At 34.6% G+C, this 72,089-nt stretch overlaps 4 protein-coding genes and 1 long non-coding RNA gene across 6 annotated transcripts; all 5 read left to right on the plus strand.

Moving 5' to 3' along the window:
• The first annotated feature begins 29,438 nt into the window (after window positions 1-29,438).
• On the plus strand, window positions 29,439-32,163 carry LOC139857592 (F-box/kelch-repeat protein At3g06240-like). Its single transcript, XM_071846408.1, has 2 exons — window positions 29,439-29,568; window positions 30,834-32,163. The coding sequence occupies exon 2, from the start codon at window positions 30,900-30,902 to the stop codon at window positions 31,962-31,964; it is 1,065 nt and encodes a 354-aa protein (XP_071702509.1). The 5' UTR covers window positions 29,439-29,568; window positions 30,834-30,899; the 3' UTR covers window positions 31,965-32,163.
• Window positions 32,164-35,334: 3,171 nt separating this feature from the next.
• On the plus strand, window positions 35,335-36,230 carry LOC139847577 (uncharacterized). Its single transcript, XM_071837306.1, has 2 exons — window positions 35,335-35,740; window positions 35,887-36,230. Exons 1-2 carry the CDS (start codon window positions 35,335-35,337, stop codon window positions 36,228-36,230), a joined length of 750 nt encoding a protein of 249 aa, XP_071693407.1.
• Window positions 36,231-38,771: 2,541 nt separating this feature from the next.
• LOC139857601 (protein CHROMATIN REMODELING 20) lies at window positions 38,772-50,911 on the plus strand. The gene is made up of 26 exons (XM_071846419.1): window positions 38,772-38,990; window positions 39,916-40,072; window positions 40,239-40,301; window positions 40,412-40,507; window positions 40,592-40,684; window positions 40,891-41,081; window positions 41,230-41,482; window positions 41,807-41,920; window positions 42,142-42,228; window positions 42,376-42,777; window positions 42,953-43,245; window positions 43,843-43,930; window positions 44,024-44,248; window positions 44,346-44,465; window positions 44,591-44,757; window positions 45,179-45,320; window positions 45,915-46,064; window positions 46,185-46,240; window positions 46,463-46,763; window positions 47,453-47,582; window positions 47,703-47,764; window positions 48,091-48,314; window positions 48,405-48,608; window positions 48,697-48,775; window positions 49,561-49,835; window positions 50,200-50,911. Exons 2-26 carry the CDS (start codon window positions 39,947-39,949, stop codon window positions 50,606-50,608), a joined length of 4,350 nt encoding a protein of 1,449 aa, XP_071702520.1. The 5' UTR covers window positions 38,772-38,990; window positions 39,916-39,946; the 3' UTR covers window positions 50,609-50,911.
• A 7,791-nt stretch (window positions 50,912-58,702) lies between these two features.
• On the plus strand, window positions 58,703-62,351 carry LOC139857612 (uncharacterized). 2 transcript variants are annotated; one of them, XR_011762611.1, is made up of 4 exons: window positions 58,703-58,957; window positions 59,654-60,154; window positions 60,339-60,456; window positions 61,786-62,351. It is a non-coding gene; the product is annotated as an uncharacterized lncRNA (long non-coding RNA). The 2 variants fall into 2 exon arrangements; XR_011762610.1 differs by having other exon boundaries at window positions 61,789-62,351.
• A 2,141-nt stretch (window positions 62,352-64,492) lies between these two features.
• On the plus strand, window positions 64,493-68,365 carry LOC139847733 (uncharacterized). Its single transcript, XM_071837483.1, has 4 exons — window positions 64,493-64,769; window positions 64,855-65,427; window positions 65,647-68,216; window positions 68,321-68,365. The coding sequence occupies exons 1-4, from the start codon at window positions 64,493-64,495 to the stop codon at window positions 68,363-68,365; spliced, it is 3,465 nt and encodes a 1,154-aa protein (XP_071693584.1).
• The last annotated feature ends 3,724 nt before the right edge of the window (window positions 68,366-72,089 follow it).

Consider the following 72,089-nt stretch of genomic DNA (forward strand, 5'->3'; position numbering starts at 1 on the left):
TATATATATATATATATATATATATATATATATATATATATATATATATATATATATATATATATATATATATATATATATATATATATATATGAAAATAAAATTTTTATATATAACATAACAAATTTTTTTTTTTTATAATTTTACTTATTTAACTATATAAAAAGAATATAAGTTATCAATATAAAAAGTATAACATTAATATTAATATATATATATTTGTTAATTATAAGTACGTGTTTTAATATATACACAAATAATATAGGTTCGTGAATCCGAGGCCAATCCTGCATTGTTCAGTTTCGACGTATGAATATTTTTACTACAAAATATTGGATTGTGAGTTTCATTTGCTCCCTTTTTATTCATTACATTGTTGGACTGAGAATACATGAAAATGCTTTATTAACTGTTTTACAATATTTATATGTGTGAGTTCATTTGCTCCCTTTTTATTCATTACATTTTTGGGCTGAGAATACATGCAAATGCTTTATTAACTGTTTTACAATATTTATATGTGTGATTTCATTTGCTCCCTTTTTACTCATTACACTTTTGGGCTGAGAATACATGCAAATGCTTTATTAACTGTTTTACAACATTTATATGTGTGAGTTTCATTATTCCCTTTTTAAATGCTTTTGCAATATATGTTTTTGGGACTGAGAATACATGCACTCTTTTAATAACTGTTTTACAATATTTATATGCGTGAGTTTCATTTGCTCCCTTTTTAAATGTTTTGACAATATATATTTTTGGGACTGAGAATACATGCGCTGCTTTTATAACTGTTTTACGAAATAGACACAAGTACTTAAAACTACATTCTATGGCTGGATTATTAAATCGAATATGCCCCTTTTTATTAAGTCTGGTAATCTAAGAATTAGGGAACAGACACCCTAATTGACGCGAATCCTAAAGATAGATCTATCGGGCCCAACAAGCCCCATCCAAAGTACTGGATGCTTTAGTACTTCGAAATTTATATCATGTCTGAAGGAGGATCCCGGAATGATGGGGATATTCTTATATGCATATTGTGAATGTCGGTTACCAGGTATTCAAACCATATGAATGATATTTTTGTCTCTATGCATGGGACGTATGTTTATGAGAAATGGAAATATGAAATCTTGTGGTCTATTAAAAATTATGAAATGATTATTTATGTTAAACTAATGAACTCACCAACCTTTTGGTTGACACTTGAAAGCATGTTCATTCTCAGGTATGAAAGAAATCTTCCGCTGTGCATTTACTCACTTTAAGAGATATTACTTGGAGTCATTCATGACATATTTCGAAAGACGTTGCATTAGAGTCGTTGAGTTCATCAAGATTATTATTAAGTAAATTATAGTTGGATGTATTATGAAATGGTATGCATGATGTCAAATTTCATTGTAAAGAAAGTTTGACTTTTCAAAAACGAATGCAATGTTTGTAAAATGTATTATATAGAGGTCAAGTACCTCGCTATGTAATTAACTGTTGTGAATCGTTTGTAATCGATATGGACTTCGTCCGGATGGATTAGGACGGGTCTTCACATGATATACCCCACCTATCAAAGGAAAGCCTTTTATAAACTAAGGCATTTCTGGAAAGTCTTTCAAATGTTTGACAAGTTAATTTCACCATAACTAAATGTGCTGATGAATTCTGACCGACTCTAGACAAGATTTCCTCAATCATATCCTCTGGTAGGTCTTCTAAAATATTTGGTTGTCTACCCTTAATGTCCATTTTGTTTTTATGCTGTAAAATAGACAAGGATTAGATTCGTAAAAGATAATTAACAAACAATACAAGCAATTTTTACATAGAACATAAAAGTACAAGCACACTATAATAATATAATACACAACATGATTACAACCTTCTAATCTGAATCACTGGTTTCTTCTTCTTCGGACTTGGTTCGTTTTCCTAATTTTCTAGGAATATATGATGTTCCTCAAATACGAGCCGTCGTTTTCCATAATGGTTTAGAAAAACCTGGTGGTTTAGAGGTTCCCGGGTCATTGTTACATTTTAGGAAATACGGATGTTGTCGATACATATAAAGTTCATCGGGGTTGGAATCGGGTTTCTCTATTTTTATACCTTTTCACTTGTTATTTTCTTTCGCTTTATTAAATTGGGTCGAGGTAATTTCTATAGCATCATCGGAATCCTCATCGGGATCCGAATCATCGAAAAATTGGTAATCTTCCCAATATTTTGCTTCCTCGGCGGAAACACCATTGACCATTATTAACTTTGGTCCGTTGGTTGAGGATTTTCTTTTATTTAATCGATTTACTATGGGTATCAATATTTCTTCCTCTGGAAACTCTTCTTCTTCTGATTCCTCCTCTTCCGATTCCTCCTCTTCTGGTTCCTCTTCTTCCGATTCCTCCTCTTCCGGTTCCTCCTCTTCCGGTTCCTCTTCGGGAATTTGTGAATCTTCCCAAAATATATTCGACTCTTCATTATTATTAGGTGAATCAATGGGATTTGTACTAGAGGTAGACATATATCACACAATATCAAACACGTTAAGAGATTAATATATCATATAATATTTACATGTTAATAATATATAGTTTCCAACAAAAAATGTTAAGCAATCGTTTTTGAAGAAAAACACGGTCGAAGTCCAGACTCACTAATGCATCCTAACAAACTCGGTAAGACACACTAATGCAATTTTCTGGTTCTCTAAGACCAACGCTCGGATACCAACTGAAATGTCCCGTTCATATTGATTATAAACGTTCCATATTAATTGATTTTGTCGCGAGGTTTTGACCTCTATATGAGACGTTTTTCAAAGACTGCATTCATTTTTAAAACAACCATAACCTTTATTTTATCGATAAAGGTTTAAAAAGCATTACGTAGATTATCAAACAATGATAATCTAAAATATACCGTTTACACACTACCATTACATAATGGTTTACAATAAGAATATATTACATCAAAAATAAGTTTCTTGAATGCAGTTTTTACATAATATCATACGAGCATGGACTCCAAATCTTGTCCTTATTTTAGTATGCAACAGCGGAAGCTCTTAATAATCACCTGAGAATAAACATGCTTAAAACGTCAACAAAAATGTTGGTGAGTTATAGGTTTAACCTATATATTATCAAATCATAATAATAGACCACAAGATTTCATATTTCAATATACATCCCATACATAGAGATAAAATTCATTCATATGGTGAACACCTGGTAACCGACATTAACAAGATGCATATAAGAATATCCCCTATCATTCCGGAAAATCCTTCGGAAATGATATAATCGAATTCGAAGTACTAAAGCATCCGGTACTTTGGATGGGGTTCGTTAGGCCCCATAGATCTATCTTTAGGATTCGCGTCAATTAGTAGATCGGTTTACTAATTCTTAGGTTACTAAGCAAAAGGGGCATATTCGGCTTCGATCATTCACCCATATAATGTAGTTTCATTTACTTGTGTCTATTTCGTAAAACATTTATAAAACTGCATGTATTCTCATCCCAAAATATTAGATTTTAAAAGTGGGACTATAACTCACTTTCACATATTTTTACTTCGTCGGGAAGTAAGACTTGGCCACTGGTCGATTCACGAACCTATAACAAATGTGTACATATATATCAAAGTATGTTCAAAATATATTTACAACATTTTTAATACATTTTACTGTTTTAAGTTTATTAAGTCAGCTGTCCTTGTTAGTAACCTACAACTAGTAGTCCATAATTAGATGTACAGAAATAAATCGATATATATTATCTTGAATCAATCCACGACCCAGTGTATACACGTCTCAGGCTAGATCACAACTCAAACTATATAAATTTTTAGAATCAACCTCAACCCTGTATAGCTAACTCCAACATTACCGCATATAGAGTGTCTATGGTTGTTCCAAATAATATATATATATGGGTCAATAGGATATGTCAAAACATTTGCATACGTGTCTATGGTATCCCAAGATTACATAATATATTAGAATACATGTATAATACAATATAAGTTAGCTAGGATATGATTAATATAGATTTGTTACCAATTTTCATGTAGCTACAACAAGCAAAAATAACCAATCTTGTTTTACCCATAACTTCTTCGTTTTAAATCCGTTTTGAGTGAATCAAATTGCTATGGTTTCATATTGAACTCTATTTTATGAATCTATACAGAAAAATTATATGTTTATAGTCAGAATTACTGGTTACAAGTCGCTTTTGTAAAGGTAGTCATTTCAGTCGAAAGAACGACGTCTAGATGACCATTTTGGAAAACATACTTCCACTTTGAGTTTAACCATGATTTTTGGATATAGTTTCATGTTCATAAGAAAAATCATTTTCCCAGAAGAACAACTTTTAAATCAAAATTTATCATAGTTTTTAATTAACTAACCCAAAACAGCCCGCGGTGTTACTACAACGGTGTATATTCGGTTTTACAGTGTTTTTCGTGTTTTCCGGTTTTAAATCATTAAGTTATCATATCATATAGATATAGAAAATGTGTTTAGTTGATTTTAAAAGTCAAGTTAGAAGGATTAAATTTTGTTTGCGAACAAGTTTAGAATTAACTAAACTATGTTCTAGTGATTTCAAGTTTAAACCTTCGAATAAGGTAGTTTTATATATATGAATCGAATAATGTTATGAACATCATTACTACCTCAGGTTTTGTGGATGTTGTTCATCATTAAACTATGTTCATTACTACTTGAGAGAGATCACTTATCCACAAAACCTGAGGTAGTAATGGTGTTCATAACATCATTCGATTCATATATATAAAACTATCTTATTCGAAGGTTTAAACTTGTAATCACTAGAACATAGTTTAGTTAATTCTAAACTTGTTCGCAAACAAAAGTTAATCCTTCTAACTTGACTTTTAAAATTAACTAAACACATGTTCTATATCTATATGATATGCTAACTTAATGATTTAAAACCTGAAAACACGAAAAACACCGTAAAATCGGATATACGCCGTCGTAGTAACACCGCGGGCTGTTTTGGGTTAGTTAATTAAAAACTATGATAAACTTTGATTTAAAAGTTGTTCTTCTGAGAAAATGATTTTTATTATGAATATGAAACTATATCCAAAAATCATGGTTAAACTCAAGGTGGAAGTATGTTTTCCAAAATGGTCATCTAGACGTCGTTCTTTCGACTGAAATGACTACCTTTACAAAAACGACTTGTAATCTGTATTTCCGACTATAAAATTATACTTTTTCTGTTTAGATTCATAAACTTAAGTTCAATATGAAACCATAGTAACTTGAATCACTCAAAACATATTTAAAACGAAGAAGTTATGGGTAAAACAAGATTGGATAATTTTTCTTGTTGTAGCTACGTGAAAATTGGTAACATATCTATATTAATCATATCCTAGCTAACTCATATTGTATTATACATGTATTCTAATATATTATGTAATCTTGGAATACCATAGACACGAATACAATGTTTTGACATATCATATCAACCCATCTATATATATATTTCGGAACAACCATAGACACTCTATATGCAGTAATGTTGGAGTTAGCTATACAGGGTTGAGGTTGATTCCAAAATATTATATATACTTTGAGTTGTGATCTAGCCTGAGGCTTGTATACACGAGGTCGTGGATTGATTCGAGATAATATATATTGCTTTATTTTCTGTACATCTAACTGTGGACAACTAGTTGTAGGTTACTAACGAGGACAGCTGACTTAATAAACTTAAAACAGCAAAACGTATTAAAAATGTTGTAAATATATTTTGAACATACTTTGATATATATGTACATATTTGTTATAGGTTCGTGAATCGACCAGTGGCCAAGTCTTACTTCCCGACGAAGTAAAAATATGTGAAAGTGAGTTATAGTCCCACTTTTAAAATCTAATATTTTGGGATGAGAATACATGCAGTTTTATAAATGTTTTACAAAATAGACACAAGTAAATGAAACTACATTCTATGGCTGAATTATTAAACCGAATATGCCCCTTTTTAGTCTGGTAATCTAAGAATTAGGGAACAGACACCCTAATTGAAGCGAATCCTAAAGATAGATCTATTGGGTTCAACAAACCCCATCCAAAGTACCGGATGCTTTAGTACTTCGAATTCATCATGTCCAAAGGGAGTCCCGGTGTAACAACCCTCGACCAAACCACGCGAAAATACAAAATAAAAAAAAAATTCCTCTGCAGCATACCCGCGCGGCGCGCCATATAGGGGCGCGGCCCGCCAAAGTGGACTGTCCGGAAAGTCTCAAAATGCGAAAAAGATTGACTAGTTCCCGACACATTTAGACGAAACGCTTTTTACCATACATCCAAATATGTAAAACTAACTTGTTTCAAATATAAAATCAATGTTTTACAGGCGGGGCCCACAACGGCCGTTTTACGAGTTTAATACAATTTACGAGTTTCGACCACCAAAAAGTTTAAGTTCCAAACTACACAATGAGCATGGCGTTTGGGATTAAACTACCCAACTATCGGTCAAACTCCAAGAGCTACTAAAGCCAAAAGCGTCCCCCTAGCATCAAGCGGGATCTCTAGTCCAAAACGATGCCCTTACCTTTGTCCAAAACCGAACCTATAAAATGGTAAACAACGAGAGGGTAAGCAAAGCTTAGTGAATGCAATAATTATACGAATACATATATAATTATACCTACTTGCATACACTTACACAACCGCAAACGCGCTAGCAAACAACATTAGCTTACCGTCGCAATAACAAGCTATAATTCACCAATACCCCCAAGCTAGCATAACATCCGCATATAAATATAACTCGAATAATATAATATGCTTACAACACAAATAACCATGGTTAACCAATAGTACAATGGAACGGCGCTCGCGAAAACGCCATCGGTGTTCGTAACATCCGTTAGGGCACTTAACACCTCGCACCACTAACCCCTAGGGTGGCACCTTAACACCTCGGCACATCACCCCGAGTGGCATCTTAACACCTCGATGCATCACTCATTATTTTTACGGAGTGGTGTCTTAACACCTCGACACTACACTCCTAGGTGGCATCTTAACACCTCGATGCTACACCCGAGTGGCATCTTAACACCTCGATGCTACACTCTTCACGTGAAACGTGGTGTCTTAACACCTCGACACTACACCTTTCACGCTACAACAAATAGATACATTATATACATACGCATATAATTATTCCACTCACCTCGAAGTCTTTGTGTAAGATAACCGAACTTGCAACGTCAATGTAACGTACCTATTACATTTTAGCACATAATCAATTCACAACTCAAGTCGGTCAAGCAACTCACTTAACAATCTAGAGTCTTTTGACCCTAAGTGCAATCCCGACCCATTTTGCACCTTTAACCCTAATAATGGGTTAACTTCACCAAAAACCCTAACTTTAGCCAATTAAGGTATTAACACACTTTTAACCACAAAGTTAACTCGTTTTCATACATGCAAGACAACCTAGGTCATCAAAGACCCACTTGACCCATTTCTAGGTCAACACACCCATTTGGGTCACCCACAACCCAAATCACACTCACAAACATTAACTATAAGTGTATTAGTATTTACTTAGGTCTTTAAGACCCATTTACACCATTTACCCCTTTCAAAACCCTAAGTTAGTCACCAATTGGGTCTTCATGACCCAAACTTACCCAAAAATCCCAAATTACTCACAAATGGGTTTTATGTGCAATACTAACCCAAACCCTAACCCTTAAACACATTAAACTAAGGTAATCAAGTTTAGAGCTTACCACAACAATCAAAACGTAGCTAAGGAGGAGATGAACAACTTTAACTCCCGAGTTCTAACCCGAAATGAGCTTCTTCTTCCCCGATTTAAGCTTTCTCACACTTAACCACCCCCTCTCTCTCTAGAATGAATGGATGATGTTTGGTGGTTGAGAAATGAAGTAATGAGCTCACCAAACTGATCCTAAGGCCTTTAATTCGGACCCCAAGGTGATTTTACCAAAATGCCCTCAAAATATCTATTTTAAAAGAAGAGGAGAATCTGTCGCAGACAGATGGCGCGGCGCGCCACCAGGCCGCGCGGCGCGCGACACCTCCAGTTCAGCTTCTTTCTTGTTTTTAAATATATAACCAAAACCCCGTTTCAAGTATCGAACATTACACTTATATACACTACAAATATTCGGGTCTTACAACTCTCCCCCACTTATTCGGATTGCGTCCTCGCAATTCAAGCCGCATGACACGAGGGAAGATAAACTAACACGAACTCTTCGGGCTCCCAAGTGAACTCAGAACCTTTACTTCGTCGCCATTGAACCTTGAAAGTTCTCACCTCTTTATTTCTCAACATTTTCACCTTCTCGTCAAGGATAGCAATCGGTTCCTCGACATATTCTAACTTGTTGTTTAGCTCGATCTCATCTAAAGGCATCCATGAGGAATCATCCGCAAGACACTTACGGAGGTGGGAAACATGAAATGTATTATGGATCCCCGCAAGCTCTTCGGGTAATTCCAATCGATATGCAACTTCACCAACACGAGCTAAAACCTTGAATGGCCCAATAAACCGAGGAGCTAACTTTCCCCATTTTTGAAATTGAATAATACCCTTCCATGGCGAAACCTTAAGCATCACCATATCGCCTTCTTGGAACTCAATCAATTGCCTACGTCTATCGGCATACGACTTTTGCCTATCTTGAGCCTTCTTCAAATGTTCCCGAATCAAATCGATCTTGCTATTGGTCTCTAAAACCAAATCGGTACTCCCGTTCTCTCTTTGACCCACTTCTCCCCAACAAACGGGAGTTCGACACCTACGCCCATAAAGCATTTCGTAAGGTGGCATCCCGATACTAGTATGATAACTATTATTGTACGAGAATTCCACCAAAGGCAAATGCTCATCCCAACTACCACCGAAGTCAATGATGCACGCTCGTAGCATATCTTCCAAAGTTTGATTCGTACGTTCGGTTTGACCGTCCGTTTGAGGATGATACGCCGTGCTCAACTTCAATTGAGTACCCATATCTTCATGAAACTTTTCCCAAAACCGAGATGTAAAATGGGTATCTCGATCCGAAATAATAGATATAGGAACCCCATGTCGCGAGACCACTTCCTTGATAAACAACTTAGCCAAGGTCTCCGACGATATCGCTTCTTTAATGGGAAGAAACAAAGCATTTTTTGTCAATCGGTCAACTATAACCCAAATCGAATCGAATTGGGTTCTCGCCGTTTTAGGTAACTTTGTAATGAAATCCATGGTAATGTGCTCCCATTTCCATTTCGGGATTTCTAATGGTTGAAACTTACCATACGGCTTTTGGTGTTCGGCTTTTACTTGTAAACACGTGACACATTGCTCAACATACTTCACAATATCACGTTTCATGCCCAGCCACCAATAATCTTTCTTCAAGTCAAGGTACATTTTCATCGCGCCCGGATGAATGGAGTATTTTGACTTATGTGCTTCATCAAGTAGCACTCGTCGGTAATCACCCATCTTAGGCACCCACACCCTTCCTTGAAAGGACAACAACCCACGCGGACCCATAGTAATAAACTCCGATTGGCCCACGATTCGCTCCGTATGCTTGTTGTGAACATAAGCCTCTATTTGAATCTCACCAAGCTTTTCAAGAAAATCGTTGGTAATAATCAAACGTAACGACCCCACTTTTATCGCCGGATGTTGACTCTTTCGACTCAACGCATCCGCGACCACATTCGCCTTACCCGGATGATAAAGTATTTCACAATCGTAGTCTTTCACCACATCCATCCACCTACGTTGGCGATAATTCAAATCTCGTTGATTAAAGAGATGTTTCAAACTCTTATGATCCGAATAAATCGTACACTTGACACCATACAAGTAATGGCGCCAAATTTTCAACGCATGCACTACCGCTGCCAACTCAAGATCATGAGTCGGATACCTCGTTTCATGTTCCTTTAATTGTCGAGAGGCATAAGCGATAACCTTACCCCTTTGCATTAGAACACACCCGAGACCATTTAAGGAAGCATCACAATAAACCACCATGTCTTCAACACCTTCCGGTAACACTAACACCGGAGCTTGACACAACTTCTCTTTTAACAATTGAAAAGCAATCTCTTGCTCGTTCTCCCAATTAAACCTAGCATTCTTTCTCGTCAACTTCGTCAATGGAGAAGCAATCTTAGAAAAGTCTTGGATAAACCGACGATAATAACCGGCCAATCCTAGAAAACTTCGGATTTCCGTAGGCGTAGTCGGTCGTCCCCAACTCTTCACCGTTTCGATCTTCCCCGGATCTACTTGAATCCCGTTTTCATTCACGATATGACCAAGGAATTGAACTTCCCTTAGCCAAAATTCACATTTGGAGAACTTTGCATACAACTTCTCCCTTCGTAGCATCTTCAATACTTCACGCAAATGATGTTCATGTTCATTCATACTTTTCGAGTAGACTAGTATGTCGTCAATGAACACTATTACCGACTTGTCCAACATAGGTTGGCACACTCGGTTCATAAGATCCATGAATGCCGCCGGTGCATTCGTAAGACCAAAGGGCATAACTACAAACTCATAATGCCCGTAACGCGTTCGAAAAGCCGTTTTCTCTATGTCTTCCTCACGGACCCGCATTTGGTGATAGCCGGACCGTAGGTCGATCTTAGAGAAATACGTTGCACCTTGAAGTTGATCAAATAAATCGTCAATCCTAGGTAATGGATAACGATTCTTGATCGTCACTTTATTCAACTCACGGTAATCAATGCACATACGCATACTACCATCTTTCTTCTTCACAAATAACACCAGAGCGCCCCATGGCGAAGCACTCGGTCGAATAAAACCCTTCTCGAGCAACTCTTGGGTTTGATTTAACAACTCTTGCATTTCCGTTGGTGCTAAACGATAAGGAGTTTTAGCAATGGGAGTAGCTCCCGGAACCAACTCAATACGAAACTCAACTTGTCTTTCCGCCGGAACACCAGGTAATTCGTCCGGAAAAACGTCTTCGAATTCACTAACAACCGGAATTTCACGAATAGGTGGTGGCTCATTGTGAGTATCAACAACATGAGCAAGGAAAGCCATTCCACCGGTAACAACAAAACGACGTGCCCGTGCAAAAGTGCATATCGGCACCGGTCTCCTTCGCTTATCACCATGAATAATTAACTCTCCCCCACTTAGGGTCTTCACACGAATAAACTTATCATGGCATGCAATATCGGCTCTATAACAATCGAGCCAATCCATACCAATGACAATATCAAAGTCGCCCAAGGTCATTGGAATAAGATCAATTTTAAAGGTTTCAGCACCAAAAACAACATCACAATTTTCACACACATCAACCACTAGCACCGTCTTGCCGTCCGCTATTTCGACTTCTATCGGACGACTTAACTTAGCTAGCAGTCTATTAAGTTTAGGCACAAATTTAGGAGACACAAACGACAAATTTGCACCGCTATCGAAAAGAATCCTTGCCGGATTAGAATTAACCATGTAAGTACCTGAGACAACTTCGTGCGATTGTTTGGCTTCATCATTGGTCATCAAATAGTTGCGACCCCTAGCCGTACCTGCCGCCTTCTCTAACCGTTTCACATTATCGTTTCGCAAGTCGGGACACTCCGGCTTCTTATGCCCTTCTTTGCCGCAATTAAAACAAGTGACTTTGTTCCCGGAACGTGGTTTCGGACACTCACGAGCCATATGACCCGGTTGCCCACAATTGTAGCACGTATAAGAAAACCCGCCGGTAGTGCCCTTCTTTGCACTATTGACACTTTCGGCCCCCCTCTTGCTCTTGCTCTTCTTGCTTGAGGCGTTAGAGTAACTAAAACCTTCAAATTTTCTTTTGGAAAACATGAAATCACTCTTTCTTGGAACCTCCGGCTCAAAACCCCGAGCCAACTCGAACAATTCATCAAAAGACTTAGCCATACCCCGACTAATCTTCCCCTTGTACTCATCATTCAAAGTACGCTAGAAATCCTTCATGAGCTTATGATCGTCACCAACATATTCCGGGCAAAAACGAGTCTTTGCCAAGAATGTAGACTTAAGAGTAACTAAGTCCATTGAGCCTTGTTGCAAATGGTGCAACTCGTCGCGGATTCTATCGAGATCGGAAGAAGTTCGGTATTCCTTGAAAAACTCCTTCTTAAACTCTTCCCACGTCAAGCCCATACATTGTTCCTCACCATACAAGTTGATTTTATCATCCCACCATAACTTAGCCTCTTCTCGTAGCATGCTAGAGCCATACCTCGCCTTCTTCTCGGGAGGACATTCCGAGGTACGGAAAGCTCCCTCGATGTCGGAGATCCAACATGTACTTTTTAAAGGATCTCGTACCCCATTAAACATCGGGGGTTGAGCGTCCTTGAAATTATTGTAGTGGAAGTCCCGCCTTCCTTCACCTCCTTCACCACGAGGATAAATGTTTCTAGCATCAAGGGCCTCTTCGATAGTGGCCTTCATTCGTTCATTTATCAAATCGGTCACTTGCCCATCGACCGAATCTTGGAAGACTTTTCGGACGTCCATAAGAAAATCCGCTTTTAACTTTTTAAAGACGGCCTCAACCTTGGCCGAAAACTCGGCGTCCTCACTTGTACTTCCGTTATCATGATCGGGTCCGTTTCTCGTCTTCATTCTATAAAACGAAGTAGGTTAAGCGGCGAAACAAAAGACATAACTCGTATGTATATACATATACACCACACTACCCCATCTTGCCCAACAATCGTCGTACATTGCTTGTTCGACACGATTTACGCCCGTAACATACATAACGAATAGCGCATGATTAGTTTATATAAACCTATGCACAAACCAATCCCGATCCGACCCAAAGTCCTACAAGTCCCGCATAGCGCACACACAAAAAGTCTAAGTCTAGGCGCCTATCTCAAGTCACCTAAATCCCTTAGACCATGCTCTGATACCACTTGTAACAACCCAAACCAACCCTCGACCAAACCACGCGAAAATACAAAATAAATTTTTTTTTTCCTGTGCAGCATACCCGCGCGGCGCGCCATATAGGGGCGCGGCGCGCCAAAGTGGACTGTCTGGAAAGTCTCAAAATGCGAAAAAGATTGACTAGTTCCCGACACATTTAGACGAAACGCTTTTTACCATACATCCAAATATGTAAAACTAACTTGTTTCAAATATAAAATCAATGTTTTACAGGCGGGGCCTACAACGGCCGTTTTACGAGTTTAATACAATTTACGAGTTTCGACCACCAAAAAGTTTAAGTTCCAAACTACATAATGAGCATGGCGTTTGGGATTAAACTACCCAACTATCGGTCAAACTCCAAGAGCTACTAAAGCCAAAAGCGTCCCCCTAGCATCAAGCGGGATCTCTAGTCCAAAACGATGCCCTTACCTTTGTCCAAAACCGAACCTATAAAATGGTAAACAACGAGAGGGTAAGCAAAGCTTAGTGAATGCAATAATTATACGAATACATATATAATTATACCTACTTGCATACACTTACACAACCGCAAACGCGCTAGCAAACAACATTAGCTTACCGTCGCAATAACAAGCTATAATTCACCAATACCCCCAAGCTAGCATAACATCCGCATATAAATATAACTCGAATAATATAATATGCTTACAACACAAATAACCATGGTTAACCAATAGTACAAGGGAACGGCGCTCGCGAAAACGCCATCGGTGTTCGTAACATCCGTTAGGGCACTTAACACCTCGCACCACTAACCCCTAGGGTGGCACCTTAACACCTCGGCACATCACCCCGAGTGGCATCTTAACACCTCGATGCATCACTCATTATTTTTACGGAGTGGTGTCTTAACACCTCGACACTACACTCCTAGGTGGCATCTTAACACCTCGATGCTACACCCGAGTGGCATCTTAACACCTCGATGCTACACTCTTCACGTGAAACGTGGTGTCTTAACACCTCGACACTACACCTTTCACGCTACAACAAATAGATACATTATATACATACGCATATAATTATTCCACTCACCTCGAAGTCTTTGTGTAAGATAACCGAACTTGCAACGTCAATGTAACGTACCTATTACATTTTAGCACATAATCAATTCACAACTCAAGTCGGTCAAGCAACTCACTTAACAATCTAGAGTCTTTTGACCCTAAGTGCAATCCCGACCCATTTTGCACCTTTAACCCTAATAATGGGTTAACTTCACCAAAAACCCTAACTTTAGCCAATTAAGGTATTAACACACTTTTAACCACAAAGTTAACTCGTTTTCATACATGCAAGACAACCTAGGTCATCAAAGACCCACTTGACCCATTTCTAGGTCAACACACCCATTTGGGTCACCCACAACCCAAACCACACTCACAAACATTAACTATAAGTGTATTAGTATTTACTTAGGTCTTTAAGACCCATTTACACCATTTACCCCTTTCAAAACCCTAAGTTAGTCACCAATTGGGTCTTCATGACCCAAACATACCCAAAAACCCCAAATTACTCACAAATGGGTTTTATGTGCAATACTAACCCAAACCCTAACCCTTAAACACATTAAACTAAGGTAATCAAGTTTAGAGCTTACCACAACAATCAAAACGTAGCTAAGGAGGAGATGAACAACTTTAACTCCCGAGATCTAACCCGAAATGAGCTTCTTCTTCCCCGATTTAAGCTTTCTCACACTTAACCACCCCCTCTCTCTCTAGAATGAATGGATGATGTTTGGTGGTTGAGAAATGAAGTAATGAGCTCACCAAACTGATCCTAAGGCCTTTAATTCGGACCCCAAGGTGATTTTACCAAAATGCCCTCAAAATATCTATTTTAAAAGAAGAGGAGAATCTGTCGCAGACAGACGGTGCGGCGCGCCACCAGGCCGCGCGGCGCGTGACACCTCCAGTTTAGCTTCTTTCTTGCTTTTAAATATATAACCAAAACCCCGTTTCAAGTATCGAACATTACACTTATATACACTACAAATATTCGGGTCTTACACCCGGAATGATAGGGGATATTCTATATGCATCTTGTTAAGGTCGGTTACCAGGTGTTCACCATATGAATGATTTTTATCTCTATGTATGAGATGTATATTGAAATATGAAATCTTGTGGTCTATTATTACGATTCGATAAATATATAGGTTAAACCTATAACTCACCAACATTTTTGTTGACGTTTAAAGCATGTTTATTCTCAGGTGATTATTAAGAGCTTCTGATGTTGCATGCTAAAATATGGACAAGATTTGGTGTCAGCATGCTTGTATAATATTGTTTAAAACTGCATTCGAGATTTACTTTGTTGTAACATATTAATATTGTAAACCAATATGTATTGGTAGTGTGTAAGTGTGATATTTTAGATTATCATTTTTGGATAATCTAGGTGGTGACTTTTTAACCTTGTCGATAAAATAAAGGTTAAGGTTTGTTTTAAAAACGAATGCAGTCTTTGAAAACGTCTCATATAGAGGTCAAAACCTCGCAACGAAATCAATTAATATGGAACGTTTATAATCAATATGAACGGGACATTTCAGTTGGTATCCGAGCGTTAGTCTTAGAGAACAAGAATTTTTGCATTAGTGTATCTTACCGAGTTTGTTAGGATACATTAGTGAGTCTGGATTTCGACCGTGTTTTTCTTCAAAAACGATTGCTTAACATTTATTTTGTTGGAAACTATATATTATTAACATGTAAATATTATGTGATATATTAATCTCTTAACGTGTTTGATATTGTGTGATAGATGTCTACCTCTAGTACAAATCCCATCGACTCACCTAATAATAATGAAGAGTCGAATATACTTTGGAAAGATTCACAAATTCCCGAAGAGGAACCGGAAGAGGAGGAACCGGAAGAAGAGGAACCGGAAGAGGAGGAACCGGAAGAGGAAGAACCGGAAGAAGAAGAGGTTCCGGAGGAAGAAATATTAATACCAACAGTAAATCGATTAAATAAAAGAAAATCCTCAACCAACGGACCAAAGTCAAAAATGGTCAATGGTGTTTCCGCCAAGGAAGCAAAATATTGGGAAGATTACCAATTTTCCAATGAATCGGATCCCGATGAGGATTCCGATGATGTTATAGAAATTACCTCGATCCAATTTAATAAAGCAAAAGAAAATAATAAGGAAAAAGGTATAAAAATAGAGAAACCTAATTCCAACCCCGATGAACTTTATATGTATCGGCAATGTCCGTATTTCCTCAAATGTAACAATAACCCGGGAACCTCTAAACCACCAGGTTTTTCTAAACCATTGTGGAAAATGACCGCTCGTATTAGGGGAGCATCATATATCCCTAGGAAATTAGCAAAACGAACCAAGTCCGAAGAAGAAGAAACGAGTGAGTCGGATTAAAGAGTTGTAATCATGTTGTGTAATATATGTAATATAGTGTGCTTGTACTTTTATGATAAATGTAAAATTGCTTGTATTGTTTGTTAATTATCTTTTATGAATCTAACCCTCGTCTATTTTTACAGTATAAAAACACAAAATGGACGTTAAGGGTAAACAACCGAATATTTTAGAAGACCTACCAGAGGATATGATTGATAAAATCTTGTCTAGAGTCGGTCAGAATTCATCAGCACAATTAGTTATAGCGAAATTAACTTGTCACACATTTGAAAGACTTTCCAGAAATGCATTAGTTTATAAAAGGCTTTCCTTTGATAGGTGGAGTATATCACATTGGGGATACCGTAAGTTACGCCGTGTTTTCTTTAAAGCGTTAAATGCGGGGAACCCAAATGCAATTTTTCGCTACGGGTTAGGAACCTATTTTGACTCAACATATCCCAACATAGGATTTCGTGAATTAGAAAGAGCTTCTAACATGCAACATAAAGAAGCATGTTATGCTTACGGGTTAGTGATGTTCGCTTCTCACCAAGGTGAGAAAAAGAACATCGGATTACAACTATTAAATGAAACATTACCACAAGTGACGGACTCAGTAGTTGGGGTAAGAAACAAGGTTTTTAGATTGCTACGAGGCTTTTGGGCATTACGAAACCCTCGTCGTTTTGACGACATTACAACATGCTGCCTAGCCAATGGTCATAACGGTTATTTTCCACAAGACCAAGGATGGGAAGTCATTTTAGTAAAACCAGAATGCATGACTTGTTTATGGACTTATGAATTACGTGTCTTTATTGCCTTTGCCAAACAACTTGCGTATTAATTAGAATTACCTTTATAGCTACCGTGTAGTAAAGTTGTTATGTGTTATATTTCATCCTATATGTATTATAAGTGGTATTGAATGATTGTAAAATATTGTATAAAAGTTTGAACGCAAAATATTATTGTAATAAGTTTTTCATATAGAATCGTAGTAGTTGAGTTGTATAGTAGCTAGTAAGTATGAACTTAACGGGTAGGTACTACCCGAATTAAAACTATAAAATGCTCATATGAAGAAAAAGCTTTTATAAATAAGTTCATATAATGATATGTAATACTATTGACTACTCTTAAATTCTATATGATTGACTCAATTCTTTTGGGCTATTTTTGAAGGAAATGGCACCGACGACTCGTCAGAATTTGAACATGAGCGAGAAAGACTTTCGTGTTTTCCTTGCAGCAAACATAGCCGCAGTATAGGCTGCAATGCAAAATAACAATAACTCTGGATCTAGCAGTGGAACTAATTCCACAAAAAATCGTGTAGGATGCTCCTACAAAGAATTCACTGCCTACAAACCTTTGGAATTTGATGGAACCGAAGGACCAATTGGATTGAAACGGTGGACCGAGAAGGTCGAATCGGTGTTTGCCATAAGTAAGTGTACTGAAGAGGACAAAGTTAAGTACGCTACGCATACCTTCACATGTACTGCGTTAACGTGGTGGAACACCTATCTTGAACAGGTAGGACAAAATGCTGCTTACGCACTACCGTGGTCGGCATTCAAGCAATTGATGAACGAGCAGTACCGTCCTAGAAACGAAGTCAATAAGCTCAAGGTAGAACTTAGAGAGTTACGAACACAAGGATTCGACATTACCACATATGAACGACGATTCACAGAGTTGTGTCTTTTGTATCCGAGAGCGTTCGAAGATGAAGAAGAGAAGATCGACGCATTTGTAAAAGGGTTACCAGTAAGGATTCAAGAAGATGTGAGTTCACACGAGCCCGCTTCCATACAGAAGGCAAGTCGAATGGCTCATAAATTCATAAATCAGATTGAGGGGAGAATTAAAGAACAGGCGGCCGAAGAAGCCAACACGAAACAACTCAAGAGGAAGTGGGAGGAAAACGGTGACAAGAGTCACCAGTACAACAACAATAACAATTACAACCACAACCGTAACAACAATCGCAATAATAACCGCAATCCTAACAATAACTACAACAAACGTCCCAACAACAACAACAAAAACTACAATAATCATTTCAACAACAATAACAATCCCAACAACAACCTCAATAACAACAAACAACAGAAACAACCATGCTTCAGGTGTGCAGAGTACTATCCGAATGCATTTTGCACAACAGTTTGCACCAAGTGTAAGAGAAGTGGTCATGGCGCGGCAATATGTGAGGTTTACGGACTAAAGAACAACAAAAATAAAGAAACAAATAAGGTCGGAACAAATAATGCCGACGTAGTTTGTTATAAATGTGGAAAACCGGGCCACATTATTAGAAATTGCCCAAACCAAGGGAATACTAATGGGCAAGGCCGCGGAAGAGTTTTCAATATTAATGCAGCAGAAGCGCAGGAAGACCCAGAGCTTGTTACGGGTACGTTTCTTATTGACAATACATCTGCTTATGTTTTATTTGATTCGGGTCGATAGAAGCTATATGAGTAGAGATTTTGGTGCTAAATTAAGTTGTCCACTGACGCCTTTGGATAATAAATTTTTACTCGAATTAGCAAACGGTAAATTAATTACAGCAGATAATATATATCGGAATCGAGAAATTAAGCTGGTTAGTGAAACATTTAAGATTGATTTGATACCAGTAGAGTTAGGAAGTTTTGATGTGATAATTGGCTTAGACTGGTTAAAAAAGGTGAGAGCAGAGATCGTATGTTACAAAAATGCAATTCGCATTGTACGGGAAAAAGGAAAACCCTTAATGGTGTACGGAGAAAAGAATAACGCGAAATTAAATCTTATTAGTAGTATGAAGGCGCAAAAACTAATAAGAAAAGGTTGTTACTTCATTATAGCACATACCGAGGAAGTTAAACCTGAAGAAAAGAACATCAGTGATGTTTCCGTCGCAAAAGAATTTCTCGATGTATTTCCGAAAGAATTACCGGGATTACCCCCACATCGATCCATTGAATTTCAAATAGACCTCGTACCAGGAGCTACACCAATAGCTCGTGCTCCATACAGACTCGCACCCAGCGAAATGAAAGAATTACAAAGTCAGTTACAAGAACTTTTAGAGCGTGGTTTCATTCGACCAAGCACATCACCATGGGGAGCTCCTGTTTTGTTTGTCAAGAAGAAGGATGGTACATTTAGGTTGTGTATCAACTACCGAGAGTTGAACAAACTTACCATCAAGAACCGCTACCCACTACTGAGAATTGACGACTTATTTGATCAACTACAAGGCTCATCGATTTATTCGAAGATTGATTTACGTTCTGGGTATCATCAAATGCGGGTGAAGGAGGATGATATTCCAAAAACTGCTTTTAGGACGCGTTACGGTCATTACGAGTTTATGGTTATGCCGTTTGGGTTGACTAACGCACCAGTTGTGTTCATGGACCTCATGAACCGAGTGTGTGGACCATACCTTGAAAAGTTTGTCATTGTTTTCATCGATGACATACTTATTTACTCAAAGAATGACCAAGAGCACGAAGAACATTTGAGAAAAGTGCTAGAGTTGTTAAGGAAAGAAAAACTGTACGCTAAATTTTCAAAGTGTGCATTTTGGTTGGAAGAAGTTCAATTCCTCGGTCACATAGTGAACAAAGAAGGTATTCAGGTGGATCCAGCAAAGATTGAAACCGTTGAAAAGTGGGAAACCCCGAAAACTCCGAAGCATATACGCCAATTTTTAGCACTAGCTGGTTACTACAGAAGGTTCATCCAAGACTTTTCCAGAATAGCAAAACCCTTGACTGCATTAACGCATAAAGGGAAGAAATTTGAATGGAAAGATGAACAAGAGAAAGCGTTTCAATTGTTAAAGAAAAAGTTAACTACGGCACCTATATTGTCATTACCTGAAGGGAATGATGATTTTGTGATATATTGTGACGCCTCAAAGCAAGGTCTCGGTTGTGTATTAATGCAACGAACGAAAGTAATTGCTTATGCGTCTAGACAATTGAAGACTCACGAGCAGAATTATATGACGCATGATTTGGAATTAGGCGCGGTTGTTTTTGCATTAAAGACTTGGAGGCACTACTTGGAGGCACTTCAACACATATTTAATCAGAAACAACTGAACATGAGGCAGCGCAGGTGGATTGAATTGTTGAATGATTATGACTTTGAGATTCGTTACCACCAGAAGAAGGCAAATGTGGTAGCCGACGCCTTGAGCAGAAAGGACAGAGAACCCATTCGAGTAAAAGCTATGAATATAATGATTCACAATAACCTTACTACTCAAATAAAGGAGGCGCAATAAGGAGTTTTAAAATAAGGAAATTTAAAGGATGAAATACCCAAAGGATCGGAGAAGCATCTTAGTATTCGGGAAGACGGAACCCGGTATAGGACTGAAAGAATTTGGGTACCAAAATTTGGAGATATGAGAGAAATGATACTTAGAGAACCTCATAAAACCAGATACTCAATACATCCTGGAACGGGGAAGATGTACAAGGATCTCAAGAAACATTTTTAGTGGCCGGGTATGAAAGGCGATGTTGCTAAATATGTAGGAGAATGTTTGACATGTTCTAATGTCAAAGCTGAGCATCAGAAACCATTAGGTCTACTTCAACAACCCAAAATTCCGGAATGGAAATGGGAAAACATTACCATGGATTTCATCACTAAATTGCCAAGGACTGCAAGTGATTTTGATACTATTTGGGTAATAGTTGATCGTCTCACCAAATCAGCACACTTCCTGCCAATAAGAGAAGATAACAAGATGGAGAAGTTTGCACGACTGTATTTGAAGGAAGTCATCTCCAGACATGGAATACCAATCTCTATTATCTCTGATAGGGATGACAGATTTATTTCAAGATTCTGGCAGACATTACAGCAAGCAATAGGAACTCGTCTAGACATGAGTACTGCCTATCATCCACAAACTGATGGGCAGAGCGAAAAGACGATACAAATTCTTGAAGACATGCTATGAGCACGTGTTATTGATTTCGGAAACAGTTGGGATCGACATCTACCGTTAGCAGAATTTTCCTACAACAACAGCTACCATTCAAGCATTGAGATGGCACCGTTTGAAGCACTTTATGGTAGAAAGTGCAGGTCTCCGATTTGTTGGAGTGGAGTGGGGGATAGACAGATTACGGGTCCGGAGATAATACAAGAAACTACCGAGAAGATCATCCAAATTTAACAACGGTTGAAAACCGCCCAAAGTCGACAAAAGAGCTACGCTGATATTAAAAGAAAAGATATAGAATTTGAAATTGGAGAGATGGTCATGCTTAAAGTTGCACCTTGGAAAGGCGTTGTTCGATTTGGTAAACGAGGGAAATTAAATCCAAGGTATATTGGACCATTCAAGATTATTAATCGTGCCGGACCAGTAGCTTACCGACTTGAGTTACCTCAACAACTCGCGGCTGTACATAACACTTTTCACATCTCAAATTTGAAGAAATGTTTTGCTAAAGAAGATCTCATTATTCCGTTAGACGAAATCCAAATCAAAGAAAAACTTCAATTCATCGAAGAACCCGTCGAAATAATGGATCGTGAGGTTAAAAGACTTAAGCAAAACAAGATACCAATTGTTAAGGTTCGATGGAATGCTCGTAGAGGACCCGAGTTCACCTGGGAATGAGAATATTAGATGAAGAAGAAGTACCCGCACTTATTTCCAGAAGATACGTCAACACCTCCAACTGCTTAAAATTTCGGGACGAAATTTATTTAACGGGTAGGTACTGTAGTGACCCGAACTTTTCCATGTTTATATATATTAAATGAAATTGATATTTATATGATTAAGTGCTTCCAACATGTTAATCAATCAAACTTTTTAAGACTTGATTAATTGAAATAGGTTTCATATAGACAATTGACCACCCAAGTTGACCGGTGATTCACGAACGTTAAAATTTGTAAAAACTATATGATGACATATATATGGATATATATATATATATATATATATATATATAGTTAACATGATATTATGATAACTAAGTATCTCATTAAGTATTTTAACAATGAGTTATATACATAAAAATGAGATTATTGAATTAGGAAACTTAAAAACGATATATATAACGATTATCGTTATAACAACGTTTTACTAATTACATATGAATCATTTTAAGATATTGTTACACTATATATAAACATGATAAATGATAAGTAAACATATCATTAATTATATTAACAATGAACTACATATGTAAAAACAAGACTACTAACTTAAGGATTTCGAAACGAGGCATATATGTAACGATTATCGTTGTAACGAAATTTAAATGTATATATATCATATTAAGATATATTAATATATCATAATATCATGATAATATAATAATTTAACATCTCATTAGATATAATAAATATTGGGTTAACAACATTTAACAAGATCGTTAACTTAAAGGTTTCAAATCAACATTTACATGTAACGACTAACGATGACTTAACGACTCAGTTAAAATGTATATACATGTAGTGTTTTAATATGTATTTATACACTTTTGAAAGACTTCAAAACACTTATCAAAGTACTTCTACTTAGCAAAAATGTTTACAATTACATCCTCATTCATTTTCATCAACAATTCTACTCGTATACACTCGTATTCGTACTTGTACAATACCCAGCTTCTAAATGTATTTACTATTGGTATATACACTCCAATGATCAGCTCTTAGCAGCCCTTATGAGTCACCTAACACATGTGGGAACCATCATTTAACATTGTGCTGATCGCTCCAAATCCATATGGACGAACACGTCATTCATCGATTTCATTGCGAGGTATTTGACCTCTATATGATACGTTTTGTAAACATTGCATTCTTTTGAAAAGGCACACCTTAAATGAATATTTAAATCAAAGGTTTTCGACATCTGATGATTTCTACATATAGACAATCACCGTAAATAATAGTTTACAATAGTACTTCTGTTGACAATGCAGTCAAAATAAGATACATGGTGATGATTTGGTGAATGCAACGTTTTCTTGAAAAATATGCCATGTAAGACTCCATGCACATAGCTTGTCTAACATATAAGCAAATAGCGGAAGACTTCTAGGGAACCTGAGAATAAACATGCTAACAAGTGTCAACACAAAGGTTGGTGAGTTCATAGTTTTAATGTTTTGCATAATCTGTACATAAAGGTGGATCACAAGATTTCAGTTGTTTCATCCAGAAACGTTTATCAAAATATTCTACAAAATTGAGCACCCTGGTAACTAAACTTAACGTATATATAATTTGTACCCTTTGTATAATCATCTTAATAATACACGCAAACCAACGTGTATGCTTCTCAAATAGCATACGTCCGTTAAAAGGCTAGTGCTCTAGCTCGGACGGGGATATCAAGCCCTATGGATCCATATACTACTACTCGCGCCCACCAGTTCTTATAACTGGCAGTTACTAGTTACCAAAGCTAAGGGATTTTTGGTTCAAACTCAGTGTAGAATTTAGTATGTACTTGTATCCATTGCGTTTAAAATAAAGTGCATGTATTCTCAGCCCAAAAATATAGATTGCAAAAGAAATTAAAAATGGAGCATATGAAACTCACCTTAGCAGCATATAAAGTCGTTCACCAAAATGTGACTGACCTCGGATTACCAAATAACCGTATATCTCAACCTAGAGAACATATGTTGGTCAATAAATGTCTATCAAGCTAGGTCAGGTCATAGTGTATCACAATCCTAATGCTCGAGATCGACATACAAAAGTTTATCAAAAGTCATTTCAAAAAGTCATTCTGACTTAATACTATAGTTGAATGATCATGGCAATCGAAACATTTTAACATTTCACATAGTTTCCCAATTCTTGTAAAATTAGTCTATAGTTTTTATAAGGCTTTAAAACATGATAAAACAGTCAATTTTGACAATTGTTCAACAAAACGAGACGTGCCTTAAATAAGGATTCATTTACTCGGCTGGTAATATTTAAAAATCCATTTTATCAATCTCGTAAACAAGATGTTTAAATCTTAATTGCAGATTCAAAAGCAATTTCAATTAACGTTGATCATAATTCAATTGCCCATATCTTTTAATTCGTTCATCGAAATTTCGCGATTTCTAAATGAAAAGTTATTGATTTTTCGCCAGCTTTCCAAAAACATACATATCATATACCTTTTATCAGTAATATATATATTAAATTCGTGATTCATCATAAACTGTTTAACGACAAAATTTAGCATACAAGCATGCATAAACATATATACTCGAGCACTAGACATGGATACACAATTAATATATAAAAGATAAGATATGAATGCTTATGTATCAATATTGAGATTCAATATTGTAAAAAAGTACGTAGACGCAACAGAGATGATAAACACTAGATTTGATTTACAAATATACCCTCGAACATTACCCATAACCTCCTTGGCAATAACCCATAATTTCCTTAGCTCTATCCCGCTCAAAAACCTATTTTGAAGGTGACACGCTCATAACCTCGTCGTAGTATTTTATGTATATATACTACTAATAATAATATTATAATAAGATTAATAATAATAATATTAATCTTAATAATAATAATAATAATAATAATAATAATAATAATAATAATAATAATAATAATAATAATAATATAATAAATAATAATAGTATGTGGAGACCAGATCGAGCTTTTATAGTATGTGGCATGCTACAGTACCTCATGCGATCGCGTGAGTTTTCAGTGTTTTTGCCATGCGATCGCATGGCCGCCTTATCCGTTTTTGTTTGCTAGTTCGTCGGCATCAAATAGTGTTTTACTGTAGCAAATAGTGTTTTACTGTAGCAAATAGTGTTTACTGTAGCAAATAGTGTTTACTGTAGCACTGTAGCAAAGTACTGTTTCACTGTAGCAAAGTGTGTTTTACTGTAGCAAATAGTGTTTTACTGTAGCAAATAGTGTTTTACTGTAGGAAAGTCATTTTTACTTGTACATATATATATACATACATATAATTGTTCATGAATCATCGAGAGCAGTCAAATGTAATTGAATACATGAAACAGTTCTAAAATTTTGAGATTCAACTTCATAGACTTTGCTTATCGTGTCAGAAACGTTAAAGATTAAGTTTAAATTTGGTCAGAAATTTCCGGGTCATCACAAACATCTAGCAAGAAATATCTAACAAAACAACAAACTAATGGAGACTATATGACAACCTACTTTCACGTTTTCTAACACACTCACAAACACATTCACTTTTCAATTTTTATGCATCAAACTTAACTCTCTCAAGTGTTCTTCCTTTGTTCTAAGTGTTCTTCATCATCTTCAACAAAATCTAGCTCAATCTAGTTCATAAATCTATACATAAACCAAGTTATAAAACAACTACTTAAGAACACACCAACAACACTTCCAAGTTTGCTAGCTTACTTCCAATCTTGCAAATCCATTTCAAGTGATCATCCAACCTCAAGAAATCTTTCTTATTTACAGTAAGATATCTCTCTAATACAAGGTAATACTCATATTCAAACTTTGATTCAATTTCTATAACTATAACAATCTTATTTCGAGTGGAAATCTTACTTGAACTTGTTTTCGTATCATGATTTTGCTTCAAGAACTTTCAAGCCATCCAAGGATCCTTTGAAGCTAGATCTATTTTTCTCATTTCCAGTAGGTTTATCCACAAAACCTTAGGTAGTAATGATGTTCATAACATCATTCGATTCATACATATAAAACTATCTTATTCGAAGGTTTAAACTTGTAATCACTAGAACATAGTTTAGTTAATTCTAAACTTGTTCGCAAACAAAAGTTAATCCTTCTAACTTGACTTTTAAAATCAACTAAACACATGTTCTATATCTATATGATATGCTAACTTAATGATTTAAAACCTGAAAACACGAAAAACACCGTAAAACCGGATATACGCAGTCGTAGTAACACCGCGGGCTGTTTTGGGTTAGTTAATTAAAAACTATGATAAACTTTGATTTAAAATTTGTTCTTCTGGGAAAATGATTTTTATTATGAACATGAAACTATATCCAAAAATCATGGTTAAACTCAAGGTGGAAGTATGTTTTCCAAAATGGTCATCTAGACGTCGTTCTTTCGACTGAAATGACTACCTTTACAAAAACGACTTGTAATCTGTATTTCCGACTATAAACTTATAATTTTTCTGTTTAGATTCATAAACTTAAGTTCAATATGAAACCATAGCAACTTGAATCACTCAAAATGGATTTAAAACGAAGAAGTTATGGGTAAAACAAGATTGGATAATTTTTCTTGTTGTAGCTATGTGAAAATTGGTAACAAATCTATATTAATCATATCCTAGATAACTCATATTGTATTATACATGTATTCTAATATATTATGTAATCTTGGGATACCATAGACACGAATACAATGTTTTGACATATCATATCGACCCATCTATATATATATTTCGGAACAACCATAGACACTCTATATGCAGTAATGTTGGAGTTAGCTATACAGGGTTGAGGTTGATTCCAAAATACTATATATACTTTGAGTTGTGATCTAGCCTGAGGCTTGTATACACGAGGTTGTGGATTGATTCGATATAATATATATTGCTTTATTTTCTGTACATCTAACTGTGGACAACTAGTTGTAGGTTACTAACGAGGACAGCTGACTTAATAAACTTAAAACAGCAAAACGTATTAAAAATGTTGTAAATATATTTTGAACATACTTTGATATATATGTACATATTTGTTATAGGTTCGTGAATCGACCAGTGGCCAAGACTTACTTCCCGACGAAGTAAAAATCTTTGAAAGTGAGTTATAGTCCCACTTTTAAAATCTAATATTTTGGGATGAGAATACATGCAGTTTTATAAATGTTTTACAAAATAGACATAAGTAAATGAAACTACATTCTATGTCTGAATTATTAAACCGAATATGGTCCTTTTTAGTCTGGTAATCTAAGAATTAGGGAACAGACACCCTAATTGACGCGAATCCTAAAGATAGATCTATTGGGTTCAACAAACCCCATCCAAAGTACCGAATGCTTTAGTACATCGAATTCATCATGTCCGAAGGGAGTCCCAGAATGATAGGGGATATTCTATATGCATCTTGTTAAGGTCGGTTACCAGGTGTTCACCATATGAATGATTTTTATCTCTATGTATGAGATGTATATTGAAATATGAAATCTTGTGGTCTATTATTACGATTCGATAAATATATAGGTTAAACCTATAACTCACCAACATTTTTGTTGACGTTTAAAGCATGTTTATTCTCAGGTGATTATTAAGAGTTTTCGCTGTTGCATGCTAAAATATGGACAAGATTTGGTGTCAGCATGCTTGTATAATATTGTTTAAAACTGCATTCGAGATTTACTTTGTTGTAACATATTAATATTGTAAACCAATATGTATTGGTAGTGTGTACGTGTGATATTTTAGATTATCATTTTTGGATAATCTAGGTGGTGACTTTTTAACCTTGTCGATAAAATAAAGGTTATGGTTTGTTTTAAAAACGAATGCAGTCTTTGAAAACGTCTCATATAGAGGTCAAAACCTCGCAACGAAATCAATTAATATGGAACGTTTATAATCAATATGAACGGGACATTTCAGGGGAAGCAATTTTTTTTTCGGTTTTTGAAAAAACTTTGTTCACGAATATTATAGATTGGATAAAAATATGAAGATTTAAAAAAGATACTTCGTGATGAATGTTATTATTTTGGCGGGAAAACGATCGACAAAAATAACATTCAAGATAATATTGTTCGTGAAGAATGTTAACTTTTTTTTTTTTTCATGTTTTGTGAAGTAAAATTTAGCCCAATTTAGAGTTTAGGGTTTGGTGTTTTGGGTTTACTCCATAAACCCAAAACACCAAACCCTAAACCCTAAACTCTAAACCGTTCGTGTTAAAAACTCAATCTAAATCCTAAATCTAAACTCTAAACCCTAAATTTCTAAACCCTAATATCTAAATCCTATAAACCCTAATATCTAAACCCTAATATCTAAAACCTCAACATACGCTCGAAAAACACGATAATTGTTATATATTACTTTTTCGAGTGTTTTCCCGTCAAATAAAAACATTTATCACAAAGTGTCTTTATTAAATGTTCATATTTTCATCCAATCTATAATGTTCGTGAACAAAATTTCTCAAATAACGAAGAAAAAAAATTTGCTTCCCACATTTTCCCCGATTGGTTAATTCCCTCTTGATCCTATATATATATATATATATATATATATATATATATATATATATATATATATATATATATATATATAGGCCCGGCCCAAAGGACGGGCAAGGTGATCCTTTGCTCAGGGTCCAATCTCTTTAGGGGCCCAAAATTTAAGAATATACCTACAATATCACAATATCAGTTTACTAGTAAGGCCCAAATCCAAATATAAAAGGGGAAATTGATCAAAATACACTTTTTTAAAAAAAAAATTGTCTTTTTACACCATTCAGTAGACGGGGATTCTGTCTACCACCTTTATCTGTCGTCGACTACCATTTTTACAAAGTAGTAGACGGTTTTTTCGTCGACTACTCAATACAGGTGGTCTACTATATAGTCGACGAAGTTACAAGGCAGTAGACGTAACCCTGGTAGACTACCTAAAAACCATTTAAATGTTAACTTTTAAATGTAGTAGACCACCTGTATTGAGTAGACAGAATTCCCGTCTACTTACGTCTACTTACGTAAATGTGGTAGACAGAATTCCCGTCTACTTACGTCTACTGCCTTATAACTTCGTCGACTATATAGGAGATCACCTGTATTGAGTAGTCGACGAAAAAACCGTCTACTACTTTGTAAAAATGGTAGTCGACGATAGTTAAAGGTGGTAGACAGAATTCTCGTCTACTGGATGGTGTAAAAAGACAATTTTTTAGAAAAATGTATGTTATTTGAAACATTTAAAAAAAATGTATTTTGATCGATTCCCCATATAAAAGATACGGAGTAAAAAAGAAATTGCAGCGGCATCGTCGGCTTCCAAAATTCAATATTCGATCGAGTATTAGAAGTGCGAATTCAGATGTTTATGTTAATAATGATATGATTCAGTTAAGAGTAGTGGTAAGTTACTATTTTATTTTCTATATTGGTGTTTCTTATTTTATTATTTGTTATTAGTGATTTTTCAGTTAGGGCTTTATTGATTTTGGGTGCTAATTATGGAGCACAAATTAGGGTTAATGTGATTTTGATTATTTGATGAACGAGTTTACCATAGTTTTCTTTTAGGCTAAGTTGAATGATTTTAGCTATTGATGTGTAACAATTATTTATATTGAGGATTAAGCTCTTGATTATGAACAAATGGGTAGGTGAAACTTGGTGATCTGTGTACAGAGTTTTTTCTTTTTGTATGTTGGTTATGGTAACAATGATTATGATTGATTTAGTCCTGATAATTTAGCAAACGGGCTAGCTCTAATTTGGATTTAAGTTAAGGTTCTATGAACTTAACTAAAATTCCAACAAATGGTTAAGGTTCTATGTAAATCTAACAAAATATCATTCATCTTTTTATATATAAAAAGAACCATAGTAAATTGCAATATCAGTAAAAGATGACATGCCATGAAGTTGGTCTTCTATTTTGTTAAGAACTTACCTTATATATGTATGGATTATTAATAGCATGAAGTTAAGGGGTTATGTAGGATTTTAATTTCATATTTGCATATTAAGAACTTACCATGTATATATATATATGGGTTATTAAAATTTGGAGGGCCTAATTCGATCTTTTCGCTCAGGGCATCAAAATTCATAGGACCGGCCATGCATGCATGCATGCATGCATGCATGCATGCATGCATGCATGCATGCATGCATGCATGCATGCATGCATGTATGCATGTATGTATGTATGTATGTACGGTCCAATAAACCTCTAAAATGATGACATCATCATTAAGCTAAATTACCCTTTATAATGATGTCATAATTATATATAAATTTAATTAAAAAAATAATACAAAATCTTTTATAAAAGGAAATATTAATCTCTCCTAAATTGTAATTTTATTTTTCTAAAAAAATTTAAAAGACATTTATTATTATTAATTATTATTATTATTATTAAAAATATAAATATAAATATTCAACTTTGAGCGAACTTTATGTTTGTAAAATCAACGACAAGTTTCTTAGTCGAAATTCGTGGTTTCACGGGGCAATAAACTAAATGACTTTAACATTTATATTCACTTAATACCTAAAACATATCATTAAACTGTTTTGTCTAAACAAACCCGTGTTTCCACGGGTCATTTCACTAGTATATATTACATAATATAATTATGATAACGATTAATTTCTTTTATTTTGTGTAGAGATTTTTTGTTTTCCACCCGGTGCTCGCCTATTGAAGACGTACTTATTTTGTGTTTTGTTTTTTGATGGCCGCTGTCGACTTTTTACCCGATGAGATTGTTCTCAATATACTTGCTAGGCTTCCAACAAAACCATTGATACGATCTCGGAGCGTATCCAGGTATTGGCGTCGTATGCTTATGAACCCTTACTTTATGAAGTTGAGGTCACGTAAAACCATCATTCTCCACATTAATAGGGAAACCTTAGACTTCATAGACGGTAATGTATCGACTAATGATGATAGTACGTATTCTGCATTCAAGCGTTGTTATCCGTTAGAACACCTACATACTATGCGTGCATATGCCAGACTTATTGGATCCTTCAACGGGTTAGTCTTGATAGTTTATATAAAAGATTTGATTTTGTACAATCCTTTTACTGGTGAGTCCAAGAAACTTCCGGATCCTCCTACTCCGATTATGTATAGAAATGGATATGGATTTGGCTACGGTGATACTCCTAGTGACTTAAAACTTGTTAAGTTCATAGAATTTTCCCATCGTTTTGAGGTCTACGACTTTAAAAGGAATTCATGGAGCTCTTGGAGTTCGGATAAATACGGCATCAGGTACATTATGTTTCGACATTCTGTGGGTACGTTTTTAAATGGATATTTGTATTGGATTAAATCGCAACATGGGTTGATTGTCTGTAGTGTTAAAGATATGGTTCTTTCTGAGATTAATCTACCCTCTACTACTTCGAAAACCACCTTTGGAAATCTAGGTACGATAAATGGATGCCTTTGTTGGCTCAAAGTGACTAATTCATCCATATTCAAGTTGTGGGTGATGAAGGAACCCTCCTCTATTGAGAGCAGCTCATGGGTGAATACACATTCATTCACGTTAGATCACAAATGGGACTTTTATCACCCTCTTAATATTTTTGATGATGGAAAAATTCTTATTGTGAGCGTGTTTAAGAAACTCATTGTGTACGATATTTCAAAAGGCTCTTATGAAACGCTTAATATCGCTTTGACTAGTGAACGCTTTCCGATTCAACAGATGAATTGCATACAATATGTGGAGACTTTGGTTTCGCCTTCAGATGTCTGCATCTCGAGATTGGATGGAAGATAAAAGGATAAACTTGCAAATGCAATGTTTTAACTTGATTTCATTGTGTTTTAGTTACTTCTTTGTAATATTTTTTAAAAATTGTGTCACTTGCATATTAGTACGGAGTATTATCATTTTTTAGTACGTGTAGTTGATTATTTGCATCTGTTTATTTAACAATATGCTATGAATATTGGTATCTGATTGATTGTTGAGATTTGTGAATGGGTCTAATAGTTCTTGCTTCCGATATTTTTATGATATTTGTTATTTGTTCAATGCTCTTATTTATGTACTTGTTACTTCGTCTGGAATGCTTATGATTTGTGTAGGGGGTAGCAAAATGGATGGACAACTTGGGGTAAAATTCCTACTTTAAACTGATAAAAGGGGCAGGTAATTTGCAATCAGTTTATCTTTTAGCATTGATAAATAAACTTGATTATAAAATTTGCAGATTGAGCCGCTATATAGTACTCGATTACATGCAACATTTACAGCTAATTTATATGGTTATACGTATATATGAACTGATAAGTAAATGTATAAAATAAATGTGATAATAATGAACTGATAACTAAATGTTGAAATTAAATGTGATAAATTGGCCTTGATGTGGTACTCAAAAGTACAATCGAAACCACCCAAAAAAGCTTAATCGGTTTGTTAACACCAATAACTAGACTATCTTATTAAAGAAGCAACTATTCAAATCTTCTATGATATATGTCTATTTGTGACATCCTCTTTATTAAAAAAAAAAAAAAAAATCAACACTTTCAGATTGACAGAAAAAAGACATAATAATAAAAGAATCCAAACAGTTAAAGAAATCTAAAAACAGATTGAGTTATTAACCGCCACCCTCAATTCCTTTTTTCTTTCATTCCTTCCCTCATTCATCATCACCGTATCCTACTTTCAAATGTCACTTACTGCTTTGTAAAAAAGAGAATTATGTATAACCCTCACATACGGAATCCCCACATATTCATTCATAATACTCTATTTAATCAGAAAAAATTAAAGCTATTTTATCAGTCGCATAAGTTGAAACTATCGCTGCGAGAACTGCAGGCGTTGCGATACGATCCCCGAGTGCAGAACAGTCCGTTTTGTTTTCTTGGAAGAATCACTCCCTTTCAGCGTGTTTATGGGCGGGGGTGAGATTACAACACCCGCAGCCATACTAACTATTGATTGGGTAGTTTGTAGTAGGATCTTCTTTGGCTCCAAACTTAAGGGCCTGATGTAGTAGGATCTTCTTTGGCTCCAAACTTAAGGGCCTGATAAGGGGTCAGTTGAGCATATCTGGGGGGAACTGAAAGCATATCTGGGGGAACTGAAGACCCTAGTAATCCTAAAGTAGGCCGCTCAGGTTGATGATTCTCGGCCTCGGCCTTACATGTGCTTTTCCTTTACTCATCCTGTCAAATTTTGCAACATGTACTAATCAGATTGTTTTCCTTCCTTGGTATTTTAATCTCTTTTATTTTGAGATTAAAAAATGGTAATCGATACACTAATAAATCTATGAATGTTCTGAAATAGAATATAAGTTATAATGACATAGATGAGGTTATTTGTAAGTGTTTTTTTTTTTTGGGTGAAAAAACGAAAACTCATATAGAAACGATGTCGTTTTCCAAAGGTAAACACGCTCAACAGAGAATACAAAAGAATGTGAGTAAATGGAAGAGCTCGCACCTAGAAAGCAACTATCTAAAAACACTATCTATAAACGAGCCCCCTAAACAATCCGAAAAAAACTTATACGAAACAATACATTACTAAAGCTAAACTAAGCGAAAGAAATGGCAAACAAACAAACAAACCACGTGAAATCAACCTCTAGGTCCCGCCCTCTTCAACTTACCATTAACCGTCTCTTTTAAAGTGTTCTTCCCGGACCGATTCTCTATCTTATAAGATAACACATTGGCAGATCCATCACCCGAAACATTCTCCCCAGCCAATCGTTTCATCATTTTGTCGCATGTCGCGAAAGCCTCCACGGACATATTTCCTTTCCCGTTTGTCGAAGAACCGCCCCCTCTTCCATCATGAAAACCCATAAACGAGTTTTGTATTGTGTCCCCGTAATCCACATCGTCAATATGATCCTTAAGCTTATAATTACCGAAAGTGGAGGCCTCATTTCCCTTTTTTCTTGATCTCGAATTACCTTCATCGAGTAAATTTCTAGACACGTCTTTATTCAAGACGTACCACGAATTGCATAAACCTTCGCACGAGGGGGCCTCACAATCACAATCACAATAAGAGTATTTTGATTGAAACATTAATGGGTCTAGTCTACAACTCGATCGCTTATCTGTTCTGTGATTCTATTGCATGACATTACTATCTACCATGGCTTTATGTATGTACTGCTATAGAATACATATGTTATTGTTGTTGCTATTTTCGTGGTTTGCCTACTATTTGCTTTATTGACTTGGAAATTAATTTTTACTAGTCCATGGCACCATGTTCATATTATTAGGTAATAATATTAACCTGAGTTAAAACTTTTGTTTTGAAGATCCATGGCACCACACCTCCAAACACCAATTCGGTAGAAGCTCCTATTGCGGCACAAATCGTAGAAATGGTGGCTGCTCGGGTGGCCGCGGCTATGGCTAATCTTGTACCACCTCCTACGGCTAACCAAAATGTTCAAAATGGGTGTTCTTACAAGGAATTTTTGAACTGCAAACCACAATCCTTCAGCGGAGCAGAAGGACCAATTGGGTTAATGAGATGGTTCGAGAAGTTAGAATCAGTGTTTCGAGTTAGCAACTGCACTGACGCGCACCAGGTTAAGTACGCGTCTTGCACATTGACGGATGGTGCTCTGACGTGGTGGAACACATTCGCCCAAGATCAAGGGATTGATGAGGCATATGCAAAACCATGGGAAGAGTTCAGGAGGGTGATGATAGATGAGTACTGCCCTAGGAATGAGATTCGGAAAATGGAGATAGAATTTTGGGAATGGAAGGTCTTGGTTACTGACATTGCTAGCTACAATCAGAGGTTCTTGGAATTGGCACTGATGTGTCCTACTATGGTTACTCCCGAATATAAGAGGTTGGAACGGTATGAATGGCGACTTTCTGAGAACATTCAAGAGAATGTCACTTCTTCAAAACCGATAACCATTCAGGAAGCAATGCGTATGGCGCAGTCCTTGATGGATAAGGTCGTCCGCCGAACGCCGGTGAAAGTACAATAAGGGACTATAACAAATGATGGGTAGCGTAAATGGGATGGAAATAAGGGTAAAAGTAATTATCAGAATTCAGCTAAGAGGCATGAGGGCTTTAAGGGAAATATTGATGAGAGGAACGCTAACCCAAACTACAAGGGTAATCTTCCCCAATGCAAGATGTGTTATAAGCACCACATCGGGTACTGTAATGTGGTGTGTGAGACGTGTAAGAAGCCGGGGAATATCGAAAAGGATTGCAGAGTAAAAAATCTGGCTGTAAAATCAAACCTGACTGCACCAAAGAACTGTTTTGAGTGCGGCCAACCGGGTCATTTTAGGAACGAGTGCCCTACCAAGAAGAATATTGGTGTACCAGCACGTGGAAGGGTCTTTAACATGAATGCTAAGGATGCACGAGAGGATCCTGATTTGGTCATTGGTATGTTCACTGTTAATAAACTATTAGCTTCTGTTTTGTTTGATACCGGTGCTGATAGGTGTTATTTGTGTAGACATTTTTGCGATAAGTTAGATTGGTTATTAGTTCCCTTAGATGAGACATACCTTGTTGAGGTGGCTAACGGTAAGTTTGAAAGGTTGATAAAGTTTGTCGCGGCAGTATAATAAACTTAGCAGGGTTGGATTTTAAGATTAACTTGATACCCATTAAATTGGGGAGCTTCGATGTAATAGTCGGTATGGACTGGCTGTCTAAGGTAAATGCATAAGTTGTTTGTGGTGAGAAGATCCTCTGTATACCTCGAGAGAACGGTGTACCATTAATAGTTCACGAAGAGAGTTGTAGCCCGAAACTAAACCTTATTAGTTGTTTGAAGGCCCAGAAGTTCATGATGAAAGGGCGTTATGCTATTTTGGCACATGTGAAGAAGTTGGAGACGGAAGAGAAAAGCGCGAAGGACGTACCGATTGTAAATGAATTTCCTGAAGTTTTTCCGGAAGAGTTTCCTGGACTACCCCCACCACGATCAGTGGAGCTTCATATCGATTTAGTGCGGGCTGCACCGGTAGCTCGCGCACCCTACAGACTTGCACCGACCGAAATGCAAGAATAGCAGAGCTAACTACAAGAATTGTTGGACCATTATTCATTAGACCGAGTTCTTCGTCTTAGGGAGCTCCCATTTTGTTTGTTAAGAAAAAGGACGGAATCTTTCGCATGTGTATCGATTACCCTGAGCTGAACAAGTTGACAATCAAGAACCGATATCCTCTTCCAAGGATTGATGACTTATTTGATCAACTACAAGGATCCAGCGTTTACTCAAATATTGATTTACGATCAGACTATCACCAAGTGAGGGTGAAGGAAGATGATGTTCCAAAAAACGCGTTTCGAACTCGTTATGGCCACTATGAGTTTCTAGTAATGTCATTTGGGTTGACCAATGCACCTGCTGTGTTCATGGATCTTATGAACATGGTATGTAGTCCCTATCTCGCCAAGTTTGGCATCGTCATTATAGATGATATTCTGATCTACTCTAAAAACAAAGAAGAACATGCGCAACACCTCAGATTAGTATTAGACTTGCTAAGAAATGAAGAACTTTATGCAAATTCTCAAAGTGTGATTTTTAGTTGGAGGAGGTGAAATTTCTAGGCCACGTGGTAAGTAGAAATGGAATCCAAGTCGACCCTACTGAGATCGAAGCGATCATCAATTGGGAAACACCGAAAACACCGACCCAGATCCGACAATTTCTGGGACTAGCTGGTTATTACAGACGAATCATTTAGGATTTCTCTAGGATATCTCGACCCCTGACTGCATTAACACATAAGGGTAAGAAGTATGCATGGTTAGCAGAGCAAGAAGCTGCATTTCAGTTACTAAAGCAAAAACTCACCACTACACCGATCTTATCACTAACAGAGGAAAATGAAGATTTTGTGATTTATTGTGATGCATCGCGACAAGGATTTGAATGTGTGTCGATGCAACGCACGAAAGTTATCTCATACGCCTCACGACAACTGAAGATTCACGAGCAGAACTACACGACACACAATTTGGAGCTCGGAGCTGTGGTTTTCGCACTTAAGATGTTGAGACATTATCTGTATGGGACTAAGTGCATGGTGTACACCTCTCTTGCATGGCTACTCAAAAATTATTTAAAATCAGTTACATATAAATATAGATTATACAGTCTATAAAGAGTTGATGTAGTAAAAGAGTAAGTATTACAAAGGAAAGGAAGCATTGTATTTTTATAGTCTACCATGACTCACATCAACAGAAACAACACGTTATTGAATTTCATCAATATAAACTTGAGTGTGTTAATAGTATTCATTTTAGATGCATAGTCAACCCCTAAAACCTTCAAACATGTGGGTCATGATGGTCACAAAAATCTGTGTACATGAACTATCCAGTAGTAAGAAGTAAAAAAGGATTTGAAAACTCCAGAACACTTGATATGTGAAGTCTCTGTAAACACTCCTCTAACTGCAGTTCTGTGTATTGAAGTTTTCATTGTTGGAGATTTCGATACAATCTCCAACAAATTATTACTCACAATCATCATACTTATGACCTTTTACGCTATTGTAACTTCATATATAGAGTTGTTTACAAAATATAATAATTAATCTACCTTTGTTGAACAATTGCCTCCTTCCCAAGTGGCACACTGACATATCCATAACACTTTACTTATCTCATGAGAATTAATGTAACATAACACCCCAAAACATAAAGGTGCAGTATAGACCCCAGCTAATATAAAGGTAGTAGTTTTGAAATTGATTGTAGACCTTTGTTGTGGATTCCAGTTAAGTTGAAGTTGAAAATTTAATTCATATAAAATGCCTAATATTAATATATCTCTACTATATATTACATAAAACTTTAATTAAACAATATTAATTCAATAGGATAATTTTACAACCATTAAATTATAAAATTATAAAAGTTTACTCATTAATTTAACCATATATTTACATTAAAATTCATTATTACACTATATCTAAACCTCTATACGAGTAGCACATGTATAAGAGAAATCTCACTTATATAAAAACCAAGAAAAAAAAATTGATTTTGTAAAATTAAATGATTGAAATACATTATTTTAATAAACTATTCGATATTAAAATAAATAATGCGATTTTTTATTAGTATAACTGCCTCGTATTATAAACCGAGTTAATTTTAATAATTTACGTAAAATTTGAATTAATTGTAATAATTATAATTGATTGATCCTACTATATTGTGGTTTATATTGTAGCTAGTGATTCGTTAAATGACGTAAATGCCCATCATGTGCTCAGCACATGACATCTTTTAACGGGCCAAGTTAACAGAAGTTGAGAATTGGACGACTGATGAGTTTTTTTAAAACCATAAGGACTACTGTGTTATAGTTTTAAAAAGTTAGGGACCAGCTGTTTAATATAGTGTAAAGCACAAATACCATTAATATAATTAACTCTTTTTATACTCCGTATTTTTTTTTTATCTTAAGTACTGTATTAATTAATATTAATATAGGAATAGGAATTAGGAAATAAAGATAGTTTTGGGGGACGATTTTGTAGTTGCTTGAAACAACTGTAAATCTCACCACCGATTTCGTCGATTCCATAAATAAAAAAGATAAAAACTCACTCACACAAACCAAAAACCCTCCCTACTCAAATCAAAACACTCCCTCCAAATTGTAAAATCGTATAATCGACAAATTTTTCAAAAGTAACTTCAATCAATCAGAAACTGGCTTCAAGATCAGAGATATTTACAAATTAACATCATCTGTCCTTACAAATAACGTATGGAATTCCAACCATCGAGTACTTCAATTTAGGTATACATACATGTGTTATGTTCATTACTCTTATATTTATTTAACTTCATATTTGATTTGATTAATATGTGTTTGCGATTGATGGAGTACATTGTAGTTATTTAGGTTAAATCATTTCACGTGTGAAGATTTTTCTGATTATTCTTAAGTGTCCTAAAGATACGATTTATGTGTAAATGGTATGTAGTGTAATGTTAATAATATTCGTATATATCATTCATTATACAGTAAGGTATTAAACCCTAAATTAAAGTGCTTGGTAAGTATAGTCTTACAAAAGTCGGCATCTTAGTTTGATTAGGAATATATATTTGTCAACAAAGTCTATATAACATGAATTGTGCTTAGTCTGATAAATCCGTATGCTGTTGTCGAGCATCTCTGGGAAAGTAAGTTAACAAGGAGAGCTGGTACCAATCTCTTCAGCGTCTGCCTACCAATTTGATTATTCGTTATTTACTGTTTTGTTTGATTTTATCTCAATATTGATGTCGATTCTGATAATAAGGATAATAAGAGATTAATAGTAGTGGATCTCAAGTTCGAATCTTGTAGTGGAGAGTATTGGACTCGCTCTCCTGGTTAACCCGAACAGGGAAACTCTTATAACTTTTTTTTTTATATTACTCTGTATATAACATTTTAGTATAAACTGTTTTAGGTTAAGCCTATTTGTAATTGTAGGTGAATAATATTTAAGTGCCTTTTGTGTCATCATCTTGTGAGTTGTGTTTTCTAGTGCTCAAAATCTGTAATACTTTATATTCATATATGTGCTAACTAATTCTTTTTGCAAAGTTTTACGTATATCACATCTTTAATCTGTATTCAGTTTTACATAAATCATGGATCATGGACAATAATGTTCAACCTGGTTTTGCGTGTTATTAGGACCTGATGATTTATTGTGATATTCTATTCTTAGGTAAAGAAATATTTTTTATTTTGTACAATTGATGGCATCTGATAAATGTGAAGAGGAAGAAGATATTGGTAGTACATCAAGTGATTCTTTTATTAATGATGATAGTGACAATGATCAGCCTTCAACATCTGGTCAGGATGATGAGATGCATCATGAGGCAAGATATTATATTACTCAAATTCACAGAAAATCAGTTTAGATTATGTACAGCACAAATAAATATGCTTAAACATATACATGAACACTTAATATTGTGATATATGTGTGTGTTGACATTTTTAAATTGAAGTTGCTATGTTTTCTTTTTCTTTTTAATTTTGCAGCCAGTTCTCACTGATGAAGACATCGAACGTCTAATTGCCGAGCTCTTGACAGTTGAGAGCAAGGTACTGTTTAATCGTTACCTATTTTTTGATGTGGAAATCTTCAGACATTTACTATAAATCTCAATTTGGGCTAATTGTAATTCTTATTGTAATTGTAATGTAATTCTTAGGCTGCAGAGGCCCAAGAAGCACTTGAAGATGAGTCATTAGCGAAAGTGGAAGTTGAAGTGCGGGAAGAGTTAGCCCAGTCTCTTGAGGGGGAAGCTGTTAGTTTTATGCCCTTGATTTTTGCTCATTATTACAATTTTGGTCCCTCTTTATAATTGTAAGTCTTTTTTTTTTTTTTTTAGCTTGAGAGAGCCGTTGCTGATGAAATGTTAGCTCTTAGAGAAAAGTGGGAGGACGAGCTTGATGAACTTGAAACAGAGAGTGCTCACTTGTTGGTATGTTTCTTTAATCTCGTGTCAACCTTTTTTTATTCGTTTCATAATTAAATATCAATGATTAGGAGCTATGATCTGGTTAAATTTACAGTTAGATTACTTTACATTTAGGTGCTCTTTGTGTATGTTTTGGTTTTTTCCTTGTTTTTTTTGGGCAAAACCAGCTGGTTAGTTTGTTTTTTTTTTTTTTTTTTTTTTTTATGCAGGAGCAACTTGATGGTGCAGGAATTGAACTCCCGAGTCTTTATAAGTGGATAGAAAACCAGGCCCCAAATGGATGTCGTACAGAAGCATGGAAAAATAGGACTCATTGGGTTGGGTCGCAGGCTACAGGCGGTGCTACCGAATACATTGCAGATGCTGAAAAGTACCTGCAAACTCACAGGCCTGTCAGAAGGTAGCTCGTGTTATTAAGTAAAGAGTAAAATGGGCGGGGCAGGCCGGTTGGGTCACTGGTCAACACGGGTGTGGGTCATTACTGTTAATATTTATATACAACAGTTCAAACTATTTGTAAGATTTCTTATGCATGCTTTTTGTGACAGACATCATGGTAAACTTTTGGAAGAAGGTGCAAGTGGGTTTCTTGGGAAACAACTCGCCCGTGATGATGATGATGATAATGATAACGATAAAGAAACCAAACAAGATGTAGATTGGTCCACTTTCAACAAATTGTGTTCTTCATCATCAACAAAAGATACATTATTTGGAAGTAAAAAATGGGCTTCTGTATACTTGGCTAGTACGCCACAACAAGCTGCAGAACTGGGACTCAACTTTCCTGGTGCAGATGAGGTAATACTTTCTTATTACATGCTCGTTGTACTTGTCCTACACCTAAATATGCCAATATGCATGGTTATATCAAGAATTCAATTTCAAAATCAAATATGTAGGAGGTTTTAAGCATTTAATGTACACTTTTGGCGATTTTAGATTGGTCCGACTCGTCCAATTCATTCAATCTGTTTCTTTTTTATAACTATCACAAATTTCATATTTTCATCCATGCAATTCGTCTGATAATTCAGATTTTGTTTCTTCCATCAACCGTACATTATTTGTTCACTCTTGATTAATATAAATCTTTCTAACGCTCTCTTTTAATGTGGCATTTAGGTTGAGGAGATTGATGATGTTGATGGGAGTTCAAATGATCCATTTGTTTCTGACGCTGTTGTGACAGAGAGAGATCTTTATCAATCTGAAGATCATAAGAAGAACTTTAAAAAGGTACATCAGGATTATAAGATTTAATTATATTCGTTACTGTAGGGGCGCTAGTTCAAATTTATGTTGTTTATCGATTCAAAATGTATAGGACATCACTAAATTTAAGTATAAGACCCCATATATTTGTAAAATTTATTTATAGTTGTCTTGAGGTAAATAGCAGCCACTAAAGTCTCATTCTAAATCTAATTAGTTTTGGAAAAATATGCTGTCATTTGCAGGTTAAAGAAGAAGATGATGTAAATCTTGACCGTAAGCTTCTATTACGTTTGAGTCAGAAGAGACAAAAAAGGAAGTTGAGGAAGCAGGTGTCATTCGTTTCCACATGTTATCTATTTGTTTATTGCAATTTAATTAAATGTGGATATATTTCCTGACAATATTTCTATTCATCTGTTTTATCATAATTTGGTAACTCACCCCGTGCATTTTTTTCTTTTGGGAAATATTATCAGGAGCATATTAAAGAAGTTGATGACCATGACATCAGCAATGGTGTTGCGTATGAAACATCAAATATGGATCACAAGCCATCGAGCGATGCTGACATGTCAAATAAAAAAAGTAACGGTCTTTGTGGGTCCAAACGGCCATCTGACAATGTTGAAGAATCTGACAGCAAAAAGGGTAGAACGGTAAATTCTGACAGTTCTGATGGTGAGCATGATGTTGCAGTGGATGGATCTGCAGCTTCTCCAGTCAGCATGTTTGAAAATGGGGACACTATGAATGATGATGATGAATTCCATTGCACAGTTTGTCATAAAGTTGCTAATGATATTTATACACATCCGCTCATGAAAGTAATCATTTGCAGAAATTGCAAATATTCATTGGAAGATAAAATGAAAGAAACGGTATGCATTTGTTGTACATATGATCTTCTTTCACCCATGATCACACAACTTGTTTTCTTGTAACATAATGTTGTTTCATCTATCATGGTTTTAGAAGAGTTCCCTGACTAGTCAAAAGTACAAACTTGTGTGTTTCATATTTGCACATATCAATAGTTTATATTTGTGTTGTCAGGATCCTGATTGTGCTGAGTGTTTCTGTGGATGGTGTGGGAAAAGTGGGGAGTTATTAAATTGTAAATCATGCAAAAACTTATTCTGCAGTTCTTGTATAAAAAAGAATCTTGGAGAAGAATGCTTGTTAAAAGCACGGGATCCAGGCTGGCAATGCTGTTGTTGCTCCCCAAGTCAACTGCGGCCCTTGACTTTACAGTTAGAAAAAGCTTTTGAATCTAGGAGTGAATCATCATCTTCAAGTTCAGATAGTGATTCAGATGCCTCTGATGATGGTTTCAAGGTGCCGATAAGGTATTCCAACTAGTTTTTCATCTATATATATAACTCTTTTGTAAGTATTAAGGGTGGCAAAATGGGTGTGGCGAGTAACGGTTCATATCGAGTCGATCTGGGTTACTTTCTAGTACATGACAGAATGGCTAACAAAGTTCTATTTTAGCTTCCAATAATAGTCAATTAGTCAATGTGCTGATATATGATTACAAAACTATATTATCACGTTGTGGTTATAATGTAAACCAGTGGTTTTGAACTTCTTAAACATTAACTTAGTATTGGATGACTTATGTAATTTACTTCAAACATTTGGCCTGTTAGAGTTAAATCATGACCTAAATGGACCCATTTGTACATAGTTTGTTTAAGAGTACATGCTTTCAAATAAATGCTGATATCTTGTATGAGCCTTGAAACTACCATAGTGTTTTTTACTTGCATATTGTATTGCAAATAACCAGTATCACGTTTTGAGTATGATGTGTATATTTTTTTATTTTCTTTTTGAACTGCAAATGCTGTGTAGTTTCTTTATTTTCTTTTTGAACTGCAAATGCTGTGTAGTTTCTTTGTAAGATTAAAATCTTCTATTTCTTTTTTGTAACGTGTCAGCAAAAGGAGACGAAAGAAGAAAATTCGCAGAATCCTTGATGATGCTGAATTAGGAGAAGATACTAAGAAGAAAATTGCTATTGAAAAGGTATCTTCTATTCTTTGTTAACCAGCCTCATTGTATTAATTTACCTTGTTATGTATTAATATAAAGAGTCATTTTTTAAATAATTGACTGTAGGAACGTCAAGAGCGACTTAAGTTACTGGAAGCTGAACGTCTAAAGTCACTGACATCAATGAAGACAAAATATGCAAATTATAGGGAAACTGTGTCCGATGGTGGTGTTACTTTTGACATGTTGGGTGATGCACAAACAGGTTATATTGTTAATGTTGTCAGGGAGGAAAATGAACAGGCTGTTAGGCTTCCACAAAGCATCTCAACCAAATTGAAATCTCATCAGGTTTTAACCTTTTTTTTTTAATCATTTTTTTAAGTAATTTATAAATCTGCATTAACCACCACAGCTATCTGTTTCTTAAATTTAATTGTTCCTACAGGTTGCAGGTATAAGGTTCATGTGGGAAAATATCATACAGTCAATAACGAAAGTGAGGTCAGGGGACAAGGGACTTGGTTGCATTCTTGCGCATACCATGGGGTTAGGTAAAACACTCCAGGTACTGTTATAACATCTGTGTTTTGAACTTAGTATATACTTAGTATATACTTGTTAATAATAATAATATGATAATATGATATGAAACAAGTAGTGTAATTATTAGTAGTTTTGCACTTTTGGCAGGTTATAGCTTTTCTGTATGCTGCTATGAGAAGTGTGGACTTAGGTTTAAGAGCTGCAATGATTGTAACACCTGTAAATGTTTTGCACAACTGGAGACATGAATTTACTAAATGGAGACCTACCGAATTTAAGCCTCTTCGTGTTTACATGCTTGAAGATGTCCCAAGGTTTTGTTTCCATATACTTTTTTTGATACTAAATTAGAAGATAGCCTACTGGTTGGGGTCCTGATATCTCTTTACAAGAGGTCTCGGGTTCCAACCTTACTAAAAGCATATCTTATGGTTATGGTGGCCACGGGGTTACCCTGTTAGGCCGGCTACATCATAATAAAGTTACTCCCCCCTATCCGGGTAGCCTGAACAAGAATAACCTTATTCGTTTATTGTTTTCTTGATAATACGGATCATATTCTTATATTTTCTCTGTAGTCTTTTTATTATCATACATGTTATGTTATTATGAGAGGCAATGTAGAATCAACTTATAATTGTTATTTCTGCTGTATTAGCCTTAGTATGTTTATATAGTCTTTTAATGTATTTGATTTAATTTAAAGTGTAATAATTTTTAGTTTTATTTTTGTAGGGATAGGAGGCTTGAGTTGCTTATGAAGTGGAAGGCTAAGGGTGGTGTTTTCTTGATTGGCTATACTAATTTCCGTAATTTGTCCCTCGGAAAACATGTCAAGGACCGTAACATTGCTAAGGAGTTCTGCAAGACTCTTCAGGTAGTATTTTCGACTTCCAAATATGCCCCACTTATTACCACTTGTTAAAAAATTGTCAAAAGTTATTATAGACTTCAAATCGTTTGCTTTGGCCAGTCCTTTGTTATGTCAAAAATTTATCTATGTTTACCAAGATAGGTTAACTTTACTATAGTGTGACAAATAACACCAGTTGTGTGACTTGTGTCAGTGTGTTATTTCTTTATATGGAAGATCCTAGTGAAAGAGTGCATTAGAATGTTTCACTATTGCCCTTCATGAGTTTTATGAAATTATGAAACAACCACAGCACGTGAAAAGTGCTAAAAGAATACAACCCGTAGTACTATGTATAATGCATGATACTAAGAATCTTATTTATGTTTTAAACTACATAATTTGTAATAATAGCCTAATTGGTCAATAAGAATTTATTTCAACAATAGTATTATTTTATTTTTTGTAATTTTAGCTAATTTATTATAAAATTCAGGGGTAAAGAAACCATTAAAAGTGGTTTGTAAATACCAAAACAGCGAGCTGATTAATTTCATATTTTATTAAAATATAATGTATGTACATATTAGTAAAAACATATTGTGAACAATTTTCCAGGATGGACCTGATATACTTGTTTGTGATGAGGCTCACATGATTAAAAACACTAGGGCTGATACAACCCAGGCCTTAATGCAAGTCAAATGCCAGCGACGGATTGCATTAACCGGGTCACCTCTTCAAAATAACCTCATGGAGTATTTTTGTGTTAGTACTTGCCACCTGTTTCATTCCCTTTTTTATAATTTTTTTTTTTTTTACAATTATATTCTTTTTCTACTTTAAAGTCTTTGAATGTGTTGTCATCATAATTTATATTCACTACAGATGGTCGATTTTGTGAGGGAAGGATTTCTTGGAAGTAGCCTAGAGTTTAGAAACCGGTAAGACTTTCCTATCCTTATTTGGTGTTTTATGCACTAACATTAATGGGTCAAGCAACTAATATAACCCAAAATATAGAAATTGAATTAACTTGTATTTCTGAGATGATATATAATATTCTGAGACTGTGAGTTGTTACTGGACCGCCCAATTTGCCACCTCTGGTGTGTTATATTGTGTATCTGTTTCTTGTGTTGACTCATGCTCTCCATGTCATGCAGCTTTCAAAACCCAATTGAGAACGGTCAACACACAAATTCTACATCAGATGATGTGAAAATAATGAACCAGAGATCTCACATTCTGTATGAACAATTAAAGGGATTTGTTCAACGAATGGACATGAACGTTGTGAAGAAGGATTTACCTCCAAAAACTGTTTTTGTAATTGCTGTTAAGCTTTCTCCCGTGCAAAGGGTGCTATACAAAAGATTTCTTGATGTACATGGACTCACTCAAGAGAAGGCTTCTAACGACAAAAGCAGGAAAAGTTTTTTCGCCAGTTATCAAGCATTGGCTCAGGTACTTTTTTGGTTACCGATTAGTGAAGGTTGCAATTTTTACCCATTTTCTTATGAATGGGTCGATTAGGGTTATGCTTTATCTCTATGGAGAAATGAGTTGAAAGTCGCCTACGGTATTCCTTTAATGCATCAGTAGACCTCATTAGTCATTTTGGAATAAATAAGTAGTTAACTGATATTTATAATTGTAAAATTTATGGACAGAAAGTGTCACCTGTTCTGAGTCGAAACCATTCTACTTTTATCCCCTTTCTGTCCTTTTTGCCACCCCTACCAATAAGTGCTATTATGTGTTTTTCTTTTACCTTTTTATTTTTTGCGCCTTAAATTGATTCTAACATTGTGCCTGAATGATTCTGTCCACTAGCATTTTACAACTTAAAGAACCCTTTAATACTTTTTTATTTATACTTGATTACAGTTTTACTAGGTGTTATTTTTCTTTTGGCAGAATACATGTAATAGCAACAAAAGTTATTATTCTTTTGGGAACTTTGTCCTAAATTAATATAAAAGTAGGCTCCTTTTGACGTAAAAATTACTGTTATTGTCAATAAGATTTGGACTAGAGTATGTTCGCTAGTCCATGCGTTAATTATATTTTTTTAATGTTATCTTGCTTTGGGATCTTTATGTTTTTCTTATTTTAAGGTTGAACTACTTATAACATGCATTAATATTTGGTAGATATGGAATCATCCTGGAATACTGCAACTAATGAGAGATAAGGACTTCAACAAACATGAAAATGTTGTTGAGAAATTTCTTGAAGAAAGTTCTAGTGATGATAACTTGGACTATATGGTGGGCAACGGAGGTAAATCTTCCATCATAATCTAATATGTGACTGTTATGGTCAATCAATTCACTATCCGATATTGGTTTTTGAAAAAGATGGTTTCTTTATTAAGTTAAAGATTGTTGGTTTCCCTTTCAGATAAATTAAAGAACAGAAACGTCCATTCGTCTAGAAAGAATGTCAGTGGCTTTTTCAAGGAGGTAAGCATGTTCTTTAATTTACCCATCTGGGTTAAGTAATATTTTAAAGTAGTTATTAGTATTAGACTAATATAGGAGTGGGGGTTGAAATGTTGAATAATCGGTTAATCTTATAACACGTTGGATTGACCTGAAACACATTTTAGATTTAATTTAATGAATTGTTGTTGTAGTGAGTCAATAGTAATTACAAAGATGTTTTTATTTTCATAATATTTGATCTTTTTCCATTATAATATACTCCTTATTGATTTTGTATTTGATAATTCATAATCTGACCAACAGCCAACTCTGCTCTGTGACAGTATCATTTTTATGTTTTGCAGAATTGGTGGGGCGATCTTGTTATGGATAATGGTTATGATGCTGAAAATAGTGGCAAAATGGTTTTGCTACTTGATATTTTAACCATGTGTGCTAATGTTGGCGATAAAGCCCTCGTTTTTAGCCAAAGTCTACCGACACTTGATCTCATTGAACACCATATTTCTAAAATACCCCGAAACGGTAAAGCCCGCAAATGTTGGAAAAAAGGAAAAGACTGGTATAGGTGTGTATCTTTAGATGCTCTAAAGGCATAATATTCTTTTTCTTTTCTTTGTATAATTAAATTAAATTTCTCACTTTCTGTATACAACAGGCTAGATGGACGAACAGAGGGGTCTGAGAGACAAAAGCTTGTCGAAAAGTTTAACGACCCTTCAAATAAGAGGGTCAAATGTACTTTAATATCAACCAGAGCTGGGTCCCTTGGTATTAACCTTTATGCTGCTAATCGTGTTGTTATTGTTGATGGCTCTTGGAACCCTACATATGATCTTCAGGCTATATATCGTGCGTGGAGGTATATATAACGAACTGAATTGTAATTGTTTAATTAGATAAGCATATATTTAATTTGTAGAATAGTTAATTACCATCTCTATTTGCAGATATGGACAAACAAAACCGGTGTTTGCTTACCGTCTGATGGCACATGGCACAATGGAAGAGAAGATTTATAAACGTCAGGTAATCACATCTATGTACAGTTAACAAAATGGGTCAACCGGGTAAAGAAATCATATGTTCTGTGTGGAATATGTAACGAGTTGGCTACATCAACATTTATGTATCTAATATATTCCTGTACACAAATTGGACCACAATGTTTTGGTTCGGGTAAATACATCCCGACTTATGTAAGCATGTGCCATATACCAATTTTGATCCTAAATGTTCTGACTATACATTCACCCTTGCCGTCCCATCCATGTTACCAACCCTACATTTGTGAATATATTACCATTTACAGTAAATCACCTATACCTTGCATACGGGTCAGGTTGAGTTGGTTTGGGTAACAGGTCAAAACGGTTTTGGGTTGAAATTGGTCATGGGTCAAATGGATCGGTTTTTTAAATGGGTCAGGTTGGGTAACGGGTCGAAATGGGTCATATTTTTGTTCGACACTTCGCGTTTCAGGTTTTAGTTTCTCATTTCTGTTTCACGTTATGATACCTATGCTCGACCCCTATGACCCATTCACAAAACCCTATAGACGTATCTGTATTCACTTACTGAGCTTTAGGAATTGATACCCACTAGACCTATTCCTTCATATTTTGTATAGGACCCAAAAGGTTGGAGGGAAACCCATTGGATTTTTTATGGTTTTTGGTTTACATTGCCATGCATTTTTTTTTCTTTTCAAAACCCAATTGACCCAAAAGCTTGATCCAATTGGCCCAAAATTGAGAGTATGAAGTCTCAATTGCCTTATATAAATCACCTACTTTTGTTGGTGATATGAACAGGTGACTAAAGAGAGCCTTTCTGCAAGGGTTGTTGATAGACAACAAGTACATAGAACAATATCTAAAGAAGAGATGTTGCATCTCTTTGCATTTGGAGATGATGAAAACATAAATTCATCATCTGATATGGACCAAGTGAGTAGCAATGCAGCAGCAGCAGCAATTCAAAGTTCCAATAAAGTTGGAGATTGTTCGAAGCAAAAGAATCCTCTTTCTCATGCAACTGTATCATCTGACAAGTTCATGGAAGTACTACTAAGTAAACATCATCCAAGGTAAATTACTGTATATATTTGTACAATATTTAGGATGATACGTGTCTTTTTTGCTCAAGTATGTTTTAGGTGTGTTATAAGTTGTGAATTTGATGGGTTGGTTAACGAGTCTGGGTCAAAAATGGTAAACATGTAGGTCAAGTCTGAACTTGTTTGGTCAGTCTGGTTCACAACACCTTTAGATAATGGTGTTTGAAATCAACTGAAAACATCAACCAATGTTAAATTCCCAACCCATTAATCAAAATTTCTTTTACCTAAAAACAAAAACCTTCCCTGCTAGCAAAAAAATGTCCTTGTTCATCTCATATAAAGTTAGATAACTTAATGGTGTAACATGTTGAGTTTTGTTCAAATTTACCAGATGGATTGCTAATTATCATGAACATGAGAGTCTTTTACAAGAGAATGAAGATGAAAAACTATCAAAGGAGGAACAAGACATGGCTTGGGAAGTTTATCGTAGAACTCTAGAATGGGAAGAAGTTCAAAGGAACCCGGTTGACCCAACCGTACCCGCACCTGCACCTGCACACATCCCAAAACCAGCTGCTAATGGTGTATCAGACGTGAAACCAACCATAAAACCTGAAACCATACCCAAGAAACCGCCAATGGTACCCCGAGTATGTTCCAGGAACCGTTTTGTGATCCGAAAATGCACTAATCTGTCCCATGTGCTAACCTTAAGAAGTCAAGGTGTGAAACCGGGTTGCACCACAATTTGTGGTGAATGCGGGCAGGAAATTAGTTGGAATGGTCTAACTAAGTGAGAATTGGCAATGCATAAACTATGAAAGAACAAAAATCCCCAAGTTTTTGGTTATACATTGGACATGAAGTTAACGAGATGGCTTTTGGTATATGGAACTCGCATTGTAATTCTTCTGTCGACTATTATAGTATATGTTGTAATGGGATTATTATCTGTCCCACTGTCGAGTGTTTAAATATCCTTTTTGGACTAAGTTTAGACCTTTTATTAAAAAATGAATGGGGTGGTCTTTTTGTTTCATAGTTATAAGAGTGTTTTGTAAGCGAACCACATTTGCTATTTCGGCACTATTGCTATTGATATAGGAATTCACTTACATCCCCAATGTTTGAAAAATCTACCTTACAATTGGTTTGTGTTGTGGGTTCATTAAAAAATGCCGAACAAGATCTATCAGTGAAATCTTGACGATTCATACATTGTACATATCGCTGCCACGACCACTTAAACCGGTTCTGGTGTTCGGGGTCTTGTCATTTAGAAATCGTTTAATTTGTGTCTTTCCGTTTTTCTGTTGGAATCGTTTATCTTTGTTATTCTTCCTCCTTACATTTGTTGTACCCGAGTGGGATCCCTTCTCAAAAAGTTTTCGCGTCTATTCTTTGACTGAGTTAAATTGCGTAGATATTCATTACAATCAGAATCTTCACAATGTTTATGTAACTCATCTTTGTTAAACCTTGAGGTCAGGTTGCTTTGAAATTTCTGAGATTTGGGCAGGAGATTGTGTTACATGGGGGAGCAGGTATCTGAAGGGCAATTTGGGTATTGTTGGACTAAAAAGGTGATAAAAGTTTGTAAAAGGTAATCGATTACATGGTTCCTGTTGACTATGTTATATGTTACCCATGCCTTTTGCAACATATGTAATTTTTGAGGGACCAAATGTACTAGGAAATGTGAGTTTCATTAGTATTTTCTGCACCAACTCCATTTTCTCTTTCGCTTCTGGATTATCGGGAGTGACTTTGAAAGGAGCAATCGGCAATTCAGAAATTAATTGGGGATTAATCGAATCGTACTTTATACATTTAAATATTATATTTTATGGGTCATAATGAAGAGGGAAGCACTTTTTTGAGGGAAGGAAGGGGAAGCAAATTTTTTTTTTTTTTCGTTTTTGAAAAAACTTTGTTCACGAACATTATAGATTAGATGAAAATATGAACATTTAAAAAAGAGACTTTGTGATGAATGTCATTATTTTGGCGGGAAAACGCTCGAAGAAAAGAATAAAAACATTCAATGCATTGAATGTTTTGCTGCTGAGTTTATTTGCATCGTTTTGTTTTCATCTTGTGTGAAGTTTTTATTTTTTTTTAATTTAGCCCGATTTAGAGTTTAGGGTTTAGGGTTTTCGGGTTTACTCCGTAAACCTTCAACCCAAAACCCTAAACCATAAACTCTAAACCGTTCGTGTTAAAATATTCAATCTAAACCCTAATTTCTAAACCCTAAACCCTAATTTCTAAACCATAATAGCTAAACCCTAATTTTAACCCCTAATTTCTAAACCCTAATTTCTAACCCCTTAAAAAAACTCAGAATCAATACATTCAATGCATTGAATGTTTTCATTTTTTTCTTCGAGCGTTTTACCGCTAAAATAATAACATTCATCACAAAGTGTCTTTTTTAAATGTTCATATTTTCATGTGAACTTGATGTCTGAATTTTTTTTTCGAAAAAAACGAAAAAAAAATTACTTCCCCACTTCCCCCAAAAAAGTGATTCCTCTTAATGAATTTCTATATTTTATAAAATTTATTTATATGTGAATATACAATAAACCCATAAACATACTAAAAGGGTTTAAAGCAGCCTTTATACCTCAACCAACCCTCTAAAAAATTATTTCTATTAAGAGTTAGCAGTTTATAATTACCTTTGGCCTAAGCTTTGATATATTATTTGTAGTATGAAAGAATAATAGCATAGAGGAATAGCAATATAAGAATTGGTGTGTACATCAGTGATTACATTTAGACACATATATATACTACAAATATTCACTATTGAAGAGTGGAAAAATTGCCATTCACATTTATTACTTCCTGTACATATATTGACATTTCTATAACACTCCCCCTTGGATGAAAATTTTATTAGAGAACAACTAGTACTGCCTCGTTAAAAACCTTGCTAAAGAAAACCCAGTGGGAAAAAACTTTAGCTAAGGGAAAAAGAGTGCAACATATAATTGACTCCCCCTCAAATAGATATTGCTGAGTTGTTACATCTTTTGAGCGTACCTCATGCCAATATTGTGAACGTATTTTCTGAAAATAGCAGTGGGAAGTGCTTTGGTGAAAAGATCAGCCGAGTTGTTACTAGATTGAACATATCTCATATCAATCTGGTTGTCCTTAATGAGGTTTTGAGTATATGAGAAGAATCTAGGAGGTATATGTTTTGTTCGGTCACTTTTAATATACTCTTCTTTCATCTGTGCTATGCAAGCTGCATTATCTTCATAGATAGTTGTTGGACTTTTATCGCGATATATCCCACAAGAATCAATGATGAGTTGTGTCATTGATCTCAACCAAACACATTCTCGAGTAGCTTCATGTAATGCAATCACTTCGGCATGATTTGATGATGTTGCAACAAGTGTTTGTTTTTTAGAACGCCATGAAATTGCGGTACCTCCATTTAGGAATACATATCCAGTTTTAGATTTAGCATTATGTGGATCAGATAAATAACCTGCATCTGCATAACCAACTAAATTTTGTTTTGAATTATTAGAATAAAATAATCCTAAATCAGTAGTTCCTCGAATGTATCGAAATATGTGTTTGATCCCATTCCAATATCTTTTGGTAGGAGCTGAGCTGAATCTTGCTAACAAATTAACTGCAAAAGAAATATCAGTTCTTGTACAATTTGTAAGATACATAAGAGCTCCAATTGCACTAAGATATGGAACTTCTGAACCAAGAACATCTTCATGTTCTTCATGGGGACGAAATGGATCAGTGTCAACATTGAGTGATCTAACAACCATAGGAGTACTTAATGGTTTTGCCTTGTCCATATTGAAACGTTTTAAAACCTTTTCGGTATAAGTGGTTTGATGTACAAGTAGACCATTAGGCATATGCTCAATTTGCAAACCAAGGCAATACTTGATTTTTCCAAGATCTTTCATTTCAAATTCTTTCTTTAGAAGTTGAATGACTTCATTAATCTCTTTATTTGTCCCTATGATGTTAAGATCATCGGCATAAACAGCTATGATCACATATCCGGATGTTGTTTTCTTAATGAAAACACAAGGGCAAATAAGGTTATTTGTATACCCTTTGCTTATCAAGTAATCACTCAATCGGTTATACCACATACGTCCCGATTGTTTCAACCCATATAAAGATCTTTGTAATTTAATCGAATACATTTCCTTGGGTTTTTCATTCGATGCTTCTGATACCTTAAATCCTTCGGGTATCTTCATATATATATATCACTATCAAGTGATCCATATAGATAAGCAGTAACAACATCCATGAGATGCATTTCTAAATTTTTAGAAACGGTCAAGCTGATTAAATATCTAAAAGTAATTGCATCCATAACAGGAGAATAAGTTTCCTCATAATCAATTCCTAGTCTTTGAGAAAAACCTTGAGCTACAAGTCTGGCTTTATATCTTGTAACTTCATTTTTCTCATTTCTTTTTCGTACAAAAATCCATCTATACCCCACAGGTTTCACATCTTTAGGTGTGAGAACAATAGATCTGAAAACTTTTCTTTTATTGAGCGATTCAAATTTAGCACGTATTGCTCCTTTCCATTGATCCCAGTCATGTCTATTTTGACATTCAATGACAGATTTTGGTTCTGGATCATCATCATCATTCATGATGTCATATGCAACATTATATGAAAATTTCTCATCAAGATTTTTCATTTCATTTCGGTTCCATATTATTTTTGAGTGTGCATAATTGATTGCAATTTCCATATTTACATCATCAGTCTCCTCTGCAGAAGGAGTATTGATTTGTGGTTCTTCTTGAACACTTTCTTTTACCTCATTATCAGCTGATTTTCTTTTTCGAGGATTTTTATCTTTGAAACCAATTGGTCTCCCACGTTTCTGGCGTGGCAAAGACTCCAGAGTGACTTTATTGTCAGCTTTTGGAATTTCAATTAGAGCTGGGGCATTTGCTGCTGGTATATATGATTTAGTCACTCTTTTTGTATCAGTAAATGCATCAGGCAATTTATTCGCAAGTTCTTGCATATGCATTATTTTTTGAACTTCAGTCTCGCATTCTTTTGTGCGAGGATCAAGATACATTAATTGTGGTTCACACCATGAAACATCATTTTGTTTATTTTTTATTTCTCCCCCTAATCTAGGGAACAATGTTTCATTAAAGTGACAATCAGCAAAACGTGCTGTAAAAACATCATCCGTCATGGGTTCAATATATCTTATTATTAAAGATGTTTCATATCCAACATATATTCTCATCCTTCTTTGAGGACCCATTTTAGTGCGTTGTGGCAGTGCGATAGGGACATAAACTGCACAACCAAATGTTCTAAGGTGGGAAATATTTGGCTGATGGCCAAAAGCAAGTTGCAAGGGAGAATATGTATGACTTGCACTTGGTCTAATGCGAATCAATGATGCATCATGCAATATTGCATGGCCCCATACAGATACTGGAAGTTTTGTTCTCATTATCAATGGTCTAGCTATTAGCTGCAATCGTTTAATTAATGATTCAGCTAAACCATTTTGTGTATGCACATGGGCAACAGGATGTTCAACAACAATCCCAATAGACATGAAAAAATTATTAAATGCTTGAGATGTAAACTCACCGGCATTATCTAGTCTCACCCTTTTAATAGTATAATCAGGAAAATGTGCTCTCAATTTAATAATTTGAGCAAGAAATTTTGCAAATGCCACATTTTGACTTGATAATAGACAAACATGAGACCATCTACTAGATGCGTCTATTAGAACCATGAAATATCTAAATGGTCCACATGGTGGATGAATTGGTCCACATATATCACCTTGAATTCTTTCAAGAAACATTGGTGATTCTTTTTCAACCTTAAGAGGTGATGGTCTTATTATCAACTTTCCAAGTGAGCATGATGTACATGGGATAAGTGCATCATGAGGGATCCTTTGATCCGCCAATGGATGTCTATGTGTATTTTGTATTATTCTTTTCATCATTGTTGAACCTGGGTGACCTAATCTCTCATGCCACAAACTGATCATTACAGGATCACATGATTTTTCTTTAACTACCACATTTACTTCAGGTACATTTATATGTGTATAATGTAAACCAGAATGAAGTCTTGATAGTTTTTCAATTACACGATTCTTATCAGTGATACTTAAATATTTTTCATTTTCTGTTGTCACTGACTGATAATCATATCCATTTTGGTATATGTCAGAGAAACTTAACAAATTTCTCTTCGACATGGGAGAAAATAAGGCATTATTTATCAAAAAATTCGTACCATTTGGTAATATGAATTTTGCCTTTCCCATTCCTTTTATTAAGTCCACAAGACCTGATATAGTATGTATAGTTCATTCCGTTGCTTTCAAGTCTGTGAAATATTTTTTAGATTTGAGTATGGTGTGAGTGGCACCACTGTCTGCAATACAAATATCTCCACCATTTGACTGATTTTTTACTCCAGCAGTATACATCATTCATCAATATATTACATTCAAAACATGTTACAAACGATAGCACATAATAAGGAAATATGTAGTAAACTAGATATGGTGTAGATTGAAAATCTATAACCATTTATTTAACGGGAACATATAATAGGATATCTATATATATAGATATTAGAAATTTATTCATTAAAGTAGTCACAAGTTGGCTCAATGATTTTTGTATCAAGGTCATCCACAAGATTTGCTTCTTTTTCTTTTCTCTTTAGGGATTCTTGATACCGATTAACAGAATGCTGATTTGTTCTGCAGTTTTTAGACCAGTGACCAATTTTACCACATCGGTAACAAGAATCTTCAACATTCTTTGAAGAGCCTTCTTCAACATTGTGATTTGTGGGATTGTATGGTGTTTGAATTTTATAATTTTGTGGATTATTATTTCTTTGTCCACGACCACGACCACCACGACCATTACCATAAGGGTGATTTTGAACATAGTTATGATTTTTTATTATTGTTATGGTAATTTTCATGATGATGGTTTTGGCCAATATGGCTACGACCTTGTCCACGCCCTCGTCCATGTGCATTTCTTCTTTTATTATTATTATTGTTAATAGCATTAGCTTCAGGAAATGCTAGCGCACCGGTAGGACGAGATTCTTGATTTTTCATCAGTAATTCTTTATTAACTTCTGCAACTAAGAGATAAGTTTGAAGTTTGGAAAAAGTTTTATAATTCTGCAATCTTAAATTTTCTTGCACAGTTATGTTTGCAGAATGCATTGTGGAGAAAGTTTTCTCCATCATATCAGCATCACTTATTTCTTGACCACAGAATTGAAGCTTTGAACGGATCTTGAACATGGCCGAGCTGTATTCACTTACTTTTTTGAAATCTTGGAACCTTAGATTTCCCCATTCTTCCCTCGCAGCTGGGAGTAATATTTCCTTTTGATTATCGAATCTACTCTTGATACTTTCCCATAAAACATGTGGATCTTTGATAGTGAGAAACATATGTTTTAAGGTGGTATCAATATGTTTGTGAATAAAAGCAATTGATTTTAATTTATCTTGATCGGAACAAGTATTGTTTTCTTTTAAAGTTTCTAGAATACCCAATGATCCAAGATTTATTTCTAAGTCCATAACCCATGATGTGTAGTTTGTTCCCGATACGTCTAAGGCATCAAACTCAAGCTTTGATAAGTTTGTCATTTTCTATTTTCAGAAAGATGAACAACATAAATCATAATCAATTTTTTTTTTCATAGACAAATAACAACATGAAATTAGAATTAGTTTAGATTCATAAGTAACAAACAAAGGAATAATGGTATGATTACAAATAATAAAACCATAAGGGAAGGATAAAATATAGGTTCATCTAGTTGTGTACAAGCAACAAGGATGATAGCTATTATGACCAATACAGTAGGAAAAATCATCCTTGAGTTAATCATCTTTTTAAAAAATTTTGAGAGTAGTAATTTGAGAAAATGAAGATTGATTTGTGAAAATGTGAAAACGGGGATGTTTAATTTATATTTGAAAAATATAGTCGTTGTAACGTCGTCAATCGACGTTAACAACCGTTATGTATATATGACCGTTGTAACGTCGTTAATTAATGTTAACGATCGTTATGTTGCCGTTGTATTAAATGAATTTTAATAAAAGAATTTTATTAGTATAAATATGATTACTATAAAATACATTTAGTATAAATACGTTTAGTATAAATACGAAGATTAAGAGAATAAACATATTATGCATAAATAAATAATGATTAATTGCATAAGTAATTATAAATGTTAGATAACATAAATATAAATGTTAGTGAAGTTAATAATAGTTAAATTACAGAAATATAGTTCAGGCGGTATAACCGACCATATATAACATAAATATAAATGTTAGTGAAGTTAATAATAGTTAGATTACAGAAATATAAATCAGGCGGTATAACCGACCATATATAACATAAATATAAATGTTAGTTACGATGATAATAATATTTACCTTACTAATAAACAATACAAGATATCGTTAAAGAATTTTTTTTTATTATTACCTTGATTAGTGATTTGTGCTTGCTTAGATAAACCTTGATTATACGGAACACTTCGTGCTGATAACGTGCTAAGAGTTAACAGTTTATAATTACCTTTGGCCTAAGCTTTGATATATTGTTTGTAGTATGAAAGAATAATAACAGAGAGAAATAGCAATATAAGAATTGGTGTGTACATCACTGATTACATTTAGACACATATATATACTACAAATATTCACTATTGAAGAGTGGAAAAATTGACATGCACATTTATTACTTCCCGTACATATATTGACATTTCTATAATAATTTCACCAATTTTTACTTATAATTTTTATTTCTCTCTCTCAACAAGCTATCTAAAAATCTCCATCTCTCGAAATCCAAACTTAAAATCTTGAACCACTATCTTCTTTCTCCTCCTCAAACTTAAAACTGCAAAATCTTGAAGTTGAACCACCACTTTCAACCATCACCTCCGACTACCACCGACATCCACCGACATCCACTCTGTTGGTTCTGTCTTTTGTTTTTCCGACCACTATGAACTCCGTCATCCACCATGAACTCCGGCGAAAGACTTTGATAGAGGACTGAAAAAAGAACAAGGTACGCGATATATATTTTATTTTTGTTTTTTTCCGACCACCTTTGTTGAGCTCCGGTGAATAAAGATTTTAGATCTAGTGGTATTTTTTACAATCTTTAAGCACATTGTACAACCTCTTTGGTACAAGGTAATCATCAACCGCCATCGCATGTCTTCTCTTTTGCCTCAAAATCCGGCAACCATCAACCGCTAACCTTCTTTTTTTTTAGATCTACTCCGATTTACGAAGAATTATGAAACACCATACACTTCACTAAATTTAGGACACAATTCCGACCAATCTCTCTATTTCTTATAATTCCGACAACCATTCCTCCGCCACGCTCGGCCTCCGGTAAGTTTATGTTTTACCGAAGCTAGTGGTTGCCGTTAATGGTTGTGTTTAGTACTCCGTATGTATGTAATACTATATGTGCGTGTCTAAAATATTAATATCAAAATTTAAAAGTAAAATAAAATTATAAAGTCTTGTTGCAGTAGCTTTCAACAATTTTGTATGTAAACAAGAAACGGAGTTGATGTGTATGTTTTATACTGTAGTGGGACCCACATTATTTGTACTTGAAATGTTGGTTCACATGGTCTGATAAAAAAACACCGTCTAATAGTAGGACTAATTTATTTGATCAATTGTTTTTGTTAGCTGTGTCCGATTAAACTTCTGACACGATATTTCACTCGTTTGTTCATGACAGCTGTTATCATTTATTGACCAGTAATGTTTTTGTTTTGCAACCTTGCTACCGCATCTCAGCAACAGCAGCTAACCCAACCCAACCCTTCTTTCAATATTTTCTAACCCTAGATCCGTTCAACTTGTTGGATACATATATAGACTAACACTTTTTGTATTTCATCTTCCGCCATAAAATCATTTCTCTCATCTCTTTGTTTTTCACCTCAAAACTCATTGTTAATTACCACACCGTCGCCAAATACAACTATCAAACACCACTGTTAAATAATTTGAACTACATTTTTTTCCCGTCACCACCCACCTACTAATCACCACCGCCAATTCTTATCTCCATCACTACCCACGTACTTATTACCACCGCCAAAGCACCACCATCGTTATTACCTCACAAGTATCTCCGTCACCTCTATCACACAAAAGCCATTGTTACGTCGCAAAACATCACCGTCATCGTAACCACCAACAGTTTCACATAGCATTTTACCACCAAACATCACAGGTATGATCGCAAATTTATTTATTTTTAGTTTAACATTAGATAAAAAAAACAGACACATGCCAAATATTGACCATGTACATTTATTTAATCTTGTTACTAAAAAACAGTTTAGCTAGAGTTACAACTTACAACACTTGCATTATGTTGTTACTAACCTAATATGTTATGTTCCTTTGTCTACTAGATTTATTTGGTAAAGATGAGGTATACTAAAATCCATAGAGCAAGTCTTCAATGGCGCGTGATTCAACGTCATCCAATAATGAGATATATCAATGTGACGTGTTCTTGAGCTTTAAGAGGTAATTAAGATATATATCTGTAACTTACTCTTGAACAACAATTTCTTTGCAGTTGACATATCCAAACTCTCATTTACGAGTTACACGTAATAAATAAATGGTAAATACAGGGCCGTCCCATTGATTTTCTGGGCCCTGTTCAATTAGTAAAAAATGGGCCTTTTTATATCGGATACTTAGTGGTCATATATATCTGCGTCAATTAAACTACAGTTGCAAAAAACGTAATATCAAAAGTTATATATCTTTGTTCTTTGAATATGTAGTAAATAATTATATGCATATAATAATTAGATTGTACTCCGTGTTATTTTAAAATTGTTATTGTTATTATTAATATAAAATATTACTAAAATTTAGTTTTAACGTTAAATAATAATAATAATAATAATAATAATAATAATAATAATAATAATAATTTATTACTATTTATATTTAACTACGTACTAAATTGCGTATTAAACCCTGCAATCTTATTGGCTAAACAACCCATTAGCTACTGTTTAACTGTTAACCCATCCTCCACTTTTCACCTGTTCATCTCTACGCTGCTACCAAACTGTTGCTATATACCCTACTGCTTGCCGTATACCCTAAAAACTCTCTAGAAGCCGCTCCTCCCTCAACGTTTATCCCCAATTTTTTCCTTTTCCCCAACAGTTCTAAAAAAAAATAAAAAAATAATAAATTTCCAGCTGCAAGATCTTCAATCATCTCATCCATTCTGCATATCAATTCGCTCAAATTGGATCATAACTTACTTCGTTTTGGTAAAAAATTCCTTCCCTTTATCTTCAACTTCGATTTATACGCTGATGTTCTAGATTTTATGATAACATGATGTATTCGTATATATTTAAATTAGGGTTCTTCTAATTTAAATTTTAATTTTGCTTATGAATATACGCCTAAGTTGTCTTATTTTTCCCTTAATTAAAATTGATCCCTAAAATTGCAATATTTTTAGCCCTTGACGAACAACAAATAGTTATTAGTATGATGTTAGACTAATAAATAGAGAAGATGGAGCCTAGGCTAATATATAGAGAAGATCGAGCCTGTGATTTTAACTAGGTGTATATTAATATATGTTGGATCTGGGTTTTCTACAGAATAAAATTATTCTTGATCACACACTCCTTTCCCTTCTCAATTGAAAACCATATGCACATCAAGTGTTCATACTCCTAAATATATGTTATAATTTATATAAGGATTTATCTGCTTCTTTTAATTTTGTGAGAAGTTTCATATTATTATAACATATAAGGTTTATATTGTGTCCCTATATATCAATATGAATCAGTAACAATGTAATTTTGCTGACAGTAGCTGATAAAATGTCAAACAATGATGACGATGACCCCTATATTTTCATGGATATATTTTATGGTGGGAAAGTTACTTCGGGCTGGAGGTGGTATATAAATGGAAGGAAAAAATCATTCAGAATTTGTGAGTCGACGATCTTCTTCCTCGATTGGTTACATGAACTTATTGCAGAAGAAATAACAACTGATTATTCTTCAATTTTGTACTTTGATGAACATGAAGTCAAGTTGAAGCGTATTGATAACGATGGCGAATTTGAGCGTATCAAAGGGAGGGCTCTTCGAAATGACTCCAAGCTTAGGTTTTTTTTATTACATGAAAATAACTTCAATGATGATGACGCCTATCGTTTTTAATGATCTCAGGTTATGCTTATGGTTAATAAATAATCGTTCTTTAGGATGTAACTAGGTAGTTGTTCGTTAGCACGTGAACGAAATCGATAAACTATGTATTGTATAATATTTGTAAACGCTACATGCCATGTACTCTGTATTTTGTATAATATTTGTAAACGCTATATGCGATGTATTATGTGTATTTTATAATATTTGTAAACGCTAGATGCCATGTAATAAAGTATATGTTAGTATATATAAGTTATTAATATTAGAAATCTTTGGGTTGGTAAAAGATGACTTGCAATGGCTTGAGGTAAAACAAATTTTAGAACTCTAAAGACTAAGTAATCTAATGTCAAATATGTAATATTTCTTTGACACATTTTAATGTGCATAACCTACATAACTGTAATCTTTGATGTATCAGTGACGATACTAGCTATATATTTTTGGATGCGCGATTTAATTGCCGAGTAGCTCGAAATGGTTTAAAGTTTCAGTTGTGCTTATTATATGATGAATGTTCAACCAATGACTTTCGTTACTAATCGTTTGTTATTGTTTGTGTTAGTAATAATGAATGATGTTTTCAGATATAACATAACTGCTGTTTTGTGTCATAAATTTATTTAATATAAATCCAAAATTAAATTTTTTTTATTTTATTTTTTTTCAAATATTTATTTTATTTTTTTAATCCTAAAGAAAATATCAGCTTCAAAATGTCAGAGAAAAGAGAATTAGTGTATCCAGTAACCAAAAAAAAAAAAAAAATTATTTAACAATATATATTACACGTGATTTTTCTGAAGGATTCTCATTTTCCATAAGTCACTTTCCATTTTCAAAAGGAGATATTTGTTGGGTTGTGATTTTTGTTTTCATCTTCAAAAAGTCTTTTTCTATCTTCTCTTTTGTCAACATCAGAGTATATCAAATCAGGTATTTCTTTATCTTTTAGGTGATTTAGCTTATATAGTTGTTTCCTTTATGCCTTATTTAACTACAATTGTACCGTCCATATCTGGTAGGTTTTTTTTTTTTTTTTCAACCCATTATTAGTTTGAGAAATTACTTATTTCCTTTTATTGCAACAAAATTTTAACGGCAGCTGATCAAACAGATATGGTTGGTGATCTTTTGGAGGTCAATACCAAGGCTGCTGCCAAATTGTCAAAAAAACGTAAAATACAAAATAAGGATGCTGAACATGATGGAACCAGCATACCTATCGCTTCTGCTACTACACCACCAAATACACAAAACTCAGGCATATCAACATCTTCAAACGATTTTGTTTCGAGTAGGCAGATGCGCAAAAGGTTTCGATTGCAACAACAAAACATATTGTCACACGTCTCTTCTTCTTCAAATGTAAACGAATCAGGTATGTCTAACAATGCAAAAAGTTCTTTGCATTTTAAATTTTAAATATATATTATTTACGAATCTATGTTAGGAATTAATCCATTTTATTGTCATTTGGACCCTTGCAATATGAATTATCTCTTTTATTCAACGATTATTAGTTAAAAAATTACTTATTTTCTTTTATTGTATTAAAATTTCAATGGCAGTTGAACAAACAAAAATGGTTGGTGATCCTCTGGCAGTCAACACGAATCTTCCTGTGAAATTGTCAAAAAAATCTCAAACACAAAAAAAGAATACTATACATGATGGAACCAGCATTTTTGTTCCTTCTACTACTACATCAACATATACACAAAACTCAGCTATATCAACAGGTGCAAACGATTTTGTTTCCAGTAAGCAAATGCGCAAAAGGCGCCGACTGCAACAACAAAACATATTATCACACATCTCTTCTTTTTCAAATGTAAACGAATCAGGTACGTCCAACAATGCGAAAATCCATTTGCATTTTAAATTTTAAATATATATTATTTATGAATCTAAATATTTACCTTCTATATTATGCTAGGAATAAATCCATTTTATCGTCATTTGGGCCTTTGCGATAACATTTGTGGCCATTGTGGCGCCTTTTTCTGGTTAGAAGAAAGAGTAAAGCGTCTATTTTCAGACACGTATTCATTATCATCAATGTTGCGGTGATGGTCGTGTAATAATTCCTTCATCAATAGATCCACCAAATCTAATGAAAGAATTACTAGATAACAATCACTTTATGAATAATATTCGAGCATATAATCAAATGTTTAGTATGACCTCTTTAGGCGCACAAATTGATGAAAGTGTTAACATTGGAAATGGGCCTTATGTTTTTAAGATATCTGGCCAAATATATCACTGGATAGGTTCACTTTGTCCAGCAGATGGAGACGCTCCTATATTTTTACAGCTTTATATATACGACACAGCACGAAGTGACTAATAGAATGCGTCATTTTGGTGGAGATAATGGTGTCGAACTATCAGCAGAGAAAGTTGCAGAATTAATAGAGATGCTTAATAAATACAATAAATTGGTACAATTATTTATAACCGCAAGAGACAAGCTGATAGACAACGAAGTTCCGCCTTTTCGTATTAGACTATTTAATGCTCCGCATCAACGGCAATATGATTTACCAACATCAGATTCTATAGGTGCTATCGTCTTTGATAGTGGGACCAAAAGTGTTGGTGATTATGATGTTATTATTGAACAAAAAGGTGGCCCCCCCACAAAGAATAAATAAATTACATCAGCATTACATGTCACTTCAATATCCTCTTTTGTTTATTTATGGTGAACCAGGTTACAATACGTCTATGACATTACGAGATCCATCTGGAAATAGTAGTAGAAAAAGAAAAAGGCTCACCATGAATATGTACTACAGTTATCAATTACATAATAGGTTCGGATTTTATGATTTAATGTTTAGAACAGGAAGGTTATTTCAGCAATATGTAGTTACAGCCTATTGTAGTATAGAATTAGATAGAATAGATTACATAAGAAATAAGCAACAAGATATAAGAAGCGACTACTTAGCTGGTATCTACGATGGAATCAACAGAGGAGATCAAAGTGGAATAGATATTGGATCTAGATTGATACTTCCAGCTTCTTTCACAGGTGGCCCCAGATATATGTATAGCCACTATTTAGATGCATTAGCTATATGTCGTACAAATGGGAATCCACAATTTTTCATTACATTTACCTGCAACTTCAAATGGGCAGAAATTAGGACATTTATGTCTAACTTCCCACAATTGACACCCACGGACCGTCCTGATATTGTTGTTCGAATTTATCAACAAAAACGTAAACAATTACTTGCGTTCCTCAAAGAAGATAGACCTTTTGGTGACGTAAAAGCAGGTATTCTCTCTCTCGCTAATCTTTTATTTATTCGTACCTTTTACACATATTTATTGATACATTTAGGTTAATTAATACAATAATATAAATATTATATATATATATATATATATATATATATATATATATATATATATATATATATATATATATATATATATATATATATATATATATATATATATTGACAATTTATTTTGAACTTATATTTGTATGCAGTACTCTATACAATCGAATTTCAAAAAAGAGGCCTTCCTCATTGTCACTTACTTTTGTGGATAAATTCAACGACAAGCATTACTGCGCTTGATGTCTATACTTATATCTCTGCAGAATTGCCTGATTCGCGCATTGATCCTTGGGGATATCAAGTGGTATCAGATTTAATGGTACACGGCCCCTGTGGCCTAGCAAAATTGGACGCGCCATGCATGAAAGTGTCCAAATCATCTGTAAGTGAATTAAAATGTTCTAAAAAATTCCGCAAATCATTTAATGATGAGACTTTTTTTGATAAAGATGGTTACGTTCATTACCGAAGGCGTAACACTGGTATATACATAAATAAATCTGGAAGTAATCTTGACAACAGTTACGTAGTACCATATAATCGGCAATTGTGTCTAATCTTTAACGCCCATATTAATGTTGAATTTTGGGGCTGGACAATGCTTATCAAATATCTGTTCAACTATATTTCAAAAGGTACAGATCGAGTTGTCGCCCAAATAGGCAAAGATTGTGCTAACTCGCCTTCTCCTTCAACCTCTTCTACACTAGTAGTAGATGAAATTAAGAATTTCATCGACGCTAGGTTTATATGTCCATTCGAAGCGTGTTGGCGAATATTTAACTACCCCATTCACAATAGAGAACCAGCTGTTCTAACTCTTGCAGTACATTTGGAGAATTTCCAATCGATAACTTTTCGATCAAAAGAGTCTTTACAATCAATCGCAAAGAACCCAGCGAGAAAGAGAACGACTTTAACAGAATGGTTAACCTATAATAAACAGTCATCAGATGGCCACAGCTTAACCTACATAGATTTCCCGTCAAAATTTGTATGGAACAGTTCCGGAAAAATGTGGACCCCTAGAAGAAGGTCTAATGATAAAGTTATTGGCAGGCTAGCATATGTTCATCCTACTGCCGGAGAATTATTCTACCTAAGAATGTTATTATGTCATCAACGAGGATGTAGTTCATTCATGCATATCAAAACTGTTAACGGAATAACATGTCCAACTTACAGAGTAGCGTGCGAAATGTTAGGGCTATTAGGTGACGACCGTGAATGGGATATTGCGCTCGAGGAAGCAACAATTACAGCCACATCTTCGCAAATGCGGGTACTATTTTCAAATATTCTTCTGCATTGTCATCCAACAAATCCTGGCAAATTATTTGATAAACACTGGAAATCAATGTCCTACGACATTCCTCTTAAAGCCGCTTCCACTCTCCACATCGATCACTTATGCATAAATGAATCTGATTTACGTTTCTATGTTCTATACGAACTACAAATCTTATTAATCCCCTTTTCAAAATCAGTTACAGACTTTGGGCTACCCTCAATCCCAGAACAATTACTTGCAGATCTTCAAAACAGATTGATCATGGAAGAAAAGAATTACGACTATGAATTATTAAAGACCAAACTAAATGAACTACTACCTAAGATGAATGTAAAACAAAGAGAAATTTACAAGTTGGTCGTTGATGCTTCTGATAATAATCAACAACAAATATTGTTCATATATGGACATGGAGGAACCGGTAAAACATTTTTATGGAAGTCAATCATTACATCGTTGAGATCACAAGGGAAAATAGTTCTTGCAGTAGCATCTTCTAGTATAGCTTCTCTTCTATTACCTTCTGGGCAAACTGCGCACTCACGTTTTAAAATTCCCATTGATTTAACAGATGAGTCCATGTGTAACATAAAGAAAAAAACTCATCTAGGGAATCTACTATCACAAACAAGTCTTATTGTATGGGATGAGGCACCCATGAACGATCGACGCTGTTTTAAAACATTAGACAGAACGTTACGAGATCTAATGAATGATTGTAATACCCCTTTTGGTGGTAAACTAATAATTTTTGGCGGTGATTTTAGACAGACATTGCCCGTCACAAGAAGAGGTTCCAAACAAGAAATAATTAGCAGCTCTATAGTTTACTCATATTTATGGTCATACTTTAAGGTACATGTTTTATCAGAAAACATGAGGCTGCAGAAACCTGGAGTAAACAGCATCGAAAAAAAAAACATCAAAATTTTTTCATCGTGGTTGCTAAATGTTGGGAATGGAAATCTAGGAATCCCAGATGAAGAAGACCCTTCTAACGCAAGTTGGATTAATATTCCAAGCAAATATTGTATAGAGCATGACGAAAATGGAATGTTGAATCTGATATCATTCATATACAATGATGATTTACTACAAAATCCAAGTGCCAGCCTCCTACAACAACAAGTTATTGTATGCCCCAAGAACAATGACGCAGATAGTATTAACGAATCTATTTTGTCTATGGTTAGACGTCAAGAGACAACATACCTCAGTTTCGACATGGCAATCCCACGAATAAATGACAAAGGTGAAACTGAATTATTATACCCAATCGAGTACCTAAACAACTTGCACTACCCATCTTTACCTCCACATAGACTACAATTAAAAGCTGGGGTCCCTGTAATTCTTGTAAGAAACATCAACTTGGCAGGTGGTTTATGCAATGGCACTCGAATGATAGTTGTTCAAATGCTTACAAAGGTAATACAAACTGAAATAATTACAGGGACAAGGGTAGGCGAAAAGGTATACATTCCAAGAATAAACCTTATCTATAAAGATCCCATCTTACCATTTGAGCTTAGAAGAAAACAATTCCCAATCAAGCTTTCTTATGCAATGACGATTAATAAAAGCCAAGGTCAATCGTTAAACAAAATTGGCATCTATCTTCCAGAACCTGTATTCGGACATGGCCAACTATATGTTGCCCTTTCTAGAGCTACAGCACCAGAGGGTTTAAAACTATTGATAAAACCAGAAGAAAACAAAGGAAAATATTGGACTAAAAATATAGTTTACAAAGATTTCCTGCAAGTCATTGAAAATTCCCAGGTTCTCCATATTTCCATATCCTTTTAAAAAAACATTTAATTAAAAATTACAATTTCTATAATATAACATGTTATTTTCCAACTTTATTAGCTCAAACACCAACTCAAATATATAATAAATTTTCTCGCAGGGGACTTTTGCGACGTAAATTGATGGCTGGAACTCACAAATAACAGTTGCATTGATTGATCATCTCAAAAAACCTACTACACTGAATGAGGTAATGATCTCACAACCTCTTTCGTCTCAAATTACTGCCAATAAAGTCAACAAAATTACATTGTTACTAATTTTTATTCAATTTTAGAACCAACTTACTTCATATGAGTTGAAATACAGCAAACCTTTTTTTTTTTTTTTTACTTTTAACCTTAGGACTAATTTGATATTATATAAATACTTCTTTTGTTAACTACTGAAGTATGCGTGTTGCATCATGATTTTTAGGCACTCAGGTCAGATGACTAAGAATTTAGCGCAGCACCTCATTCTATATCTTCTTTGGACATAGACGTTAAAATGACTATCACGTCTACTTTGCATAGTCATATGCCGAATACAGTTAGGTTTTCGAGAAAAAAAAATTAACTCAGATAACAGCCTTTTGAGGTTTTTTTTTTTTTTTTTTTTTTTTTTTTGTCAACACTTAAAGCATTGGTAAAATTAGAATTCTAGGATGTATAGGTGATTAACTTGACCCATTTGCCTAAGTCTACAAATTTTAAGTTATAAATACTTTTAGAATCTGAGTTACGTTTTGCATAATGATTTTTAGGCTCTCAGGTCAGATGAGTAAGAATTTAGCGCAGCACCTCATTTTATATCTTCTTTGGACATAGACGTCAAAATGACTATCACGCCTACTTTGCATAGTCATCTACCAAATACAGTTAGGTTTTCGCGAAAAAAAAAATATTAACTGTTTTTTTTTTTGGCAACACTTAAAGCATTGGTAAAATTAGAATTCTATTTTACCCTAAGTAGTTAATACCAAATCTTCGCTTATCTAATTTTTTTAAAACCATGCAGGCCTGCAATTTTTAATAATTTGAATTCTTATTTTAATTATAGAAGTTAATGATAATTGTTTAATTGTTTATAAATGATATTGCAGGTAATCTGGAAGATGGTTAAAATGAACAATATTATTTAAGATACATTGGCAGCAGGACACTTAAATAAATAATGGAGATGTTTGTACTTTAAAAATTCAGTGGATAAAAGTGTTGTGTAGATTATCATAACCATTATAGTGTCAGTAAAATAGGAGTTTCAAATCACTTATATGAATGTATTATTGAATAAAATAATGTTTCGGTTAATAACTAAAGTTCGCCCAACTAAATGTCTGAAAATTTCATATTAGGAATGTCGCTACTACAATTACGCAATCCTTTTTCCACTGGCCAAATATATAATATAATTGATTTTCCAACTCACCTTCCATTTCCTCTTTACTCAACTTTTCATTTTTCACAATCTAAATACTCCACTTTCTTCTTTACTTCCTTTCATTCACTTACTACAAACACCAAAGAAGTACAACTGATTTTTGGCATTTTATTACATTATTCTAAACTCAAAATCCATTGAAAAAAAAAGAGCCCAACACAAAAATAGCCCAACAAAAATAAATAGCCCTTACAAAAATTGAACCAAAAAAAAAAAAAAAAAATGTACTTTAGAAACACGTGGTCACTTATCCCTCTTTTCACCTCTTAAACACTTGCATCTAGCTTCTTCCATCTTACAATAGAAGAAACGAGAAAAAAAGGAACAAACCCTACCGACATCTTCGAACAACAACTCAGCAACCGTAACCTCTGTTTTACATTTGAAATTCTTATCAAGTATTTTTTTTTTATAACAAAAATTGTTAGATACCTGCTAACGCTAATTCTGCTGCATTTTGATTTTCCCCCTTTATTATGTAACTAATGTTTATCTGCAAGTAATATGTAATTAGAATAATAATCGTTTTACTTTTCTGTTCTTATTTCAATTTCAGTTAAATCGCTTTGTAGCTCTACTACATACATCATCATAATTAAAATCGATAAATTACTCTAAACAACTTTTACAATGATAGTTATAGCTAGATAATGGCGAAACTTAAATTTAGCACCTCAACTACAATTAAACTGTGAAATATGGAACCTCTCTCTGTCTTGGTAAGTTTAGATTATGATTTTTAACTTACAAGACCAGATGTTTGTATGAAAGCCGATATGTCAGTTACCAATATGAAGTTTATATACATATAATATATTAGATGATGTTGAATCACATATTTCGGCCAAAATTTTCTCTTTGCTTTTTTAGAGCAGTAGCAACATTTATGTTGTTATTTGCATTTGTAGCCATCACCATATTCTGTAATTGAACACCTTTAAGGTACTACTCCATGTTAAAAAAGGACAATTGTTTGGCATTGAAAGAAAAAAGAAAACAAAAGCTTTGCTGTCAATTTCATCAATAACAAAGGGAAAGAGAAGTTATAGAAGCCAAAATCCAATTCTGTTAGTGTCTAAATATTTGCCTAAATCAATATCTATGCCTGTATATAGTTATTTGTGGAAAAATTACTAAATACTAAACAATTTATAATTGAATTGACATAATGCAGAATGGTTCAGATAACACCTATCAAAGACCTTGAACCAGACGACACAAGCAAAATCATTGAGGCTAAAGTGTACAGGAGATGGATTGCCACCAACAAAGAAGAAACAACTCCAATATCACTTTGCAGCATACTCATTGACAAAGAGGTAACTTCATTATAATATATACATATATATATGCCTAACCAAATAACATCAAAATCTATTAATAATCAATAAAACCCCCAGGGAACAGGCGTACAAGTAAACATCAATACTAACGACTCCACTATATTCGACAAATATATGCAAATAAATAAAGCATATAGAATTTCGAAATTCATTTGCGAAAAAACACTAGATTAGCAACGAACACTTCCAACGAAAGTAACCTTAACACTTGGAAAATGTGCGGAGTTTGAACCAATACCAGGTGAAGCATTTCCCCAACACTGTTTCCACTTTGCATCCTACGACGAAGTCTGCAACCGAATAAAAGACAAAACTCCTATACTAACAGGTATGTCAAACAAATGTTACCAACATTTAAAGACCTGTTACTATATTTGAAATGTCCCGTTCTTATTGATTAAAAACGTTCCATATTAATTGATTTCGTTGCGAGGTTTTGACCTCTATATGAGACGTTTTTCAAAGACTACATTCATTTTAAAACAAACCATAACCTTTATTTCATCAATAAAGGTTTAAAAAGCTTTACGTAGATTATCAAATAATGATAATCTAAAATATCCCGTTTACACACAACCATTACATAATGGTTTACAATACAAATATGTTACAACAAAATAAGTTTCTTGAATGCAGTTTTTACACAATATCATACAAGCATGGACTCCAAATCTCGTCCTTATTTAAGTATGCGACAACGGAAGCTCTTAATAATCACCTGAGA

The sequence above is a fragment of the Rutidosis leptorrhynchoides genome, chromosome 1, assembly GCF_046630445.1.
Source record: "Rutidosis leptorrhynchoides isolate AG116_Rl617_1_P2 chromosome 1, CSIRO_AGI_Rlap_v1, whole genome shotgun sequence".
NCBI lineage: Eukaryota > Viridiplantae > Streptophyta > Magnoliopsida > Asterales > Asteraceae > Rutidosis > Rutidosis leptorrhynchoides.

Bases quoted from the DNA above. Each gene is read 5' to 3' on its own strand.
- LOC139847733 (XM_071837483.1), top strand. From the start codon at position 64,493: ATGCGTCATTTTGGTGGAGATAATGGTGTCGAACTATCAGCAGAGAAA. The intron at 65,428-65,646 runs GTATTCTCTCTC...ATTTGTATGCAG, and splicing joins TTTTGGTGACGTAAAAGCAG to TACTCTATACAATCGAATTT. The intron at 68,217-68,320 runs GTAATACAAACT...ATTTGAGCTTAG, and splicing joins TTGTTCAAATGCTTACAAAG to AAGAAAACAATTCCCAATCA.
- LOC139857592 (XM_071846408.1), top strand. From the start codon at position 30,900: ATGGCCGCTGTCGACTTTTTACCCGATGAGATTGTTCTCAATATACTT.
- LOC139857601 (XM_071846419.1), top strand. From the start codon at position 39,947: ATGGCATCTGATAAATGTGAAGAGGAAGAAGATATTGGTAGTACATCA. The intron at 40,073-40,238 runs GCAAGATATTAT...TTAATTTTGCAG, and splicing joins ATGATGAGATGCATCATGAG to CCAGTTCTCACTGATGAAGA. The intron at 43,931-44,023 runs GTATCTTCTATT...AATTGACTGTAG, and splicing joins AGAAAATTGCTATTGAAAAG to GAACGTCAAGAGCGACTTAA.
- LOC139847577 (XM_071837306.1), top strand. From the start codon at position 35,335: ATGTGTTATAAGCACCACATCGGGTACTGTAATGTGGTGTGTGAGACG. The intron at 35,741-35,886 runs GTAAGTTTGAAA...TAAATGCATAAG, and splicing joins CCTTGTTGAGGTGGCTAACG to TTGTTTGTGGTGAGAAGATC.